Here is a 72,089-nt window from a genome sequence, read left to right as displayed (position 1 = left end):
CACCTATGCTTGGGTTACGGTATTGCATCACAATTCCAATTGGAAGAATTTAGGACATTCACTGGAGCCACCGCATACGATGATCAATTGTACTACGGAAATAGTAACCTTTTCTACTAGTAGAAGGACGACACCTTCATATCCCGGTTACCACCCTTGCCGAATTCGGGCTACGTGTCCCATTTTGGGTATACACATACTTTACAAGTTCCTGAGTACACAGAGTACCTTCGCCTACGGTACCTTTGGTAGTCTCCCTAGTACACATAGTACTAGAGTCTACCGCTCCAAGTCCTTTAAAGAATCCTATCATATCTCGAGAACTCGAACCACATCGAAGTTCCCCAAGCATTTCGCTTGTGGATAGATACTGCTCATCTCATATATGTATATATATGTACTTCTGAAAATTTTCGGAGGAAGTACTAAGGATGTGAGTTGACCGTTGTCAACAAATAAATAAATAAGGGGGAAGTATCCTTTGAAACTATTTATAAATATTTAAAATAAGTCGAGATATATTCATCGACGATCTAAAAGTATTTGTATGATTTTCTGAAATCCAGGATTATTTTTGAATAGGTTTTATGATTTTTGAATCATATTAAATCATTTAATAAATAAATAATAATTATTAAACAACTATACCTCGAATGATTATGTTTTAAAGAAACATTTGAAATTATATTCCCCAACTATTTTACGTTTAAATAATTAAAGTAATCTTTAATAATATAATTAATCGAATTTGAAATAAATAATTATTGGAGAATAATTCTCCTATTTAAATGAATATCCAAAATAATATTCATTATTCGAGTAGTTAAATATAGTTGAGGGAATATGATCTTTGGAAATTGTTTTAAATAATTTAAAGGTATATAATACTTCACAAGTGGACATCGAGTCCCTTGGAATAAAACAAATGCGGACTTTTAGTCGTCCAAAACGTCTCCGGAATGCTTCCAAGTATTTATAAACTTACACCGATAAATCCCCGGTCTAAATATATCATTTCAAATCTGGTACTTTTATTATACCAAAATCATCATATCTTATGATTCAATATATATAAATTTTTAAATCACCATAAAACATATATCATGCATATATTACAATATTTAAAAGCAATCACAACACAACAGTTCTTAAAAGGTAGGGTTTGAAAACTTGCCTAGAGTCCAAGATACGTTTCCCGACTTCCTCTCGTTCTGGGTTTTCTAATTAACAAATATCATAATCTTAATCAGCATTCCTACTCTCATCACCAACTTATATTTTAATAAGTTCAATACTTCATAATTTTCAATATCTGACCGACTCGAAATAAGTATCAATCATTGGTCGAAACAGGACGGTTAAAGTGGTCTTCTAGAGTTGACTTTACCGAATGTTACTATTACGTGACTTGCACTCTATCATTTTTAATAAATTGTAAAATTAATATTTTAATACGAAACCACCTCGAGGATCTTCTTAAGTGCATTTAATATTTATCATCAAAGGTTCATTTGGATAAAATGAATTTAATTAGGTGAAAAGCATTTTAAAAGTTCGGTCAACTACGGAGTTTTACTATTCAAACCGCTTTCACTAAAACGTTGATATCTCTCAAACCTTTAACTTAATTGACACATCATTTTTGTGTGCGCAATCTAGACAAAATTTAGAAAAAATCATTTGAAAATGGTTTTTCTGATAACAGGGGTAAAAATCCCGAAGTAGGAGTTTCTACCAGGGGGTTGTTTTTGATGTTCGTACTCCGCGCGACCTCGACTCCGACCTTTTTATAAAATTTAAAAATCAACATTTTTACTTGAAATTTTTATGGAAGTTAATAAACTCTATTTATTACTCTATTTAAAAATTTCATTATTTTTAAATATTTTTTAATCGATCATTTCTATTTACAAAATTCGTAATTTATAGCAGTTTTTGTCGGGTAAATCACTTTTACTAAAATGGTCTTAACCTTTGATCCGTAAATTGAAATCAAGAGATTCAAGTGCCTTAATAATATTCATAACATTTTCTATCATAATCAAGTCCCACTTTTTAAGAAACTATAGTTTATACATTCGGGAACTTCTGCAGAAACCTAAGTTAAGTTTTGTTCGTTTTAACGAGGTTACGATTACGATCCGAGTTTCGTTTACATCTTAAATCATTATACCACAATCAATAGCCATCGAATCATCATCTCAAAACTAACTCCTCTAAAGAACATCATGTTCTTGAGGCAACAATAATCAACCTTAAAACTAATTAATTAAACATCAAGATAATATCAAATCAATCATCAAAACATACTTATATCCAAGATCCTTACTTTTCTTAAAAATTAAAACTTAAACAAAGTTTGGATGAAGGTTTATACCTTTCTTGGTAGCTTGTGAGGTCCTTTTATTTATGGTTGAACCTTGGGAGGGATTGGTTATGCTTAAGAATCCTAAATCATGCCATGAAAATCAAGAAAACAAAAAGAGATTTTCGGAGTTACTATTCACCACCAATGTTGAGAAAGGTATTGACTATGCTATTCTAATCCAATGGCCATGAAATTTTTAAAGTACCTTGTAAATGATATGAGGAATCTTTGGTTAAAATTTGGTGATTTTTGAATGAGTAGAACATGAGATATGAATTTTTCTTTCCATGGTGTTCTTGAAAATCAGCATTGTGTTTTAGGAGAGAGAGAGAGAGAATTGCTTGGCTTGCTTCTTGGAAATATGGTGGAAATAGGCTTCTTGTGAATATAGAAAGTGTGTAGGACAAGATGCATCCTATTTTCAAAGGCTAGGCTTAGCTATGTGTCTTATTTGTCAAAGCTTGCATGATAAGCTCCTTGAATTAATGTTTATTGAAATTTGTTATTTATTTATTTTGTAACTAGCTTAATTTATTACTTGTTGGATAAATTTATAAATACTTAATTTTTCTAGGTTATCACTTGATTCCTTGTCATCCTACATTATCTCGCATTCGTTCACGTACGTTTAAATCAATTCCCGTAAATGCTACGTCGAATAATTCCGCTTATCAGTAAATCATTACCATTTCCAGTGCTCGTACTTGGTTTTGAGTTATGAAATTATAATTCTCAATATTTTCTTGTTCATAGTATAATTATCCTATTCCTCGATGGCTCGTAAAATAATATCATTTGGACCATTGATTTTCTTCGAAAACTCGTGACTTTTGCATACACTCATTTAGTACGTATAACCACAATATGAACTCAGAAACTTAATTTAAAAACTCGTATATGGTGTGGTCGCAAAAGTTTTTATTATCCCGCAAGACTACTATTTATAAAGGTCTTTTTACCGATGTCAAAAATTCGGGTTTTTACACCAGTGGTTAAGGAGTTTCCGGACGTATTTCCAGAAGAGTTAGCAGGATTACCGCCAGATCGACAAATTGAGTTTCAGATCAACCTTGCTCCAGGAGCATAACCAGTTTCGAAGGCACCATATAGAATGGCACCGGCGGAAATGAAAGAGTAAGCTAGTGAGTTACAAGAACTTTTGGATAAAGGAGTCATAAGGCCAAGTATGTCACCATGGGGGGAGCTAGTTCTGTTCGTAAAGAAAAAGTACAGAAGTATGAGACTGTGTATAGATTACTGAGAGTTGAACAAGTTGATGATTAAGAACAGATACCCGTTACCAAGGATAGATGATCTATTTGACCAATTGAAAGGAGCTCAGTGTTTCTCCAAGATTGATTTAAGGACAGGATACCATCAGTTGAAGATCAAACCAGAGGATATTCCGAAGACGACATTTAGGACAAGATACGAACATTATGAGTTTTTAGTAATGCCATTTGGTTAATGAATGCCCCTGCAGATTTTATGGATCTAATGAATCGAGTTTTCAAGAAGTACTTGGACAAATTTATCGTGGTGTTCATTGACGGTATTTTGATATATTCTAAGTCAGAAGAAGAGCATGAGCAACATTTATGGATAGCATTGGAAACTCTCCGACAGGAGAAGTTGTACGAGAAATTTTCCAAGTGTGAGTTTTGGGTAATGGAAGTCCAAGATCTAGGACATATAATTGGAAGTGAAGGAATTAGGGTAGAGCCCGCAAAGATTGAAGCATTCATGAGTTGGGAAATATGCGAGACGCCTACAGAAGTGAGAAGTTTTTTAGGTTTGGCCGGATACTATAGAAGATTCATTAAAGATTTCTCGAAGATTGCCACGCCATTGACTAAGTTGACAAGAAAGAACCTAGAAGTTTGAATGGAATGGAGATCGTGAAAGAAGCTTTCAAGAGCTAAAATAGAGGTTAGTTACCGCTCTAGTGTTAGTACTACCAGATGACAAAGGAGAATTTGTGATATTCGGTGATGCTTCACATAAAGGATTGGGTTGTGTGCTAATGTAACAAAATACCGCACAATAAGGTGATTGCATACGCATCAAGACAGTTTAAACCTCATGAGCTGAAGTATCCTACGTACGATTTGGAATTAGCAGCCATTGTATTCACGCTCAAGATATGGAGACACTATTTATATGGAGAAATATGCGAAATTTACACGGATCATAAGAGCCTGAAGTATATATTTACGTAAAAGGAACTCAACATGAGACAACGGAGATGGTTGAAACTAATTAAGGATTACGATTGCTCGATACACTATCATCCGGGAAAAACAAATGTAGTAACCGATGCTTTGAGTAGAAAGGAGAATGTTGAATATAATGGCAATGTCAAAGAAATTGTTTAAGGAGATTGAGGAATTTCAACTAGAACTTTATATTGGCGGAAGAATGGGGGAAATATGTCAAGCTATTACCTTTCGTCCAGAATTGTTGGAAAAGATAAGGAGATGTCAGGAAGAGGTGTTGAGTAAGGAGAATAATCAACTAACAGGAGAAGAATTGTGCACGCAAAAAGATGACCAAGGTGTATTTAGATTTTCATCAAGAATTTGGATTCCTCAGGTGACCGAACTAAAGAACGAGATATTGCAAGAGGCACACAACTCAAGATTTTCAATTCATCCAGGAAGCACAAAGATATACCAGGACTTGAAGAAGAAGTTCTGATGGCCAAATATGAAAAGAGAAATTACAGAATGGATCACCAAGTGTTACACTTGTCAAAGGGTAAAGGCGGAACATCAGAGACCTAATGATTTAATTCAGCCTTTAAAGATTCCAGAATGGAAGCGAGAGAATATTTCTATGGATTTCATAGTAGGATTGCCTCGAACAAAATCCGAACACGATGCTATATGGGTCATAGTTGATCGCCTTACGAAGTCAGCGCATTTTCTTCCAATCAATGAAAGGTCTTAGTTGGATAAATTGGTTCACTTGTATATGCGTGATATCGTATTACGCCACGGCGTACCTGTGTCGATAGTTTCAGATCGAGACCCGCAATTTAATTCGATATTTTGGAGATAATTTCAAGAAAGTTTTGGCACAAAGTTGAACATGAGCATGGCGTACATCCGCAAATGGACGGTCAAAGCGAGCAGACTATTCAGAAAATTAAAGACATGTTGCGTAGTTGTGCAATCGATTTCGCAGGGAGTTAGGACGATCATCTACCGCTTGTAGAGTTTTCTTACAATAATAGCTATCATTCCAGTATCGACATGCCGCCATATGAAGCTCTATACGAAAGGAAGTGCAGATCACCAAAAAATTGGGATAAAGTTAGAGAAGGAAAGATTCTCGGCCCCGAAATGGTTCAACAGATGAAGGAAATAGTCAAATTGATCCAGAAGATATTGCTTGTTGCTCAAGACAGGCAACAGAAATATGCGAATCCAGCTAAAAAAGATGTGAATTTCCAAGTAGGCAAAGCGGTATTGTTAAAAGTATCGCCATGGAAAGGATTGACTAGATTTGGGAAGAAAGGAAAATTAGCACCGCGATACATCTGGTCCCTTTGAAATTTTGGGTCAAATAGAGAAAGTTGTTTACGAGCTAGCTTTGCCGCTACAATATCAGCATGTTCATAATATATTCCATGTGTCATTACTAAAGAAGTATAACCCGGATGTCAAGCATGTGATAGAGTTTGAGCCAATAGAAATTCAAACAGATCTGTCTTATGTAGAGCAACTCATCAAGATACTCGACTGACAAGAAAAGAGTCTTGGGAATAAATCAGTAAGCTTAGTGAAAGTACTTTGGAGGAATCCCAAGGTTGAGGAATCAATGTGGGAGTTAGAGTCTGAGAAGCATGTGTTATATCCTCATTTGTTCTCCTAAATTCTGGAGACAGAATCATTTAAGGAGAACAGGATGTTACGACCGGTATTTAAGTACTTGTAATTGAGTCATATTGGGATATTTGTGTGTAATTATAGTAAGATTACATGAATATGTGTCAATTACATGTTTATGTGACCAAATATAGCAGATTATTATAAATTGATGAGCAAAGTATTTTATATGGAATTTTTTGTGTGATTTTCAAGATTTATAAGTTGATGAAATTTACTTTTCAAAAATATATTTTCTCTAAAATTATAAAAGTGATCTTATAAAATTTCTAAAATTCCAAACTATTTTATAGTATAATTCTTGTAATTTATGGAATTTTATTTTTATTTATAAAAGTCATTCTTTTAAATGATATTTAGAATTGTGAATAAAGATTTGTTGATTACCCATTTATCCTTGCATGCATTTGAACATCCAAAAGGAGAGAGGGGTACCAAAGTCATTTCCAACCCTATTAACGTCTTTCTATTAACCAATTTACTAGAATAACCTTGTATGCAAAACTTGGTTATTTTGGGAGAAGGTTAGTTTAGGACATACCCACTCCACTATCCAAGCAGCACATAAAAATACAAAACCACATCAAGTGAATCATTTTTGGAGATTAACCACTCAACCAAGCTACTTCTTTCTCTCCCTTCTCTCTCTTCTTCCTCTCTCTCGGCCGAACCAAACAAACACCCACACACACTCAAATTTCATTCAATTCTTCAAGACCTTAGTGTAATCTAACCTTCCTATCTTTGTTCAAGTTATATTTATATGTTTTGTGCAAGAATTTAAGTGATTAAGTGTTGCATGCCTAGGTTATTTATCAACTCAAGTGGAAGACTTTGGTTCTTATGAACTTAAGGTCCAAACCATGAGATACATTATTTTTAGAGAAGGTAATGGTGTGGAAAGTGTTATACTCCCACCATTTCCCTCCTTACCATTCAGCAATGGCTTAAAAAGGAGCCGAATGGAGCTAAATTAAGTTGTTTTCTTTGCATTTAGTGTAAAAATCACGTTTCCAAGCTTATCTCTTGATTTAAGTTCATGCATGTCAATGATCCCCATGTTTTCAAGTCTTGCATGTTAGTATAAACTCATGCATGCCACATTTTGCTTGACATATAATGATATAAATGCTTGCATGTAAGTTTTAGGTTGTGATCTAAAGGTATTAGTAGAGTACTATCAAGTTTAAATGATTTCTTGGCTATATGTTCAAATATGTGAGGTTTTAGTCTAAATATTGCTTTGCATGCACTAGGTAATGACTTGCCTTTCTATATTAAAGTATGATAAGTTGTTAAGGGAGCATAATTTGTGGGTATCATGAATTGGTTTGGAGTTAAAAATTTAAATATATGCATGTTAAGTTTGAAAATGAAGTTAATTGTCATGCATGCATAGTTGTATTTATATATCATTGGTTATTATGATTTTTAGAATATGGAATGATCTCTTCATTAGATGGTAGGTTGAATAAGAGGGAGTGTGATTTAGTTTTGTTGGTCCTTGTGGTGAAGTGTTTAGGGCCGAATGGGAGTAAGGAATGAAGGGTAGTTTAGCTTGAGTATCGAGTTGAAGTTTTGGTCAAAGGATTGAAGTGTTTTGAGTGAGCATTTGTGAGGCCCTAAAATACCCAAGCTCCATAATGTTGAGGAATAGTATAGGCTTGAGTTCAGTAGCCTTAAGTTGAGGAAACACTTTGGTTCTGATGGGTGCATTGGTGTAAAACCGAGAGTAACCCAAAACAGAGATAGTTTTGGAGTTAGTGTATTTAAGGTCCAATTTAGGATTGGTTTTGGGTAAGTAACCTCGGGCCTTAATATTTAAAAATGTAATGGAGTCTAGGGAAGCTTAGTAATCCATTAGAACCAACCTTAGAGCAAGATTAAGGAGTTTTAAGTTGGGTAAAACAGGGCAGTTTGCAAAGTTGCAATCTGCAGAATTATGTCAACTTCATAGGAAGCCATAGGTGAGCCCAAGTGATGCCTCAGTGTCAAACCAAGTTTGGGAATTAGTTTTTTGAGTAAGGAGTTAGGAAAATTCATATTTTAGTGATTGCACTAAGTATAAAGGTTTGAATTTGCCAAGGCACACAATGTGGTGCCGAATGGTGCTCTCGGGAAGGTTAGGCTTTCATGAGGTGTTTGTGAGTTTAATTAGGTGAGGACTAGGTGTGTCTTGTTATGTTTAAGATAATTAAAGGTCATTATAAGGGATTGTTCTAAGAAGACGCAAAATAATTGGATTTATAGTACCTAGGAATTTCAAGGTTTGGTGTCTAAGAATGAGGAATAACAAAGATCGAGTGGTCAAGGGTAGAGTGGCTTGAGATCATTCGATACTCGTATGATTATGTGAATTATTTGCCATGTTGATATTTGACTACTTATAATGATATGTGATTATGTGCACTAAGTAGTTATGTGATAGAGATGCATTGTAATGAGTGAATTCGTGCCTATGTGTTGCATTAGAGTCGAATAGTATAAGAGGCATTCGAGTTGTGTATAAAACCTTTAGTAATGAGGTTGCATATACATGTAGGTTTAAGAGAAGATATAGGAAATACTCTTTCCATCAAAGTCGAGTAGGGGAGCTCAAGGTTGCTTTTATGTAGCTAAGGTCATTAGGAGAGGCAAGTGCATATCCCCTTCATAACTTATTTTATGCAAGTGTCCTTGAATCTTCTTGTGATATGTTGCAAGTTTATTCTGAATTTTTAAGATATATTGCAAGTATTCCTCTCTTTTCAAACTTATTTTATGCAAGTATTATATTTTTCAACTCATGGTTATTGCAAGTGCACCTCCCCTTCATAACTTATTTTAGGCAAGTGTCCTTGAACCTTCTTGTGATATGTTGCAAGTTTATTCTGAATTTATAAGATATATAAAGTAGTGACTTTTGTTGATCCACTCGAAGGGGTAAAACCTATATGATGCAAGTGGGTTTTCAAGAAGAAAATTGACATGGATGGTAAAGTACATACCTATATGGTGCGACTAGTGGCAAAATGTGTCAAATAAATTCATGATATAGACTATGATGAGACTTTTTCACCAGTTGCTATGGTCAAGTCCATCTGGATTTTGTTAGCAATAGTTGCTTACTTTGATTATGAGATTTGGAAAATGGATGTTAAAACTGCTTTCTTATATGGGAGCCTTGAAGAGGATTTATATATGATACAACCTGAGGGTTTTGTCGATCCAAAGTTTGCTAAAATAGTTTTTAAGTTACCTTTCCAACCTGAATGCCCCTCTTCCTATGGTTAGTTAGGGTCTATCTATTTATAGATTGAAGCAAGGCTCAAGGAGAATGAATATTCATTTTGATAAAACGGTCAAAGAGTTTGGCTTTATTCAAAACGAAGATGAACCATATGTGTGCAAAAAAGTTAGTGGGGGCAATGTGACATTCCTAGTATTATATGTAGATGACATATAACAGATATGGAATATCATGTCTTCTCTACAGGTTGTTAAGACTTGGTTGAGAAATAGTTTCTCGGTGAAAGACTTAGGCGATCCTACCTATATATTAGGGATCAAGATCTATAGAGATAGATTGAAAAGATTAATCGACCTATCCGGAGTACATATGTTGATAAAATATTACTTCATTTTAGGATGCACGAGATAAAGAAAGGATATATTTCGATGTCTCATGGGATAGTGATCTCAAAAGATATTTTCCCCCTAAATCATTAGATGATAAGGGCTGTTTGAGAAAGCTCCATATGCTTTAGCAATTGGATCTATAATGTGTACAATGATATGTATCTATCCTGATGTTTTGTATGCTTTGAGCATGATGAGGAGATACCAGTCTAATCCAGGTGAGGGTTACTGGATAATTTTCAAGAATATTCTTAAGTACTTAAAATGGACTAAAGATTTATTTTGGTGTATAGAGAAGATAGGGAACTGGTTGTAAAGGGTTACACTGATACTAGTTTCTTAACCAAATTTCTGGATAGACAAGGATGATTATGTGTCTATGTCTGGTTTTTGTTTTGTCTAAATATAAGTTATGTTAGCTGGAATGGTTCATAGCAAGAACATTGATGATTCTATAATGGAAGCTAAATATATTGATACTTTTGAAAAAGCCAAGGAGACTGTTTAGGTATGTCCTTAGGCGATATCACCTTATTAATGAGATCAATGATCAAGGAGATATAAATGTAAAGTGCATAGTAATGATAGTTTTCCTAAAGGTCCCTAGTCGAGTATTATTATTAAGGGACAATAATAATGCATTAAGACTGGTGTGTTTGTTGACTGATGATCGTATCTCATTGATCATATGTATAGTGATAATAAAGTCAAAAATACAGGCAGATGTATATGTACATGGTGCTAGACAGACCCAATGTGAAATTCTACATGTCTGTTGTGTCATAAGTAATTCTCACAATGATAATGATGTAATGGTCCTTAGACCTGAAGTATTATATTTCTATACGAGAATTAATATACATTGATTTCATCAAAAGTTATCCTTGATAGGGTAATGATAAAAGTGGACATTGGGTATATTATGAATCGTATGAGAAATATGAATGATCTAGATGGGATTTAACCCTCCTATTTTAGGAGTGATATTATTGGCCTCTTGTGTGAGCTAGACTATGAAATGCGTGGCCACGCTCAAATATTTATTTGATATGATAGTCTACTCATTGATCAAGGAAACTTGAATTAAACTATGATGAGGATGACATATTACATGCCTATAGTTTAATCTATAATATTTGGTTAAAGGGATTATATTACATTGCACATTATTCACAAAAGGTTTAATCGATCACCGATTCAATTATTATTACTTGGGTAGTAATGATGTATTACTAGATGCCGCTCATTTTTTACTGATTTTAAATTAGATTTAAGATTTGTTGCCAATATAATAATAACCTATAGGGTCACACATAAAGAATGCTTGAAGGATTATTTAATTTAAATTGAATTTAAATTAAATTAAAGTAATTTAAATTATTTATAATATTAATTAAGTTTGACTTAATTAATTAGATAAAAAATGATATTCTAATTTACTAATATTAATTATGAAATTTATTTTTTAAATAATTAAGTGAGACTTAATTATAATACAAATAGGAATTTCGAATTAATAATAACTCCTAATTAGTTAAGAGTTATAATTCATTTTTCTACTCTCCATATATTATCTCTTGTGTGGCTGATTTTTTGGGCGAGAAAGACTTTTAATAAAACCCTAGCCACCAAGAGATAAGATGGGGAGATCAAGAAGAAACGAGTTAGTGCTAGTACACATCCAATCCTTGAGTTCAAGCATTCGTGTGGATACCGATAGAGCGTAGATCGCGAGAGCGGAATACGTGGTGATTGTACAAGCTTTGGATCTCCATTAGTCAACCAATTGGTAAAGATTTTTAAGGTAAAAAATTTGATCTATGAATTAAATATATGTTTTTCGCATGGATCCTACAATGGGTTTCGAAAATTTTGGGTTTTTTTTCACGTTTTTAATTACTGTTTTCGTTGCGTTTATGTGATCGAAATCCATCAATGCTAAGGGAAGTAATAATCTACTATCATGATGAGGTCTTTCATATTTCTTGGAAGCAACTTAATGGACACTTTTTCACCCATAGAAATCAAAAGAGTGATAAGTTTAATGAATGATAAGGATACTGCAACTAAGGCATGGAAATCTGTTTTGGCTGAATGATTGGTAGAAAGAAGAGCAAGAAACAAGGCTGAAAGTGAGGAGAGGAAGAGAAAGTATGATGAGGAGATAGAAATGTACATTCAAAAATATGAAGATCTCAAGGCAGAAGGGATGAGTAGAGTTTTCAAGGATGGAAATTTTTAAATGTCAAAGCTGGCACATTCTCAAGATTTAGGGTTAATTTACTAAGTAGTTATTCAATACATGAAAAACTCCAATTTGTGGAATCTTTAAAAGGGACACCAATCATAGAGGAACTTGGAATTCTTGTATACCTGAAGGACCTCATTAGAGAAGAAATAAGAGATAAGACATTTATCTAATGTGTCTATTTCTGGTTTGTGTTTTGTCTAACTATAAGTTACGTTAGCTGGAATGGTTCACAACAAGAACATTAAAGATTCTATAATGGAAGCCGAATATATTGATACTTTTGAAATAGCCAAGGAGACTGTTTAGGCATGTCCTTAGGTGATATCACCTTATTAATGAGATTAATGATCAAGGAGATAGAAATGTAAAATGCATAGTAATGATAGTGTTGCAGACCCACTGACTAAGGCTTTATCGCAGCAGAAGCACGATGGTCATACTAGTTCCATGAGAATTAGATACATGGGTGATTGGCTCTAGTGCAAGTGGGAGATTGTTAGTATTTGTGCCCTAGAGACAACACTATGATGTTTTAGTTTAAGATATTAGGAATATTAATGTTTATCTTCTATCGATTATTCCATTTATAGTTTATTAATTCTTAATTTACTAGCGATAAAAATGTTAGATTAATAAATAGTCCTTGGAATATGATATGCAATTCTATATCTCTAAGTACGTGACTTAGAAATGAGATTATGAGAATAGTATCAATATTCCTAAAGGTCCCTAGTCGAGTATTATTATTAAGGGACAATAATAATGCATTAAGACTGGTGTGTTTGTTGACTGATGATCACATCTCATTGATCATAGGTATAGTGATACTAAAGTCAAAAATACAGGCAGATGTATATGTACATGGTGCTGGACAGACCCAATATGAAATTCTACATGTCTGTTATGTCATAAGTAATTCTCACAGTGATAATGATGTAATGGTCCTTAGACCTGAAGTCATTATATTTCTATACGAGAATTAATATACATTGATTCCATTAAAAGTTATTCTTGACAGGGTAATGATAAAAGTGGACATTGGGTATATTATAAATCGTATGAGAAATATGAATGATCTAGATGGGATTTAACCCTCCTATTTTAGGAGTGATATTATTGGCCTCTTGTGTGAGCTAGACTATGAAATGTGTGGCCACGCTCAAAAGTTGATTTGATATGATAATGATAGTCTATTCATTGATCAAGGAAACCTGGATTAAACATTGATGAGGATGACATATTACATGCCTCTAGTTTAATCTATAATATTTGGTTAAAGAGATTATATTATATTGTACATTATTCACGAAAGGTTTAATCGATCACCGATTCAATTATTATTACTTGGGGAGCAATGATATATTACTAGATGCCGCTCATTTTTTACGATTTTAAATTAGACTTAAAATTCGTTGCAAACGTAATAATAACCTATAGGGTCACACACAAAGAATGCTTAAAGGATTATTTAATTTAAATTGGATTTAAATTATATTAAAGTAATTCAAATTATTTATAATATTATTTAAGTATGACTTAATTAATTAGATACATATTGATATTCGAATTTACTAATATTAATTAGTAATTCAGTTGTTAAATAATTAAGTGTGACTTAATTATTATACAAATAGGAATTTCGAATTAATAATAACTCCTAATTAGTTAAGAGTTATAATTCTTTACCTACTCTCTATATAATATCTCTTGTGTGGTTGATTTTGTATAAAAGACTTTTACTAAAACCCTAGCCACCAAGAGAGAAGATGGAGAGAGCAAGAAGAAACGAGTTTGTGCTAGTACACATTCAATCCTTGCGTTCAAGCATTCATGTGGATACCGATAGAGCGTAGATCGCGAGAGAGGGATGCGTGGTGATTGAAAAAGCTTGGATCTCCATTAGTCAACCAATTTGTAAAGCTTCATAAGGTAAACAATCTAATCTACGAATTAAATATATGGTTTTCGCATGGATCCTGCGGTGGGTTTCAAAAATTCTGGTTTTTCACATTTTTAATTACTGTTTCCGTTGCGTTTGTGTGCTCGAAACCCAACACAAATGACACAAAGCTCAAGTTGAATCAGCTTCACCAAAACATGATATGAGCCCCCTGCACTGCTCATGGAGGGTATCAAATAAGCTATAGAAGAAACTTTTGGATGTTCAGTAGTTTCAAGCTCTCAACCACCTACTTTTACATCTACAAATCTTCAAGTTCGGGCTCTTCAAAATCAAGTCTCAACTCTGCAAACCTCCAACAACAACCTAACAGCTCAAGTGTAAGCTCTCACTACACTAGTGTTGAGTCAACAGGCAAACATTCAAGCTTTGGTGGACTCTAACAAGCACTTACAAATGCAAAATTCTATTGCATTGGGAGCCATCATGGGAAGGCTCAATATTCCATTGCCTGAACTTCCTGAGTATGTAAGGCCATAACTACCAACTCCTCTCATCATGCCTGTTTCCAAGACTAAGGGGGAGATTAAGGCTAGGATTCAACAGTCCAGGGATCCTGGGAAATCAAAAGAGCCTATTCAGGTTGGCCAAAGTTTTTCACAAACTCAACAATTTTAAGATGTAGGAAAAGACAGACTCATCAAGGCTGCAGAAGGACCAAATCAAGATCAAGAATTTAGTGAACTTCTTGCAGTCCTGAGGATGTCTCTTCAAAATAATTACATCACATACAAAAGAGCATTGGCCAAGACTATCAACATCATCAGGGCATTAGTTGTGAATGTTGAAAATTACTTACAGAAGAGGATTGTTGTAAATATTAATGATGGTGGTGTGGATAGATGCCTTCAAGTATCTCTGTCAAATCTCAGAACTCTAAGGGCATCTAAGCTAGATGTTGTGATTGACAAAGTACATGTAGTCATCACAAAGGACACCCAACTTCTACATGAGCTTAAAAATGCAAAAATATTAGCTTTTCTTGAAGCCTATCTATATCCAAATAGAGGAGTGGCCTAGATCTGCCCAAGAACCAAACAATGCAAACAGCTTATTTTTCCTAAAAATTGTGTTAGATCAAACATGAGGTTGATCATGACTATTCAGTCTGATCTAAAATACAAAAAGAACAAGAAGGCTGAAGATGTGGAGATGATAAGGATCTTGGAAAAATACCTACTGAATCCTGACATCATGTTGCCAACATCTCAATTTAATTTAAAAGATGACAAGGATGATGATGAGAAGAAGCATGATGAGCAAAAACCTTCTGGCTCAAATCCAAGTCAGTCTTCAAAGCCAACTGGTAGCAATGATAAAAAGCAGGATGAGAAGAAGGGAGATGACAAAAAGAGAGGAGATGAAAGGAGGAGAAAGAAAAAGCAAGATGGCTCAGGACCACAACAACAAACCCTAAAAATCCAAATTAACCAAGTTCAACCCTCTAAGCCAACAAACTCAAACACTAAAACACCTCAAACCTCAAAGCCTAAATACTTGTACAAACAAACTGCTAACACCTTTCTGAAAATACCAATCATATCAAATCAAACATTTCTCAAGAAAATCTCAAACCTACCTTCTGTTAAGCCATCAACAAAAATTCACTACAAGTCTGTTAGGAGAAAACCTAAGAAAATACAAGTTACTGAGAGGGACATCTGGAATTGTTATAATCAAAGTGATTTTCTCCCTCTAAATTGGTTCATCTCAGATGAAGACTACTTTCAACAATTAGCTGAAGAAATGGTCAGATTTTGGGTTGTAACACTAAGGGATGTAATAATCTACTATCATGATGGGTCTTTCATATTTCTTGGCAGCAACTTAATGGAAACTTTTTCACCCATAGAAATCAAGAGAGTGATAAGTTTAATGAAGGATACGAATACTGCAACTAAGGCATGAAGATCTGTTTTGGCTGAATGATTGGTAGAAAGGGAAGAAAGAAGAGCAAGAAACAAGGCTGAAAGTGAGGAGATGAAGAGAATGTATGATAAGGAGATAGAAATGTACATTCAAAAATCTGAAGATCTCAAGGCAAAAGGGATGAGTAGAGTTTTCAAGGATGGAAAAATTTTAAATGTCAAAGCTGGCACATTCTCAAGATTTAGGGTTGATTTACTGAGTAATTATTCAATACATGACAAACTCAAATTTGTGGAATCTTTAAACGGGACACCAATCATAGAGGAACTTGAAATTCTTGTATACCTGAAGGACCTCATTAGAGAAGAAACAGGAGATGAGACATTTGTCTAATGTGTGTATCTGTTAAACTCAAGAATCACCTAATGTATGAATGTTATATTTGGGTCAATTTGTATGATAAGTTTATCTGTTCATTAAGCTCGGGGTTAGTCTTGTTAACATGCATGAATTTGTGATAAGCAATCTTCTCACAAATTGGGGGAGATTGTTATGCAAGACATGCCTGTACTATAACAAGACTAAGTCAAATTAACAACACTAAGTAAGTTGTATGATAATCTAAGTTTGTATTTTGTATTGTATAATCTAAGTCTGTAAAAATGAAAATAGATTAGACTGGAGTATTTTTCTGTAAACATTCTTAAGCCTAAGAATAAACTCTGGAAGAAGATCATGAAGATCATGCCTCAGAGAAAGTGTGAAGAAGCTTGGAGTTGAATAAATCTGTTTTGGGAAAAACATTCTAAGTCAAGAAATCTACAAGTCACAGATTAAGTGTAATAGAGAAGTCATCCGAGAACTCCAGGATGACTTATCGAGAGGTCAAGAAAAGCTTATAGAGAAGTCTCAGAGATATCGATAAGCCAAATTGAAGACATGAAGATTGGAGATATCGACAAGTCATTTCTTTACTAGAAGACTCGGAGATATCGACAAGTCAAAATATCACTAGAGAACTCAGAGATATCGATAAGTTGATTCTACATGCAAAGAAATGGAAACCTCGATAAGTCAAGTTGAGGACTCATAGATCTCGATAAGTCATGATTACACTCAAGAACTAAGAGATCTCGATAAGTCAAGATTATACTCGAGACTCAGAGATCTCAATAAGTCAATTTCACATTCGAGAACTCAGAGACTTTGATAAGTCATAACAACTATAGAGTAATAAGAGATCTCGATAAGTCATTATACTTATCGAGATGTCTAGTTCTCTATATACCAAATTGGATATCTCGAGGTAAAAATCAAAGTACAAAGTGCAGACCAGTTAAATATCCAAGATTATCAATCAATAAACAAATCAATCACTAATTTAAAAAGTTTACAAAAGCAGCTTGAAGAGTACAAGATCAAAGGCCAAGATTAACTGACAAAGTAAAGTCACAGACATGCACGATTTGGAAAGATACACTAAGCCAGAAATAGAAAGTTTTGGTTAACTTAAAGTAGGGTTTAGTACATGCTATTGCATGATGTGTAAAACCGGTGTTTACTGTTCTATAAAGTAAACACTGGATGCCTTGTTTTAGTTGTAAAAAAAAGATCTAAATTCTTGTAACTCTCAAGAGAGAAGCTGAGTTCTTAATATAACAAGAACTCAGAAATTTGAGGCAAAACACATACTTGATTATAATATAAAATTAAGTGAATTTTGAAAGATAGTGTATTCCTGTGCAGTATTTATTATTAATTTTGAAACATATTATCTCTATAAGTTAGATTACTTTGTTCACATCCAAAAAAAATAGTTCAAAAAAATTAAAATTGTCCAAAATACATTCACCCCCTGTGTTGTATTCATTACCTAACAGATACCTTTAAGGGGTAGATCATTTTGTGACGGGATACGTGGTGATTGTTGAAAGCTTGGAACTTAATTCGACAACATAAAGAGTAAATCTTTTTAAGGTAAACATCTTAACCATGGATTAAATTTTATCTTTTCGCATGAATCCTGCGATGGGTTTCGATTTTTGTGAGTTTTTTTTACAATTTTAAACTTTGTTTCCGTAGCATTTTATGCCTCGAAACCCAATACGGGTTAGCCTCGATTTCTCCCTTCGAGACCATGTGACCCAAAAACTTTCCAGACCCGACCCTAAAGGGGCACTTAGGCAGGGTTTAACATCATCTCGTGGTGCTTCATCACTTCAAATGCCTCTTTGAGGAGATCAATGTGCTCGGCCTTAGCCAGGATTTTAACTGACATGTCATTGACAAAGACCTCCATGGTTTTTTCAATCAGATGAGCGAATATTTTATTCACCAATATTTGGTAATTGGCTCCTGCACTCTTTAGTCCAAAAGCCATAACAATATAGCAAAACACACCAAGTCAGTTAAGAAAGATACTTTAAGGGTGTCATCCTTTTGCATTTTGATCTGATTTTAACCATTGAAGCCGTCTATAAAGCTTAGCATCTTGTGCCCGGCAGTGGTATCGATCAGGGTGTCAATCATTGATGGGGGTAGTTGTCCTTAGAACATGCATCATTCAGATCAGTGAAGTCGATGCACATCCTCCACTTTCATTGGCTTTCTTGACCAGCACAGGGTTATCTAACCATTTGGGGAATTGAACTTCCTCAATGAATCCAACTTTTAGGAGCTTCTCGACCTCCTTTTTAATGACTTACAAGCCTATTAGGGGGCATAAGTTGTCTTCTTCTATTTCACAGCCTTTCGAGTCAGATCGACATTCAACTTATCAGTTATAAGGTTGGGGTCGATCCTAGGCATGCCAGATGTTTTCCAAGCAAACATATTATTGTAGGTGACCATATTCTTGTCAATAGGCGCTTCAGGGCTTTTCTAAGGATGCTCGGATGTATGTGACCTTATCCTTGTCCAATGGGTCCAGAGGAATTGGGATCAAGTCCTCAGCTGGCTTCCCTCGACGCTCTTTGTTCTCGGGAACATCCATGTCTTCTATTGGGAAGACTTGCCTCCCGATCCCATCAGGCCTAAGTGTAGCCACGTAACAAGCCATTTTCTAATCTTCGTTCTCTTTTCCGACAGCGTTTCTGGTTTGGAACGTGATTACCATGTGGTAGGTTGAGGGAACGAACTTAAATACGTGAATTTATATTTTTCTAATGACTGCGTTGTAAGTATAGACTACCTTGACAACCTGAAAGTTACACATTTATGTAGCCTCTCTTTGTTCTTTCCTAGTAGTCATGAGAAGTTATATCGCTCCTTCGACTTTGCACTCCATTATGTTGACCTTTAGATGGTTGCATCCGAAGGGGTCGGTGAAGAGTCATTGTACCTCGGCCTGTGAAACGTGTCATGGAACAGAATATTCACAGAGGCTCCTTTGTCGACCATGACTCCATTGATAGGACAATTTTAGACAGTTTCCAGTTATCAGTGTGATAACTAGAGGATCATCCTGAGAAAACTTTAGACCCTCGAGGTCGGGGTCACCAAATTCAAGTGTCATCTCAGTCTTAACATGCTTGGGTGCGTCTCTGAATATCTTCATTACTTCTTTAGCATAAGCCTTTCGAGAGTTCTTAGTTCTGCCAACAGACGTTGGCCCTCCAAATATCATGTTGATTACTGACCCTCGGGGTTGTGGGATTCGATCTCGGTAGTTTCCCCTTTGATCATGATCTTTTCTCTATCCTCCGCCATCTTCACCCTTGGTAAATCTTCCAAACTTTCATTTTCGTATAATATACACGATCTCATCCTTGAGTTGCATGCAGTCCTTGGTGTCATGACCAACATCCTTGTGGAACCTGCAGAATAGGTTCTTGTATCTCTTCTCAGGGTCTCCCCTTATCGATTTCTAGCAAAATTTGGCTTCTTGGAGCATTCAACCTCGCATACTCAGTGAACCTCGCTTGGTTTTTCTTGGAGGGGGAATCAGAGTTATTGACAGATCGAGGATATTTGTCCTTGGCATCGTACGCTTTTTCTGTCATTCGCTTCTTGTTGCACACAGGCTCATTGCTTACAACCGTCTTCTTCATGCTTTCCTCGATCTTGATGTACTTACCAGCCCTATCATGAAGCTGTAGCCGAAGGGTTTAGAGGCATAAAATGAAACGGAAACTGTAATTAAAAATGTGAAAAAATAAGAATGTTTGAAACCCTACGCATGATCCACGTGATAAATAAATATTTAATTCTTAAATCAGATTATTTACCTTAAGAAGCTTTACGAGTTGGTTGACTAATGGAGATCCAAAGCTTGTTTATCACCATGATCCCGCCCTCGCGATCTACGATCTATCGGTTTTCACACAAATGCTTGAAATCAAGGATCAAATGTATATTAGCAAAAATTCATTTATTCTTCATGTCTCCATCTTCTCTCTTGGTGGCTAGGGTTTTTAACAAAAGTTATTTTTTCAAAAATCATCCAAAATAGATATTATATAGAGAGTAGAAAAATGAATTTTATTTCTTAACTAATTAGGAGTTATTATTAATTCAAAATATCTATTTGTATAATAATTAAGTCTCACTTAATTATTTTACAACTGAATTTCATAATTAATATTAGTAAATTCGAATATCATTATTTATCTAATTAATTAAGTCAAATTTAATTAATATTATAAATAATTCGCATTAATTTAATTTAATTTAAAATCTAATTTAGATTAAATATTTCTTTAAAAATTATTTGTGTGTGACACTATAGGTTATTATTACGTTAGTAGCGAATTTTAAATCTAATTTAAAATCATAAACAACGAGTGACATGTAGTAATACATCATTGCTACCCAAGTAATAAAAATTAAATCGCTGATCAATTAAATCTTTCGTGAATAATGTACAATGTAATATAATGTTTAACCACATATTATAGATTAAACTAGAGGCGTGTAATATGTCATCCTTGTCAATGTTTAATCCATGTTTTCTTGATCAATGAGTAGGCTATCGTATCAAATCATTGTTTGAGCATGACCACATATTTCATAGTCTAGCTCACACAAGAGGCCAATTATATCACTCCTAAAATTATGAGGGTTAAATCATTCTAGATCATTCATATTTCTCATACGGTAATATACCTGAAGTACACTTTTATCATTACCCGGTCAAAGGTAACTTTTAATGTAATCAAAGTACATTTACTCTCGTATAGAAATATAATAATTTCAAGTCTAAGTACCATTACATCATTATCACTGTGAGAATTACTTAAGACATAGCAAACATGTAGAATCTCACATTAGGTTTATCCAACATCATGTACATTTACATGTGCCTGTGTTTTTGAATTTAGTATCATTGTACCTATGATCAATGAGATGTGATCATCAGTAAAAAAAACACACTAGTCTTATTGAATTATTTTTGTCCCTTAATAATAATATTTGAGTAGGGACCTTTAGAAATATTGAAATTATTCTAATCATCTCATTTCTAAGTCAAGCACTTAGAGATATAGAATGCATATCATATTTCAAGGACATTTATTAATCTAACATTTATATCGCTGTAAATAAAGATATATTAAAATATAAAAGAAATAATCGATCAAACATAAACATTAATAATCCAAATCTTTTAAACTAAACATAGTACTATTAATGTCTCTCGGGCACAAAGACTAACAATAACATGCTTTTAGGTGGCGCTTGGTCAGGGATATCTTGAAGAATTCATCTTTAGTTACTTACTGCAGGCTATTATGGCCACTTTATCATTAATATTCGGGACCTTCAAGGCCTCCTTTGTGAACCGATTTAGGTAATCTCTGAGGGACTCATTCGCTCATTGTACAATTCTAATGACAGAAGTTGAACTATTATCATGCACTATGCCACTGATGAATTGCTAAAGGAAGGTCGGGATTAGATCTTTGAAGGACCCAATCGAGTTGGGCGGTAGATGGATGTAACATATTTGAGCTATGCCAAATAGGGTTTGAGGGAAGGCTCGCCACTTAATAGCATCGTTTACAGGCTGCAACGACAAGGTGTTGGAGAATGTCCTCACATGATTCATCAGGTTGCTAGTACCATCTTATGCCTGAGGGGTGGGCATCTTGAACTTTTTTGAGATATGGGCGTTCACAATCTCCTCAGTAAAAGGGGGCTTAGGATCATTAGTATTTCCTAGGGGAATTATGAAAGTCAGATCGGTCCTTGGAGTTACATCCCTTTGTTTCGGTGTTGAACCTTCCAGTTCTATGGCATGAGGAAAATCCCTTGACCTCGCCATTGGAGGAGGCCTCGGCGGTTGATGCAACTCCATATCACGCTTCAACCTTTGGATCTTGATTTCATGAGCCTTTACCCCTCTCCTGAGTATATTGGGGAATCATCTCTTGGGTGCTTCGGGGCTGTTGATAGTCTCTTGGTTGAGGTTCCTAGTAACACGCCTCCTCTTTGGACCGTTCTCCTCCTATGATGAATCTGAATCTCTTTCAGAGTGAGGCCCATAGAAGTCTCATCCTTCGGGGATAGGGGTAAACCACGAATATATTAGGGAGTCTGCCTTTGTCCTTCTCCTTGACGTGAGAGTCCACTTCCTCCAACCTCAGGGTACAAGGGTATCATGTAAAGAAGATTAGTGATCCCTGGGATTACGATAGTAGAAAACTCATACCCAACGGGTCCAGAATCCAGTAATGCTTACAGTGGTTGGGACTGGGGATTCATCCCTATTAGCGGATCTAGAATAGGGGGATTCGTCCGTAGTAGAGGATCTTGTATTTGGGGATTCTCCCCTGGAGTCTGAGTCTCAGTTGTCCCCACAGGAGCTCCTCCTTTGATGGTGTCGTAGGCCGAGATTGGAAGGATCTCTACCGTGGATGAAAATATGTGTGATGGGATTGGATCATCAGTTCCATTGTTGTTTCTGCTACATGTGTTCACCATGGTTCATGTTGTCTTCCCACAGTGTTGAATAAAAATTAGGGTTTCATTTATCTTTAATGCTATGTTTGTTGAGTTTCGAGTTTTAATGGATGCGCTTGTGTTCAATATGACACGGTCTTCACAATATGGTTACGTCTCTCTATTTTGTAGAGAATCGAGTCTAAATGTAGTTCTAGATTGAGGGGTAGAGCCCTTTATATAGATGTTGAGTCTAGGTTTATATTTAAGATGGGGGACTTCGTGAACGAGTCTTCAACTTAGATGGTAAGTAGGACTCCTCAAGACGGTGGATTCTAGATCCTTCCTTGTTGGAGTCTGTTTCCATGTTGGACGTTGTTTTGTTGTCATTGCGGACCTCGTTTTCAGGTCATCTCGGTCGGCCTATCATGTAAGTGATTTTGGGCCGTTGACGCCTCGACCCATCTTAGGTCGTGGTCGTAATGACCTACTCGGGTCACCAGGAATTATATCGGGTAGTGGTCGCCACGATCCACTTTGGGTCGTGGTCGTCACGGGCTTTGACCATGGACTTTTTAGTCAACTTTTGACATAATTAATTCATATTAATTATGTCTTTTCATATTACCTTTCATTTGAAACATGCTTGTTATTTTGGTTACTTAAGGATGTTTTGGAATAAAATTGAAGAAATTATATTTAATTCAGAAATTAAAGTTTTATGCTCTAAATTTTTGCGGTCATCTTTGCACGCCCGTCAGTTGGAGATAAATTTTCTTGAATAAAAGGAACTCTTCGTGGCGGGTATTGTATTCCGATACCATTCATCTTCGTATAGCGTATTTACCTTAAAAACATGATTACGAGATAATAATATAATTTCGGAGGGAAAGCTTAATGAAAACAATAAGAAAAGTTTTTACAATTATTGCTACATAATTACGCTTGTTAGATAATAAGAATATATAATTCTTGCACAAATTTCATGCAATTATTCGTGCATTAATTGAACAAATTAAGAAATTAATGGGCCACCTGCCGGCCGGAGCGAAGGAGAGAAATCTGAAAAGTCAAATATCTAATTTACGTGCGTTCTCGTATGGAATAATTATTTTGAAAAATGTTAGATCCATAAAATTATATACAAAAATTTTAACAAAATATGTATATGGTAATTATGGAATGGAATGTGTTTCTGCATTCACATTAATAACTCAATTAAAATATTTCACATTTTTGTAAGTTTCTTGTGAACTAAATTTGGTGCATATAGCACTATTTTTTATTTTTTTGTAATGTGTAGATTAAAGTTAATTTTTGGCCACAGGAGTTGACTAGTTGGTTAAAGAGGAGATAACAATCCTCTTGGTCAGAGGTTCGAATCCCACGGGAGGAGAATTCGCACTCAAAAGGTAGTGGTTGTGCGTTAACTATGATAAGCGTTGCCTACGATTAAAAAAAAGTTAATTTTTGAATGATATTTTTTAATTAAACAGCAAGTCGAGTCATGTTTTTCTCCTGTGCAGGGCAATATATTTCAAAAACAACTCATGTATACTAGAAATGAATAGCTTAAATTTTGAGTTAATATATGAAGCAGTGTGGTACTTGGAACTTTACTTGTCCATATATATATCATTATCCGGCACTGCGAACTGTGTGACGATTAAATATGTAATCCACATACGGGAATAAAAGATCCAACATTACAATATGAACCATCAAGGTACTACTCGCCTTAATACACCAGTATAAATATGTGCCTTAACATAATTTTTGGCACTAATAATAAATAAATCACAAACGAGTACACTTTACATCATCCGGTTTGAGAACGGAGAATAAATATTCTTCTATTTTTATCGCTCTTGCAGAATTCTTTGTCCCATATACCTGCATATATATCAAACAAACATCAGAAAATGAATCTGAGTTGAGTTAAATTAGTGCAAATAAATTTGACGTACAAAATGCATGATTATATATAATTGATCTTATTTGGTATATGTACCTTCCAAGCATCATGACAGTAGCTTGAGGGTTCGTCCCTGGTGAATCGAAGTAAAATGTTGATCCATCAATAACACGTAATGCATCAACACCAACAACCTTGTAATTGTGATCAACAACCTTGTTAACATGGCATCCGCCATGGTAATGCCATATTGTCATAACTGTGTCCATGCAAAACTGCTCTAGTGAATAAGTAGCAGATAAATGTCTAGGCCTCAAGTTGACTGGCAGGGCAAGGATCAAGTCGATATATAGCTGTATGGTTCCGGTAGCGTATCGAAACTTAGACACCGCTGCAGATTCTATCACCCGTATCACTGTTTCCATACCCTGCACACACTTCTGCAAGTCTTGAGGATCACTGAAGTAGTTAAAAGTGACTTCTGGATTGTCCTTTGCATCTAGTGTTTTCAGCTCCAGATGGCCCGAAGAAGCTGGACCCATTATTTTCTGTAGTAGGATTCCTGCTTGAACACTTGATGCCAAGTACGAATCTACTGCAGCTTTCGCTTCTGCACTCTGTAATTGCTCTCTGGCCACTCCGTATACTTGTTCAGTCTGCCACAAGAGTTCGTCGCCAATTAAAAGAGTTGATGGCTTCAAAATTACAAAGACAACTAGGACAATTTTATTGTCCAGAATCGGCCAAAATGCCATTAATGGACAATTAAAATACATGTTGAACATTCCCAGGATAGAAAACAAACAAAATTATTAACCTTTTTTAACATATAAATGAAACAACTCTGTCATCTCATATTTTAGAATTGAAAAATATTCATTCATATCTTGAGGGTTCTCCATTAGATAGCTGGATACTACGGAAATAGAGTACTAAAACTTGTGTAGAATACAGTAAACAAAGGAACGGACCTGATTAAATAGTTGTTGAGGCAAACTACTGGCCCAGTTCAACTGAATAGTCCCGCTTGCTGCTTCGACATAGCTACCAAATGGAGTAATACCCACGGTTTGAATGAGTGAGATTTCAAGAGGCTGAGTTGAAGGAATGAAAAGAGCATTCATTGGATTATCAGCCATTCCTTGTCCCACCATGGGCTGATCAACAATTACTTGTATTCCCTTATCAGTGAGATGATCAGCAGGCCCAATACCACTTAACATTAGGAGTTGGGGGCTTCCAAGTGCACCCGCTGTCACCAGGATCTCATTTTTGGTACCCTCTTTTAAGTATGCCCAGTGATTCACTCCAGTTGAATCTTCGAACACTACTCCATTAGATCTTGGTCTTTCTGCACTTGAATTGACTTATTGTTATGTAATTATATACATATCACAACAAAGAGTTGCATATTAACATAGAGGACACTGAATTTAAATTTATCACTAAAATGTAATAATCACATAACTATAGCTAGACCTGACAAATCGGATAATCGGATCGGATATTTCGGATCGGTTCCACTTTCGGATTATGATATAACTGGAGGTCATTCGGATCGGATCGGATGTGATTCGGTTCGGGTCTAATTAGGATCAAAAGCAGATGAAATTCCGATAAAAATCGGACAAAATTCGGTTCAGATTAAATGCGGTTCGGATATCTCGGATCATAACTTATTTATTTTTTTAATGTTTTGAGACATAAAAAAATATCACTTTATTAAATGTAGTACTTTTACATTAATTTATAATTAAATAATCAAATTATTACGAATATAAGATACATTTAAGTATGAATTTTGCTTATTTTGGATCATATTCGGTTTGAATATTTTCTGAATCGGTTTTGTTCGGTTCCAATTTATAATCGGATCTAGTATTTCATATCATTTGCGGTTAAATTTTCGGTTCGGGTAAGTTTCGGATCGGTTTAATTTGATTTTCGGATAATTATCAGATTATATAATTTGGATCTCGGATTCATATATTTCGGTTAAATTCTTCGGATTCAGACCCATTTTGCCGGATCTAGCTATAACTAACAGCTCGCCGCACAGCTCCAGCAACACAATTTTTCTTTATAGAGGATTGTTTCATATATATAATATAAATTTTCTCATTTCGCCATTGCATGTAGTCTTCCAAACAGTAAGGAATAAATAGAATTTCGCTGATCTCGCATTCTTTATTTTTTTTTTTAAGTTTTCGATCTTGCAAGAAAATTTAATGGCCTTAGAAAAGTATAGAAGCGAAATGCAAAAAGTAAGATAAATTATAAATTTATATTTGAGCCATAGCAATTAAAAAGGTAACAAAAATGGTTCTGTCAGTAAAGGGTAATAAGAATAATATATAAATATAGGAAAAATGCTTCATGTACAAAGTAGTGTCCAATTTTTTTACAAAATGTATTAAATTTTGATTGGAACGAGGCCATATTTATATAAATGGCCACAATTAAAACATTCAGATCTCATTTATGATCATCTCATTTATGATGTAATTTTGTGCAAAGTTTTATATCCAATTCTAGCCGGCAGCACTACTACTGAATTTGCGGGAAATAAGGTGGGTGTTAGGAATAACTAAATCTATTTAAACAAGGACCACATTTTGACTTTTGAGGTGTTATAACATAATTAGATTTATATATTGTATTTAATATTTATATCAAATTAAGGTTTTGAATTTAAACTTTAATTTGATGTAAAATTTATATTTATATAATTATCAAGTACAAATAATATATTTTGTCATGTTAAAATGCAGGTCAAAAAATCAAATATGGTTAAAATAGTATGAGGTGAGTGCTAGTAATAAATAAAGAGTAGAAAATTGTTGTGTCTCAATTTAAAGCCATATTAGGCTTGCAATTTAAAATAAATAGGATCTCGTTTTAAGGAACAGATCAAAAAATTCACTTTCTTCGCTAATAGTATTAATAAAATGAATTTGTTTGTTTATTTAAAAAATAAATTAACTATTGAACATGGAGAAATTTGTTTGTGAATATTTAAAGAAGCATATTGCAAAGAATTATAGATCCCTTTCTGATATATTTGAAAGATAACCTCTTATAATCATATAGATACAAATTTTACTAAATTTTAATTAAATAACAGGGTTCATCTCATTTAATTAGATACTAGATAATTAAGAATGTGCCAGACATTTTGAAACTGTTTTGGGATATAATTTTTGATTCCTAATATTTATCACTTATAAAACATCTTCTTATTGCTTTGATCCCTGTAAATTTAAAAATATAAAGAAAATGGCAATACATACTAATTAGGTAGCTATAAATATGCAGAAAATGAGAATTTGTGGCTACGCTTCTGTTTTGGCGTGTCCGGTATAAATCTATAAAACCAGAAATAATGAATCTACATACTTTACCTGATTGGTATATTTATTGGTATAGCCATGTATATTATTGTATTTGTAGGGAACTTACAGTTGGGAAATTAACAAAAAGGTTTCAACTACAAAAAAAGTCACACCTAATTTTGAACCTTTACATAATCCTCCAGTTGATAAAAATTATATCACAAATTTCGTATTCTAAAACTTAATATATTTAGAAAAAGTTGAACTTTCAACTTCGATACAAATTAATATCAAGTACTTAATGTGTCATCGAATAAATAAAATAAATTAAAAGAAAGATTTTTGAATATACTGCCAGTTATATTAGATTATAAAATTAAAAATTACAATTAGTTAACTCACGAAACTTTTCTAAAGTAATATAAAAATATCTTATTAAAACAAGACATATGTTATATAAGAACATATATATATATATATATAATGGAATATAATAATCATAGTTGTGTATTTGAATCTGCACACGTATGTGTCATTAATAAGCTGATGTTTTTTGTGTATTTCAAATAAATTTTCTAAGCTATATAATCACACAAATGTCATTCTGTAATTTATTTCAAATTTATGGTTAAGACGATGAAAGATACATAAATATACAGAGACAGACCAATACCATCAACAACAACTTGACATCATGTTGCATGCAATTGAAAAACACATGAAACAAAGATGGAGACCACAATACAGTCATATTTACTCCCTCGTCCCTCCCAAATGTTTATATTTGGGTGAGACCCGAATTTTAAGAAAAATAATAAAATAGTATAGAAAAGTTGAAAAAATGAGTAAAGTAATAGAATGAATTAACATTATATGTATAAAATGGGTATAGTGGAGGAGAGTAGTGGATGTAGTTAATTTAAAAATTATAAAAACTTTACTATTTTTGGAAAATTTTGAAACATAAACAATTGGAATTGGAAGGTGTAAAGTGTAAACAAATGGGAGTGACAGAAAGAGTAATATTTAGTGTTAGTTGGGAATATGTATATAATATGAGGATACTGATATGTACAAAATAAATAAACCATACCTCCTGGATTGAACAGAATACGTTGCACGGTTGCATGAAAATGCAGAGAAATGTTAGTAGGATGAGCATACTCTAACAAATCAGCCGCGGTGTGTCTATGTCCATCTTTATCAAATATTGAGCCACCAACTTTGGTACCAATTAGATGATCATACGTAAACCCATTATTGGGCAAAACTCCAGCTTCAAGCAACCCATCCCTCACAGCAGATTGCCATTGCTTTGTTTCGGGCTCGAACGCAACCTTGTTTTCCACCCATTCATATGATTGTTGTACTAGTTTTGGATCCCAACCTGCCGTGTTCACAAATTTAGTGCTTGCTCGTGTGAAAAATCCAGCGTTTAAGGCTGAACCGCCACCCAAGACACGAGCTCGGTGGTTAATTACGCCGTCGGTTGAGACAAATAGCTGGGAAGGTGAGGAGGGTGAGACATCTGCAAGGGTTAGGGCAAAACCACCAATGTTGGTAATCGTAGGGTTACCGTAAGGTAAACCCCCTCTTTCGAGTAATAAAACCTGGGAGTCTTGTGAAAGTGTTGCTGCTAATGCGCAACCTGAAGTGCCGCCCCCTATCACTATGTAGTCATAGTATGCTATTCTCGGAGCCGCGGTTGCATCTCTGGCAAATGTCGAATATGGAGCTGACAAGGACCAAATATTGATTATTATTATTAGTAATAGTATTAGTATTATTACAAGCTAATTCTTGCTAAAATAATCAAATTTAAACTGAAGATTAGGAACATCCAATTCAGACTATTTTAAAGCATCTCCAAATCTATTAGGTATAATGTCTACGTATCATTTCAACCGAAACTCCTCTTAGATATATTTTTAAACGACTGAGAAAAGGGCACACTAATGTACACCCATCATCTATTGATAGCTCACCTCAGTTCATACTTAAAATATGGTCTAACACTTAACCTATTTTTACCCTATATATATTCTCTTTTATAAATAATTTTTAACAAATAACATACTGCCTTAAGTAATTTTTAAATATTATTTAATTATTAACCAAAAATAAAAATTCTAATATTATATTATAATAACTATGCTTCAGTTAAAAATTATATTTACATGTAGGTAATATTTGTTAATTTTTTTTCCATTATTAAATATGTTATTATATTTATAATTGCAATAATTTTTATTTTATAATATTTACTTTAAAATATTTTCATAAATATAAAAAAATAAAAATATTATCATTAAATATTTTTATTTTAAATACATGTTTTATTTTCAATTGTATTGAATATACATAGCTTAAATTAATTTTAATTTTATATTGAAAATTAAAAATAAAATAATATTTTGGATATAACTAATGAATATAGCTAATATCACTGAGCATAAATCCTTACGGGTACAACAAAATTTTAACTAATGCCCTTGAAATTTAAAAATAAATTAATATTTTAGATATAGCTAATGAATATAGTTAATAGCACTGAGTATAAATTTTTACAATTACAACAAAATTTTAGTTAATGATATTTTAGCTAACAAGTCACTAAAATCACTACCCATTATTGTCAGACAATCAAACCTATTGTTTCGGATGGATTAGTAGTTCTTATTTTTATGCATGAATTGCATACATTAGCCAGGAAAGATTAATAATATATAGGCCCTCCAATTTTAAAATCTTACATTAAAAATGTACTTAAACATAAAAACATGTGTTCGGAAAAATTCATTTTATACGAATCTAAAAATCGCAAAGACTTTTGTTTCCTCGAAAGAAAAAGATTAGCAAAAACATATACTCATAAAATTAGATGTGAGGATTATCAAAGTTTGGTGCACTTATGTCTACATAATTTTTTTTTTCAAAAAGTTAATTGATCATTGGTAAATACTAAATAGTTAGCATGATCATATTACGATTACCTTTCTCGGAGGAACAGAGAAAAGGTAGAAGGAAGATGGTTCCAAAAATTGCTGCATAATAAAAGAATCCCCACAAATACTTACAAACCATGGCTGCTGAATCTCTGCAAACACACCTGCAGGCTAGCTAGATGCTATATATTTCGTGACAAGCTAGCACTTATGAATTGAAGAATCCTATAGGACTCACTACTTGTGTTATTGTTGTCAATGCGTAGTAGCTATATAAATGACTTTTATGTGGTGTATATATAGGCAGTATGTAATTACGTTCAGAACAACCAACACATATTTATATAATTATTAAATTCATGAAATCCATTAGCTGTACATAGTAGTTGAAGGGGTCAATCCATATCTGCACATTCGGGAACAGCTTACAGGTAGCCTCCGGATCTACACTTGATGATAATATATGTTTTTTGTAATAATTAAATCGTGCTCGGTTTAGAATTACTTGTACTGCTCAGTGCTCATTGTACTGCTCAAAGCATGCAAATATATTCAACACTAACACACGTCTTTTTTCCGGACAATATACATGCATAGACAATGAGGTTTTAAGTTCAAATTGACAATATTTTATAAATTTATATAAATTGAAAAAAGGAGATAAATTGTATTATTAAAAAATGCATCTATCTATTTAAAATCTAATTTTTTATTTTTCTAACAAAAATATAAATTTTAGTGTTTAGTCTATTTGATTTGCAAAAAATTAAAATGTACATGTAATTATGGATGAAGATAATATAATTATGGTTATTCTTGAACATAAAACCCTCTTACATAAATTAGTAGAGAACCCTTAATTTTATAATAAAATTTTATCAAATTCGTTGTTAATATAGAATAACAACTATATTGAAATATAATATAATATTTAACAATTGAAATTTGAAACAAAAAGTAATTTTAAATTTAATTTAACTGTGCAATAATTTTGAATAATTGTGATTTTACGGTAATTTTTTATAGAATCACTTTAAACTATTTTATCAAATTTGAATGATTTTTTAAATAAAAAAATTTTGCAACTTTGTTTTTAATTTGTTAATTAAAATTTATAACTACATATGATAAATGAAATAAATTATATATTTATATCCTTTAAATAATGACTATTTCCTTACATGGACTGCCCTATATAATTATTGTTATAGAGATAGTTATTATATTTTTGACTTATGCATGTTAAGATATAGATTTTGAACTAATATTTCAAAAAAACATGAATTTTAAAAATAATAAATTTAAATAATAATAACAAAAAAATAGTACTCCCACCGTCCCGTTTATGTACACTGTTTGCACTTATTTCGAGACTTCAATAAAATATAATTTTATAATGTTTTTTCTTAAATTTCTTTTTTTGAATAAAAGTTTAAACATGAAACTTTTTTTCAGAATTTTTTTTTAAAAAATTATTGTGAAAATATACTTTAAACGAGTATTGAAAAACGTGCTGAAAATGAACGTAAACAATTAAATGGGAGGGAGGAAGTATATGAACTTGTTCTTTTTAAATATTGTACATAATTTGAGATGCATTGAACACATATTTCCATTAATAATTTTTAAAATTTTAATTTTGTAAATAAAATTTTAAGATTCAAAATTTATATTGACAAAAAGAAAATTTAAAAATGAGAGATATGCCAACCTAAAAGTTTAGGCATAAATTGGGACAGAGGGATTAAATATCTTTTTTGTTGGGTATAAACATCTACGCTATATTAAAAAAAAAGTAAACATCATCATATACATCATCAAATTACATGTATCATGGTCAACTTGTCTTCCACTGATAATGTTCAGCTCGTCTAATTTACTTTCGGTCTCTCTTTTTCATTTATTACCTCTACTAATTTTGTTTCTTATTCATTTCTCATTCTACTTTTTTCTCATTTTTATATTGTTAAAATAATAATTTTCAATCCCTTTACTTCACTAATTTTATCTTATTCAAAAATAATTTTATTACACAAATAATAAATATTATTTTTATATTAATAAAAAGTCGATAATCAATATTTTTAGTTTGAGTAATATTACTTTTTAAGTTTTTATATTTATAATTTTATTCTATTATTATGTATTTTTTTCAAATTCATTATTATGTATTATAAATATTGTTTAATATATATTTAAACTAAGTTATTTTAAAATATTTTATTTAAAATAACTAATAAAATATTTTATTTAAAATAACTACTCCATCTATCCCTCCAACTGTTATCGTTTTTGGGAGAGTGTTCGGCAGACATTTTAAGATGAAGAAAAAGTATAGTTTTTTAACTTTTTTAAAAAAAATATTTTTCTGAATAAAAGTTTAAATATTCTATTTTTATCCAGAAAAAGAAAATTTTTAAAAAAATTATAAAACTTAAAATGAGTGTTGATATTCTCTGTGATAATAATTAGGAGGAACGAGGAGTATAATATAAGGGGCCATCTACCGGGGAAACTCATGTAGATATATAAATTACTACAACCCAAATATTAATACGGCGGTGTTCACAAAGGCACACTGTTTTGACTTTCAAATGCATATGTAATTAATCTCTCACTTTTGTTTAGGCCTTTTTAGGTTGGCCATTTAAAGCATTACTTTAAACAACTCTTGCAGGGGAACGTGGCACTTTAATCTCCTCCAACAAGTTTGTTACATGGGGTACCACAACTGCTCGACGGAAATATTAGTAGTTGGGAAAATGCACTTATTACTGGCCTATTATGCTGCTGAGCAAGTACTTATCCTGTTTTACATAACCAATTTAATAATGGGTCCATGACCATAAAAATGATTAATGCATTCAGTTAGCAGCAAATTTTATGATGAAAAATATTAAACAAAAATGCTACTATATTAATGTAAGCTTGCGCGTTATTGTTAGCGGCCAATCGTATGTAATCCACCTATTAACTATCAATAACACCTAATAGTTGATTCAAAATTATACTCGTCCCATTAATATCAATAACAAGAAACTAGTATGAATGTTTGTGCAAAATACGAATCACATTATAATTTATACAGTTAACTTTAGAGATATAATGCCAACATAAAATTTTATTATAATCAGAATTTATAATACATGTTTGGATTTATATAAAATATCAATATAATCTAAATACGAAAAATAACCTAATTTATATAATATTAAAATATATATATATATATATATAGAGAGAGAGTAAAGTTCTATGGAGTCCACCTTTTAATTGGAGTCATCGGAGTCCATCTATATTCTACAAATAAAATGCCTTCTAAAACATGTTATCTTGCAAAACATGTTTTACAAATATCATTACTTCAATAAAATCATACATATTTCATATATTTACAAGTACAATATCTATGTTCAGCAACATGAACATTTATGTTCTGCAAACTAAGCATGTTTTTTAGAATAATATATTTTGCAACGTTCTACTTGTAAAATCAATGCAATCTGCAAGATTTTCAATAAAATTGTGATATTTGTAGAATATCATTAAAAAATAATACGTTTTGCAACAATTTAAGCTGTATTTTACTTGCCGAACATATATGAACTCCAAGGACTCCAACGAAATAGGAGACTCTCAAACTCATGATACTACAACAATGAGTATTGAGAGTTTGTCTGACAAGAAAAAAAAATCACGAAATAGAGTGAGTGTTTGTAAAAATATCAGCAATCTGAACCAAAAAAGGAACAAAAGGCAATGATATGGTGCCTTGTAGCAGATGATGGCGAGTAAGATGACAATCAATCTCAATATGTTTAGTGCGCTAATGAAATACCGAATTACGTGCAATATGAATTTCATTCTTAATATCACAATATAACGGAGTGGAACTAGGGAGGTGATAAGTGGCATTTTATACCACTTAGAACGTCTTAAATTGGCTTGAATTGATGTCTTGGAATCAAGTATTTTGTGTATTTGATGCGTTTTTCTAGTATTTGTGCATTTCAGGGTATTAATTGCATTTCTGGAGAGATTTCATCAAGAATAAGCATCGGCATGTGTTTGGCATTGCAAGTGGGAAGATAGGAGCAGAATGCAGCAAGAAACGGGAGCAAAAACAGAGCATTTTCCAGAAGGGGTCTGAGCGCCCGCTCAGGAATGCTGAGCGGCCGCTCAGGGATGGAATTTTAAAATAATTATTTTAGACTCCTGATTCTGTTAAGATTCCAACTTCTGAGTTAGCTGGTTTTATGGGACTCCTATATAAGAAGTTTTCAGAGACGTTTCACAGAGTGTTGGATTGTAGTATTAATCGAGGAGCGAGGAGATAAGGAAGAAGACCGTTTTAGCATACCGCAACGAAGATGAAGCATATTTTCTTGTGATTCTTTGTTTCGTTGTAACGTTGGATGCTAGTTTTCTTTACTTTGAACCTATTTACTCTTGTGACGTACTCTGGTTTAATATAAGTAGTTTTAGTTATTATTCTCGTGTGTTATTATCATATTTTCATATGAACCCATGATGACGATGAGTTCTATCATGGGTTAATCGTGATCATGGGGTCGTAACGGATTTCCTATGGAATTCTTTAGTTAGTTGTTTAATACCTTAGTGTGTGATGATTGTATGATATCTAGTATTGGTTGTGCTTATTCGTCTTATGTGCGTCGCGAACATATAAGATAGGGTGTTAATCTCTTGTGAAGCGACGATGGATCTTGAGGTTTAGAACTTGTCATGCTAGCATAGGTTCATGTATGTGTATGCATGATTAGTGGGTAACTCTAACCGTTTTACTTGCCCTGTGTAATCATAAGGAATAACTTGTTCTTAAATCGTTATGTTGTAAAATTCTGTAGACATATAGTGTCTCAACATAATTGATGCCTATTTAACTTCTGTCTTAATTGTGGATGCTTGGTAGAATGGTATTAGTACAATGAAAGTTGGCTTTATCAGTTTCGTGTTGTTCGATTAATATCAATACTGTTGCATGCTAAGGGTAATGACAATGACTATTGAAGGAAGTAGTAATGAAGTTGTGATATCATGTGTGTTTTACTATTGTTAATTCAAGTGTCAATTAAGTGCTCAATTCTCGTAGTTAATTGTAGTTAAGAATTAGTTAATCAAATTTAAGTCGCAGCGGAGGCATGACAAAACACTTTCGCACATATAAAATCCAAATAAAAGCATACAGATCTGGAATAAAAATTCGAGGGATCGAATCTAACCTTTAAAATAATTCGGAGACAACGATCAGAGATCCTTAGCAGTAGCTCCTCAACTGTGAAACACTCCACCGGTATCCACCAAGAAAATGATGTTAAGGAGGAGGAAGGAGGTGGAGAGAATTGGGTTTTCCAAACTTTTTGGGTTTTGGGGTTCTAATAAAAATAGGGTCTATAATAGTATATTTATAGGCAAAATTTTCAGCTGAAATTTTCCCATAAATATTATTATTATTATCCCATTTATTATTCTCATTAATAATTAAAACACCTTTTAATTATTAATCCTTTTTCTAAACACTTTAGAAATAATTCTCTCTCTTGATTTAATTTCCAAAAAATTAAATCCTTAATTAATAATATTAAGAACTTTTCTTAATTAATTTATAATCAATTAAATCTCATTTAATCAATTATTAAATTTGCCAATTAATTATTTATTTCATAAATAAATAATTATTAGCCATTATTAATTAATTCCTCCACCATTAAATCATTCTCCTTTTATGGTGTGACCCTGTAGGTTCAATATTAAGCCGGTAGTAGAAATAAATAATAATAAAACTATTTTATCATTATTTATATAAATTCTCTAATTTATTAAATATGATTAATTAATTAATCACATTTATTCTACATCGTGAGGGATACTTCTCAGCATATCGCGACTATCCGGATAATATGAATTCACTGCTTAGAATACCAAGAACCTATTCAGTGAATAGTTACCGTACAACAAACTCCTTCTACCCTACAATGTCCCGATTAAATACAAGGCATGGATCTCGTGTCAAGCCTATCTAATTTAATCACTTGCTTACCATTTACTATGCGTAGTTCTATGCAAATTAGAAACACCTTTCTAATTTCATTCACTCTGGCCAGAGATTCCTGAACTAGCATAAGTGGATCAGCCTTGAACATTCGCTTCCTTCACTTGAAGGGGTAGATCCTTTATTGATCATACATTATCTTCGTGTACAAATTCCTATACCCAGTAAAGCCCTAATAATTGTCCCTGGAGACTAAGAACTAAACCAAAGCATAGTTCAGTGTACACAAGATGACTATGATGACCTCAAGTCTAAGGATACTTGTACAACTATCACTACGTGAACAACTGCTGACACGTGAGTGAACTCCATCAGTTGTTCAGCTGGGCGAGTCATGTTCAGTGAACTTATTCTATAATAAGCACCTACATACTAGCTATAGTGTCACCACACAAATGTCTATGAGAACAGACATCCTTCGTAATGAAGCAAGCATAGTATGTACCGATCTTTGCAGATTATTAATTACCAGTTAGTAATCCTACGACCAGGAACTATTTAAGTTTAGAGTTATCATCTTTTAGGTCTCACTATTATGATCTTATCATAATCCATAAAAAGCTTTACTCTAAACTATAGTATATCTTATTTAAACACTTAAATAGATAAAGCCCGTAATAAAAACAAAATAAGTCTTTTATTAATATCAATGAAATCAAAACAGATTACATAAAAGTTATTCCTAAATCCTCATACATGATTGGACTTGGGACATATTCCTTTCAGTGTGTTTTACTATTGTTAATTCAAGTGTCAATTAAGTGCTCAATTCTCGTAGTTAATTGTAGTTAAGAATTAGTTAATCAAATCTAAGTGTTATTGTCTTGACATTGAGAAGTAATTATACATTGGTGAGTGAGTGTTAATTGAACATAATTAGTCCGAGTCTCTGTGGGAACGAACTATAAAGTATTCTATATTACTTTGGAACTCGTATACTTGCGTATATTATTAGCGCGTGTTTCCGCCCTAACAAGTTTTTGGCGTCGCTGCCGGGGACTCGGCGTATTTGTTTAGTTTATGTACTTACCATCAGTGGTCATTAGGACTCATTGATTAAGACTTGTTACTTAAGTGTGTCCGGTTATGTTTCAGGTACCTTAGTGAGCGTTTATGCAAACATGTTCTCGTACTCGCAAGAGGACTTTAGATACGGCTGAGGAGACAGACGAAGTTCTTGATATTCCGGAGAAGATAGATTTTGAAGATTCGAATTCAGGAAGTGAGCAGAAAGAGCCAGTAATAATGGGTGATCGTATAGTTCCGGCAGATCCAGCTCTTATGGACTTTTCTCGGCCTAAAATTGATGACATTCAGTCAAGCATCCTTCATCCGGCTATTCAGGCTAACACTTTTGAAATCAAGTCGGGCACTATTCAGATGGTGCAGAATTCTGTTTCTTTTGGAGGTGCTGCTACCGAAGACCCCAACATGCACATCAGGAATTTTGTCGAGATCTGTAGTACTTTCAAATATAATGGTGTGACTTATGAGGCTATCAAGCTGAGGCTTTTCCCATTCTAACTGAGGGATAAAGCTAAGGACTGGTTATATTCTGAACCAGCTGGGACCATCACTACTTGGAAAGATCTTGCGCAAAAGTTTCTGGTGAAATTTTATCCAATGGCGAAGACTGCGGCTATGAGGAGTGCTCTTACTCAGTTTGCGCAGCAACCTACAGAATCTATGTGCGAAGCTTGGGAGCGCTACAAGGAGATGTTGAGAAAGTGTCCACATCATGGTATGCCTGATTGGATGGTGATCACTGGTTTCTATAATGGTTTGGGGGCCCAATCTCGGCCCATGCTCGATACAGCAGCTGGAGGCGCCTTGTCGGCCAAAAGCTATACTGAGGCTTATAATCTGATTGAGACGATGGCTGTAAATGAGCATCACAACCCAACTCAAAGGATGATGCCTGTGAAGGTAGCAGGTATTTTGAAAGTTGATGTAACTACAGCTATTGCAGCGCAGCTCCAAGTGCTGTCTAGGAAGGTCGATTCTTTAGCCACCTATGAAGTCAATCAGATAGCTATGGTCTGTGAGCTTTGTACAGGTTCTCATGCTACGGATCAGTGTTCTCTTGTTAATGAATCTGTTCAGTATGTGAACAATTATCAGCGACCGCAGCGGCCTGTGCCAGCTACTTATCATCCTAAAAACAGAAATCATCCAAATTTCAGCTAGAGTAATAATCATAATGCTATTCAGCAACCATATCAGCAAGGCATAAGTAAACAGTTTAATCCACCTGGATTCCAGCAATCACAGCATTATGCTCAAAGGAAATCATATCATCAACAAGGAGGTGCAGCTCCAAGTAATAAAAATTAAATCGCTGATCAATTAAATCTTTCGTGAATAATGTACAATGTAATATAATGTTTAACCACATATTATAGATTAAACTAGAGGCGTGTAATATGTCATCCTTGTCAATGTTTAATCCATGTTTTCTTGATCAATGAGTAGGCTATCGTATCAAATCATTGTTTGAGCATGACCACATATTTCATAGTCTAGCTCACACAAGAGGCCAATTATATCACTCCTAAAATTATGAGGGTTAAATCATTCTAGATCATTCATATTTCTCATACGGTAATATACCTGAAGTACACTTTTATCATTACCCGGTCAAAGGTAACTTTTAATGTAATCAAAGTACATTTACTCTCGTATAGAAATATAATAATTTCAAGTCTAAGTACCATTACATCATTATCACTGTGAGAATTACTTAAGACATAGCAAACATGTAGAATCTCACATTAGGTTTATCCAACATCATGTACATTTACATGTGCCTGTGTTTTTGAATTTAGTATCATTGTACCTATGATCAATGAGATGTGATCATCAGTAAAAAAAACACACTAGTCTTATTGAATTATTTTTGTCCCTTAATAATAATATTTGAGTAGGGACCTTTAGAAATATTGAAATTATTCTAATCATCTCATTTCTAAGTCAAGCACTTAGAGATATAGAATGCATATCATATTTCAAGGACATTTATTAATCTAACATTTATATCGATGTAAATAAAGATATATTAAAATATAAAAGAAATAATCGATCAAACATAAACATTAATAATCCAAATCTTTTAAACTAAACATAGTACTATTAATGTCTCTCGGGCACAAAGACTAACAATAACATGCTTTTAGGTGGCGCTTGGTCAGGGATATCTTGAAGAATTCATCTTTAGTTACTTACTGCAGGCTATTATGGCCACTTTATCATTAATATTCGGGACCTTCAAGGCCTCCTTTGTGAACCGATTTAGGTAATCTCTGAGGGACTCATTCGCTCATTGTACAATTCTAATGACAGAAGTTGAACTATTATCATGCACTATGCCACTGATGAATTGCTAAAGGAAGGTCGGGATTAGATCTTTGAAGGACCCAATCGAGTTGGGCGGTAGATGGATGTAACATATTTGAGCTATGCCAAATAGGGTTTGAGGGAAGGCTCGCCACTTAATAGCATCGTTTACAGGCTGCAACGACAAGGTGTTGGAGAATGTCCTCACATGATTCATCAGGTTGCTAGTACCATCTTATGCCTGAGGGGTGGGCATCTTGAACTTTTTTGAGATATGGGCGTTCACAATCTCCTCAGTAAAAGGGGGCTTAGGATCATTAGTATTTCTTAGGGGAATTATGAAAGTCAGATCGGTCCTTGGAGTTACAACCCTTTGTTTCGGTGTTGAACCTTCCAGTTCTATGGCATGAGGAAAATCCCTTGACCTCGCCATTGGAGGAGGCCTCGGCGGTTGATGCAACTCCATATCACGCTTCAACCTTTGGATCTTGATTTCATGAGCCTTTACCCCTCTCCTGAGTATATTGGGGAATCATCTCTTGGGTGCTTCGGGGCTGTTGATAGTCTCTTGGTTGAGGTTCCTAGTAACACGCCTCCTCTTTGGACCGTTCTCCTCCTATGATGAATCTGAATCTCTTTCAGAGTGAGGCCCATAGAAGTCTCATCCTTCGGGGATAGGGGTAAACCACGAATATATTAGGGAGTCTGCCTTTGTCCTTCTCCTTGACGTGAGAGTCCACTTCCTCCAACCTCAGGGTACAAGGGTATCATGTAAAGAAGATTAGTGATCCCTGGGATTACGACAGTAGAAAACTCATACCCAACGGGTCCAGAATCCAGTAATGCTTACAGTGGTTGGGACTGGGGATTCATCCCTATTAGCGGATCTAGAATAGGGGGATTCGTCCGTAGTAGAGGATCTTGTATTTGGGGATTCTCCCCTGGAGTCTGAGTCTCAGTTGTCCCCACAGGAGCTCCTCCTTTGATGGTGTCGTAGGCCGAGATTGGAAGGATCTCTACCGTGGATGAAAATATGTGTGATGGGATTGGATCATCAGTTCCATTGTTGTTTCTGCTACATGTGTTCACCATGGTTCATGTTGTCTTCCCACAGTGTTGAATAAAAATTAGGGTTTCATTTATCTTTAATGCTATGTTTGTTGAGTTTCGAGTTTTAATGGATGCGCTTGTGTTCAATATGACACGGTCTTCACAATATGGTTACGTCTCTCTATTTTGTAGAGAATCGAGTCTAAATGTAGTTCTAGATTGAGGGGTAGAGCCCTTTATATAGATGTTGAGTCTAGGTTTATATTTAAGATGGGGGACTTCGTGAACGAGTCTTCAACTTAGATGGTAAGTAGGACTCCTCAAGACGGTGGATTCTAGATCCTTCCTTGTTGGAGTCTGTTTCCATGTTGGACGTTGTTTTGTTGTCATTGCGGACCTCGTTTTCAGGTCATCTCGGTCGGCCTATCATGTAAGTGATTTTGGGCCGTTGACGCCTCGACCCATCTTAGGTCGTGGTCGTAATGACCTACTCGGGTCACCAGGAATTATATCGGGTCGTGGTCGCCACGATCCACTTTGGGTCGTGGTCGTCACGGGCTTTGACCATGGACTTTTTAGTCAACTTTTGACATAATTAATTCATATTAATTATGTCTTTTCATATTACCTTTCATTTGAAACATGCTTGTTATTTTGGTTACTTAAGGATGTTTTGGTATAAAATTGAAGAAATTATATTTAATTCAGAAATTAAAGTTTTATGCTCTAAATTTTTGCGGTCATCTTTGCACGCCCGTCAGTTGGAGATAAATTTTCTTGAATAAAAGGAACTCTTCGTGGCGGGTATTGTATTCCGATACCATTCATCTTCGTATAGCGTATTTACCTTAAAAACATGATTACGAGATAATAATATAATTTCGGAGGGAAAGCTTAATGAAAACAATAAGAAAAGTTTTTACAATTATTGCTACATAATTACGCTTGTTAGATAATAAGAATATATAATTCTTGCACAAATTTCATGCAATTATTCGTGCATTAATTGAACAAATTAAGAAATTAATGGGCCACCTGCCGGCCGGAGCGAAGGAGAGAAATCTGAAAAGTCAAATATCTAATTTACGTGCGTTCTCGTATGGAATAATTATTTTGAAAAATGTTAGATCCATAAAATTATATACAAAAATTTTAACAAAATATGTATATGGTAATTATGGAATGGAATGTGTTTCTGCATTCACATTAATAACTCAATTAAAATATTTCACATTTTTGTAAGTTTCTTGTGAACTAAATTTGGTGCATATAGCACTATTTTTTATTTTTTGTAATGTGTAGATTAAAGTTAATTTTTGGCCACAGGAGTTGACTAGTTGGTTAAAGAGGAGATAACAATCCTCTTGGTCAGAGGTTCGAATCCCACGGGAGGAGAATTCGCACTCAAAAGGTAGTGGTTGTGCGTTAACTATGATAAGCGTTGCCTACGATTAAAAAAAAGTTAATTTTTGAATGATATTTTTTAATTAAACAGCAAGTCGAGTCATGTTTTTCTCCTGTGCAGGGCAATATATTTCAAAAACAACTCATGTATACTAGAAATGAATAGCTTAAATTTTGAGTTAATATATGAAGCAGTGTGGTACTTGGAACTTTACTTGTCCATATATATATCATTATCCGGCACTGCGAACTGTGTGACGATTAAATATGTAATCCACATACGGGAATAAAAGATCCAACATTACAATATGAACCATCAAGGTACTACTCGCCTTAATACACCAGTATAAATATGTGCCTTAACATAATTTTTGGCACTAATAATAAATAAATCACAAACGAGTACACTTTACATCATCCGGTTTGAGAACGGAGAATAAATATTCTTCTATTTTTATCGCTCTTGCAGAATTCTTTGTCCCATATACCTGCATATATATCAAACAAACATCAGAAAATGAATCTGAGTTGAGTTAAATTAGTGCAAATAAATTTGACGTACAAAATGCATGATTATATATAATTGATCTTATTTGGTATATGTACCTTCCAAGCATCATGACAGTAGCTTGAGGGTTCGTCCCTGGTGAATCGAAGTAAAATGTTGATCCATCAATAACACGTAATGCATCAACACCAACAACCTTGTAATTGTGATCAACAACCTTGTTAACATGGCATCCGCCATGGTAATGCCATATTGTCATAACTGTGTCCATGCAAAACTGCTCTAGTGAATAAGTAGCAGATAAATGTCTAGGCCTCAAGTTGACTGGCAGGGCAAGGATCAAGTCGATATATAGCTGTATGGTTCCGGTAGCGTATCGAAACTTAGACACCGCTGCAGATTCTATCACCCGTATCACTGTTTCCATACCCTGCACACACTTCTGCAAGTCTTGAGGATCACTGAAGTAGTTAAAAGTGACTTCTGGATTGTCCTTTGCATCTAGTGTTTTCAGCTCCAGATGGCCCGAAGAAGCTGGACCCATTATTTTCTGTAGTAGGATTCCTGCTTGAACACTTGATGCCAAGTACGAATCTACTGCAGCTTTCGCTTCTGCACTCTGTAATTGCTCTCTGGCCACTCCGTATACTTGTTCAGTCTGCCACAAGAGTTCGTCGCCAATTAAAAGAGTTGATGGCTTCAAAATTACAAAGACAACTAGGACAATTTTATTGTCCAGAATCGGCCAAAATGCCATTAATGGACAATTAAAATACATGTTGAACATTCCCAGGATAGAAAACAAACAAAATTATTAACCTTTTTTAACATATAAATGAAACAACTCTGTCATCTCATATTTTAGAATTGAAAAATATTCATTCATATCTTGAGGGTTCTCCATTAGATAGCTGGATACTACGGAAATAGAGTACTAAAACTTGTGTAGAATACAGTAAACAAAGGAACGGACCTGATTAAATAGTTGTTGAGGCAAACTACTGGCCCAGTTCAACTGAATAGTCCCGCTTGCTGCTTCGACATAGCTACCAAATGGAGTAATACCCACGGTTTGAATGAGTGAGATTTCAAGAGGCTGAGTTGAAGGAATGAAAAGAGCATTCATTGGATTATCAGCCATTCCTTGTCCCACCATGGGCTGATCAACAATTACTTGTATTCCCTTATCAGTGAGATGATCAGCAGGCCCAATACCACTTAACATTAGGAGTTGGGGGCTTCCAAGTGCACCCGCTGTCACCAGGATCTCATTTTTGGTACCCTCTTTTAAGTATGCCCAGTGATTCACTCCAGTTGAATCTTCGAACACTACTCCATTAGATCTTGGTCTTTCTGCACTTGAATTGACTTATTGTTATGTAATTATATACATATCACAACAAAGAGTTGCATATTAACATAGAGGACACTGAATTTAAATTTATCATTAAAATGTAATAATCACATAACTATAGCTAGACCTGACAAATCGGATAATCGGATCGGATCTATTTCGGATCGGTTCCACTTTCGGATTATGATATAACTGGAGGTCATTCGGATCGGATCGGATGTGATTCGGTTCGGGTCTAATTAGGATCAAAAGCAGATGAAATTCCGATAAAAATCGGACAAAATTCGGTTCAGATTAAATGCGGTTCGGATATCTCGGATCATAACTTATTTATTGTTTCATGTTTTGAGACATAAAAAAATATCACTTTATTAAATGTAGTACTTTTACATTAATTTATAATTAAATAATCAAATTATTACGAATATAAGATACATTTAAGTATGAATTTTGCTTATTTTGGATCATATTCGGTTTGAATATTTTCTGAATCGGTTTTGTTCGGTTCCAATTTATAATCGGATCTAGTATTTCATATCATTTGCGGTTAAATTTTCGGTTCGGGTAAGTTTCGGATCGGTTTAATTTGGTTTTCGGATAATTATCAGATTATATAATTCGGATCTCGGATTCATATATTTCGGTTAAATTCTTCGGATTCAGACCCATTTTGCCGGATCTAGCTGTAACTAACAGCTCGCCGCACAGCTCCAGCAACACAATTTTTCTTTATAGAGGATTGTTTCATATATATAATATAAATTTTCTCATTTCGCCATTGCATGTAGTCTTCCAAACAGTAAGGAATAAATAGAATTTCGCTGATCTCGCATTCTTTATTTTTTTTTTAAGTTTTCGATCTTGCAAGAAAATTTAATGGCCTTAGAAAAGTATAGAAGCGAAATGCAAAAAGTAAGATAAATTATAAATTTATATTTGAGCCATAGCAATTAAAAAGGTAACAAAAATGGTTCTGTCAGTAAAGGGTAATAAGAATAATATATAAATATAGGAAAAATGCTTCATGTACAAAGTAGTGTCCAATTTTTTTACAAAATGTATTAAATTTTGATTGGAACGAGGCCATATTTATATAAATGGCCACAATTAAAACATTCAGATCTCATTTATGATCATCTCATTTATGATGTAATTTTGTGCAAAGTTTTATATCCAATTCTAGCCGGCAGCACTACTACTGAATTTGCGGGAAATAAGGTGGGTGTTAGGAATAACTAAATCTATTTAAACAAGGACCACATTTTGACTTTTGAGGTGTTATAACATAATTAGATTTATATATTGTATTTAATATTTATATCAAATTAAGGTTTTGAATTTAAACTTTAATTTGATGTAAAATTTATATTTATATAATTATCAAGTACAAATAATATATTTTGTCATGTTAAAATGCAGGTCAAAAAATCAAATATGGTTAAAATAGTATGAGGTGAGTGCTAGTAATAAATAAAGAGTAGAAAATTGTTGTGTCTCAATTTAAAGCCATATTAGGCTTGCAATTTAAAATAAATAGGATCTCGTTTTAAGGAACAGATCAAAAAATTCACTTTCTTCGCTAATAGTATTAATAAAATGAATTTGTTTGTTTATTTAAAAAATAAATTAACTATTGAACATGGAGAAATTTGTTTGTGAATATTTAAAGAAGCATATTGCAAAGAATTATAGATCCCTTTCTGATATATTTGAAAGATAACCTCTTATAATCATATAGATACAAATTTTACTAAATTTTAATTAAATAACAGGGTTCATCTCATTTAATTAGATACTAGATAATTAAGAATGTGCCAGACATTTTGAAACTGTTTTGGGATATAATTTTTGATTCCTAATATTTATCACTTATAAAACATCTTCTTATTGCTTTGATCCCTGTAAATTTAAAAATATAAAGAAAATGGCAATACATACTAATTAGGTAGCTATAAATATGCAGAAAATGAGAATTTGTGGCTACGCTTCTGTTTTGGCGTGTCCGGTATAAATCTATAAAACCAGAAATAATGAATCTACATACTTTACCTGATTGGTATATTTATTGGTATAGCCATGTATATTATTGTATTTGTAGGGAACTTACAGTTGGGAAATTAACAAAAAGGTTTCAACTACAAAAAAAGTCACACCTAATTTTGAACCTTTACATAATCCTCCAGTTGATAAAAATTATATCACAAATTTCGTATTCTAAAACTTAATATATTTAGAAAAAGTTGAACTTTCAACTTCGATACAAATTAATATCAAGTACTTAATGTGTCATCGAATAAATAAAATAAATTAAAAGAAAGATTTTTGAATATACTGCCAGTTATATTAGATTATAAAATTAAAAATTACAATTAGTTAACTCACGAAACTTTTCTAAAGTAATATAAAAATATCTTATTAAAACAAGACATATGTTATATAAGAACATATATATATATATATATAATGGAATATAATAATCATAGTTGTGTATTTGAATCTGCACACGTATGTGTCATTAATAAGCTGATGTTTTTTGTGTATTTCAAATAAATTTTCTAAGCTATATAATCACACAAATGTCATTCTGTAATTTATTTCAAATTTATGGTTAAGACGATGAAAGATACATAAATATACAGAGACAGACCAATACCATCAACAACAACTTGACATCATGTTGCATGCAATTGAAAAACACATGAAACAAAGATGGAGACCACAATACAGTCATATTTACTCCCTCGTCCCTCCCAAATGTTTATATTTGGGTGAGACCCGAATTTTAAGAAAAATAATAAAATAGTATAGAAAAGTTGAAAAAATGAGTAAAGTAATAGAATGAATTAACATTATATGTATAAAATGGGTATAGTGGAGGAGAGTAGTGGATGTAGTTAATTTAAAAATTATAAAAACTTTACTATTTTTGGAAAATTTTGAAACATAAACAATTGGAATTGGAAGGTGTAAAGTGTAAACAAATGGGAGTGACAGAAAGAGTAATATTTAGTGTTAGTTGGGAATATGTATATAATATGAGGATACTGATATGTACAAAATAAATAAACCATACCTCCTGGATTGAACAGAATACGTTGCACGGTTGCATGAAAATGCAGAGAAATGTTAGTAGGATGAGCATACTCTAACAAATCAGCCGCGGTGTGTCTATGTCCATCTTTATCAAATATTGAGCCACCAACTTTGGTACCAATTAGATGATCATACGTAAACCCATTATTGGGCAAAACTCCAGCTTCAAGCAACCCATCCCTCACAGCAGATTGCCATTGCTTTGTTTCGGGCTCGAACGCAACCTTGTTTTCCACCCATTCATATGATTGTTGTACTAGTTTTGGATCCCAACCTGCCGTGTTCACAAATTTAGTGCTTGCTCGTGTGAAAAATCCAGCGTTTAAGGCTGAACCGCCACCCAAGACACGAGCTCGGTGGTTAATTACGCCGTCGGTTGAGACAAATAGCTGGGAAGGTGAGGAGGGTGAGACATCTGCAAGGGTTAGGGCAAAACCACCAATGTTGGTAATCGTAGGGTTACCGTAAGGTAAACCCCCTCTTTCGAGTAATAAAACCTGGGAGTCTTGTGAAAGTGTTGCTGCTAATGCGCAACCTGAAGTGCCGCCCCCTATCACTATGTAGTCATAGTATGCTATTCTCGGAGCCGCGGTTGCATCTCTGGCAAATGTCGAATATGGAGCTGACAAGGACCAAATATTGATTATTATTATTAGTAATAGTATTAGTATTATTACAAGCTAATTCTTGCTAAAATAATCAAATTTAAACTGAAGATTAGGAACATCCAATTCAGACTATTTTAAAGCATCTCCAAATCTATTAGGTATAATGTCTACGTATCATTTCAACCGAAACTCCTCTTAGATATATTTTTAAACACTGAGAAAAGGGCACACTAATGTACACCCATCATCTATTGATAGCTCACCTCAGTTCATACTTAAAATATGGTCTAACACTTAACCTATTTTTACCCTATATATATTCTCTTTTATAAATAATTTTTAACAAATAACATACTGCCTTAAGTAATTTTTAAATATTATTTAATTATTAACCAAAAATAAAAATTCTAATATTATATTATAATAACTATGCTTCAGTTAAAAATTATATTTACATGTAGGTAATATTTGTTAATTTTTTTCCATTATTAAATATGTTATTATATTTATAATTGCAATAATTTTTATTTTATAATATTTACTTTAAAATATTTTCATAAATATAAAAAAATAAAAATATTATCATTAAATATTTTTGTTTTAAATACATGTTTTATTTTCAATTATATTGAATATACATAGCTTAAATTAATTTTAATTTTATATTAAAAATTAAAAATAAAATAATATTTTGGATATAACTAATGAATATAGCTAATATCACTGAGCATAAATCCTTACGGGTACAACAAAATTTTAACTAATGCCCTTGAAATTTAAAAATAAATTAATATTTTAGATATAGCTAATGAATATAGCTAATAGCACTGAGTATAAATTTTTACAATTACAACAAAATTTTAGTTAATGATATTTTAGCTAACAAGTCACTAAAATCACTACCCATTATTGTCAGACAATCAAACCTATTGTTTCGGATGGATTAGTAGTTCTTATTTTTATGCATGAATTGCATACATTAGCCAGGAAAGATTAATAATATATAGGCCCTCCAATTTTAAAATCTTACATTAAAAATGTACTTAAACATAAAAACATGTGTTCGGAAAAATTCATTTTATACGAATCTAAAAATCGCAAAGACTTTTGTTTCCTCGAAAGAAAAAGATTAGCAAAAACATATACTCATAAAATTAGATGTGAGGATTATCAAAGTTTGGTGCACTTATGTCTACATAATTTTTTTTTTCAAAAAGTTAATTGATCATTGGTAAATACTAAATAGTTAGCATGATCATATTACGATTACCTTTCTCGGAGGAACAGAGAAAAGGTAGAAGGAAGATGGTTCCAAAAATTGCTGCATAATAAAAGAATCCCCACAAATACTTACAAACCATGGCTGCTGAATCTCTGCAAACACACCTGCAGGCTAGCTAGATGCTATATATTTCGTGACAAGCTAGCACTTATGAATTGAAGAATCCTATAGGACTCACTACTTGTGTTATTGTTGTCAATGCGTAGTAGCTATATAAATGACTTTTATGTGGTGTATATATAGGCAGTATGTAATTACGTTCAGAACAACCAACACATATTTATATAATTATTAAATTCATGAAATCCATTAGCTGTACATAGTAGTTGAAGGGGTCAATCCATATCTGCACATTCGGGAACAGCTTACAGGTAGCCTCCGGATCTACACTTGATGATAATATATGTTTTTTGTAATAATTAAATCGTGCTCGGTTTAGAATTACTTGTACTGCTCAGTGCTCATTGTACTGCTCAAAGCATGCAAATATATTCAACACTAACACACGTCTTTTTTCCGGACAATATACATGCATAGACAATGAGGTTTTAAGTTCAAATTGACAATATTTTATAAATTTATATAAATTGAAAAAAGGAGATAAATTGTATTATTAAAAAATGCATCTATCTATTTAAAATCTAATTTTTTATTTTTCTAACAAAAATATAAATTTTAGTGTTTAGTCTATTTGATTTGCAAAAAATTAAAATGTACATGTAATTATGGATGAAGATAATATAATTATGGTTATTCTTGAACATAAAACCCTCTTACATAAATTAGTAGAGAACCCTTAATTTTATAATAAAATTTTATCAAATTCGTTGTTAATATAGAATAACAACTATATTGAAATATAATATAATATTTAACAATTGAAATTTGAAACAAAAAGTAATTTTAAATTTAATTTAACTGTGCAATAATTTTGAATAATTGTGATTTTACGGTAATTTTTTATAGAATCACTTTAAACTATTTTATCAAATTTGAATGATTTTTTAAATAAAAAAATTTTGCAACTTTGTTTTTAATTTGTTAATTAAAATTTATAACTACATATGATAAATGAAATAAATTATATATTTATATCCTTTAAATAATGACTATTTCCTTACATGGACTGCCCTATATAATTATTGTTATAGAGATAGTTATTATATTTTTGACTTATGCATGTTAAGATATAGATTTTGAACTAATATTTCAAAAAAACATGAATTTTAAAAATAATAAATTTAAATAATAATAACAAAAAAAATAGTACTCCCACCGTCCCGTTTATGTACACTGTTTGCACTTATTTCGAGACTTCAATAAAATATAATTTTATAATGTTTTTTCTTAAATTTCTTTTTTTGAATAAAAGTTTAAACATGAAACTTTTTTTCAGAATTTTTTTTTAAAAAATTATTGTGAAAATATACTTTAAACGAGTATTGAAAAACGTGCTGAAAATGAACGTAAACAATTAAATGGGAGGGAGGAAGTATATGAACTTGTTCTTTTTAAATATTGTACATAATTTGAGATGCATTGAACACATATTTCCATTAATAATTTTTAAAATTTTAATTTTGTAAATAAAATTTTAAGATTCAAAATTTATATTGACAAAAAGAAAATTTAAAAATGAGAGATATGCCAACCTAAAAGTTTAGGCATAAATTGGGACAGAGGGATTAAATATCTTTTTTGTTGGGTATAAACATCTACGCTATATTAAAAAAAAAGTAAACATCATCATATACATCATCAAATTACATGTATCATGGTCAACTTGTCTTCCACTGATAATGTTCAGCTCGTCTAATTTACTTTCGGTCTCTCTTTTTCATTTATTACCTCTACTAATTTTGTTTCTTATTCATTTCTCATTCTACTTTTTTCTCATTTTTATATTGTTAAAATAATAATTTTCAATCCCTTTACTTCACTAATTTTATCTTATTCAAAAATAATTTTATTACACAAATAATAAATATTATTTTTATATTAATAAAAAGTCGATAATCAATATTTTTAGTTTGAGTAATATTACTTTTTAAGTTTTTATATTTATAATTTTATTCTATTATTATGTATTTTTTTCAAATTCATTATTATGTATTATAAATATTGTTTAATATATATTTAAACTAAGTTATTTTAAAATATTTTATTTAAAATAACTAATAAAATATTTTATTTAAAATAACTACTCCATCTATCCCTCCAACTGTTATCGTTTTTGGGAGAGTGTTCGGCAGACATTTTAAGATGAAGAAAAAGTATATATTCTCTGTGATAATAATTAGGAGGAACGAGGAGTATAATATAAGGGGCCATCTACCGGGGAAACTCATGTAGATATATAAATTACTACAACCCAAATATTAATACGGCGGTGTTCACAAAGGCACACTGTTTTGACTTTCAAATGCATATGTAATTAATCTCTCACTTTTGTTTAGGCCTTTTTAGGTTGGCCATTTAAAGCATTACTTTAAACAACTCTTGCAGGGGAACGTGGCACTTTAATCTCCTCCAACAAGTTTGTTACATGGGGTACCACAACTGCTCGACGGAAATATTAGTAGTTGGGAAAATGCACTTATTACTGGCCTATTATGCTGCTGAGCAAGTACTTATCCTGTTTTACATAACCAATTTAATAATGGGTCCATGACCATAAAAATGATTAATGCATTCAGTTAGCAGCAAATTTTATGATGAAAAATATTAAACAAAAATGCTACTATATTAATGTAAGCTTGCGCGTTATTGTTAGCGGCCAATCGTATGTAATCCACCTATTAACTATCAATAACACCTAATAGTTGATTCAAAATTATACTCGTCCCATTAATATCAATAACAAGAAACTAGTATGAATGTTTGTGCAAAATACGAATCACATTATAATTTATACAGTTAACTTTAGAGATATAATGCCAACATAAAATTTTATTATAATCAGAATTTATAATACATGTTTGGATTTATATAAAATATCAATATAATCTAAATACGAAAAATAACCTAATTTATATAATATTAAAATATATATATATATATATATAGAGAGAGAGTAAAGTTCTATGGAGTCCACCTTTTAATTGGAGTCATCGGAGTCCATCTATATTCTACAAATAAAATGCCTTCTAAAACATGTTATCTTGCAAAACATGTTTTACAAATATCATTACTTCAATAAAATCATACAAATTTCATATATTTACAAGTACAATATCCATGTTCAGCAACATGAACATTTATGTTCTGCAAACTAAGCATGTTTTGTAGAATAATATATTTTGCAACGTTCTACTTGTAAAATCAATGCAATCTGCAAGATTTTCAATAAAATTGTGATATTTGTAGAATATCATTAAAAAATAATACGTTTTGCAACGATTTAAGCTGTATTTTACTTGCCGAACATATATGAACTCCAAGGACTCCAACGAAATAGGAGACTCTCAAACTCATGATATTACAGCAATGAGTATTGAGAGTTTGTCTGACAAGAAAAAAAAATTACGAAATAGAGTGAGTGTTTGTAAAAATATCAGCAATCTGAACCAAAAAAGGAACAAAAGGCAATGATATGGTGCCTTGTAGCAGATGATGGCGAGTAAGATGACAATCAATCTCAATATGTTTAGTGCGCTAATGAAATACCGAATTACGTGCAATATGAATTTCATTCTTAATATCACAATATAACGGAGTGGAACTAGGAAGGTGATAAGTGGCATTTTATACCACTTAGAATGTCTTAAATTGGCTTGAATTGATGTCTTGGAATCAAGTATTTTGTGTATTTGATGCGTTTTTCTAGTATTTGTGCATTTCAGGGTATTAATTGCATTTCTGGAGAGATTTCATCAAGAATAAGCATTGGCATGTGTTTGGCATTGCAAGTGGGAAGATAGGAGCAGAATGCAGCAAGAAACGGGAGCAAAAACAGAGCATTTTCCAGAAGGGGTCTGAGCGCCCGCTCAGGAATGCTGAGCGGCCGCTCAGGGATGGAATTTTAAAATAATTACTTTAGACTCCTGATTCTGTTAAGATTCCAACTTCTGAGTTAGCTGGTTTTATGGGACTCCTATATAAGAAGTTTTCAGAGACGTTTCACAGAGTGTTGGATTGTAGTATTAATCGAGGAGCGAGGAGATAAGGAAGAAGACCGTTTTAGCATACCGCAACGAAGATGAAGCATATTTTCTTGTGATTCTTTGTTTCGTTGTAACGTTGGATGCTAGTTTTCTTTACTTTGAACCTATTTACTCTTGTGACTGTACTCTGGTTTAATATAAGTAGTTTTAGTTATTATTCTCGTGTGTTATTATCATATTTTTATATGAACCCATGATGACGATGAGTTCTATCATGGGTTAATCGTGATCATGGGGTCGTAACGGATTTCCTATGGAATTCTTTAGTTAGTTGTTTAATACCTTAGTGTGTGATTATTGTATGATATCTAGTATTGGTTGTGCTTATTCGTCTTATGTGCGTCGTGAACATATAAGATAGGGTGTTAATCTCTTGTGAAGCGACGATGGATCTTGAGGTTTAGAACTTGTCATGCTAGCATAGGTTCATGTATGTGTATGCATGATTAGTGGGTAACTCTAACCGTTTTACTTGCCCTGTGTAATCATAAGGAATAACTTGTTCTTAAATCGTTATGTTGTAAAATTCTATAGACATATAGTGTCTCAACATAATTGATGCCTATTTAACTTCTGTCTTAATTGTGGATGCTTGGTAGAATGGTATTAGTACAATGAAAGTTGGCTTTATCAGTTTCGTGTTGTTCGATTAATATCAATACTGTTGCATGCTAAGGGTAATGACAATGACTATTGAAGGAAGTAGTAATGAAGTTGTGATATCATGTGTGTTTTACTATTGTTAATTCAAGTGTCAATTAAGTGCTCAATTCTCGTAGTTAATTGTAGTTAAGAATTAGTTAATCAAATTTAAGTCGCAGCGGAGGCATGACAAAACACTTTCGCACATATAAAATCCAAATAAAAGCATACAGATCTGGAATAAAAATTCGAGGGATCGAATCTAACCTTTAAAATAATTCGGAGACAACGATCAGAGATCCTTAGCAGTAGCTCCTCAATTGTGAAACACTCCACCGGTATCCACCAAGAAAACGATGTTAAGGAGGAGGAAGGAGGTGGAGAGAATTGGGTTTTCCAAACTTTTTGGGTTTTGGGGTTCTAATAAAAATAGGGTCTATAATAGTATATTTATAGGCAAAATTTTCAGCTGAAATTTTCCCATAAATATTATTATTATTATCCCATTTATTATTCTCATTAATAATTAAAACACCTTTTAATTATTAATCCTTTTTCTAAACACTTTAGAAATAATTCTCTCTCTTGATTTAATTTCCAAAAAATTAAATCCTTAATTAATAATATTAAGAACTTTTCTTAATTAATTTATAATCAATTAAATCTCATTTAATCAATTATTAAATTTTCCAATTAATTATTTATTTCATAAATAAATAATTATTAGCCATTATTAATTAATTCCTCCACCATTAAATCATTCTCCTTTTATGGTGTGACCCTGTAGGTTCAATATTAAGCCGGTAGTAGAAATAAATAATAATAAAACTATTTTATCATTATTTATATAAATTCTCTAATTTATTAAATATGATTAATTAATTAATCACATTTATTCTACATCGTGAGGGATACTTCTCAGCATATCGCGACTATCCGGATAATATGAATTCACTGCTTAGAATACCAAGAACCTATTCAGTGAATAGTTACCGTACAACAAACTCCTTCTACCCTACAATGTCCCGATTAAATACAAGGCATGGATCTCGTGTCAAGCCTATCTAATTTAATCACTTGCTTACCATTTACTATGCGTAGTTCTATGCAAATTAGAAACACCTTTCTAATTTCATTCACTCTGGCCAGAGATTCCTGAACTAGCATAAGTGGATCAGCCTTGAACATTCGCTTCCTTCACTTGAAGGGGTAGATCCTTTATTGATCATACATTATCTTCGTGTACAAATTCCTATACCCAGTAGAGCCCTAATAATTGTCCCTGGAGACTAAGAACTAAACCAAAGCATAGTTCAGTGTACACAAGATGACTATGATGACCTCAAGTCTAAGGATACTTGTACAACTATCACTATGTGAATAACTGCTGACACGTGAGTGAACTCCATCAGTTGTTCAGCTGGGCGAGTCATGTTCAGTGAACTTATTCTATAATAAGCACCTACATACTAGCTATAGTGTCACCACACAAATGTCTATGAGAACAGACATCCTTCATAATGAAGCAAGCATAGTATGTACCGATCTTTGCGGATTATTAATTACCAGTTAGTAATCCTACGACCAGGAACTATTTAAGTTTAGAGTTATCATCTTTTAGGTCTCACTATTATGATCTCATCATAATCCATAAAAAGCTTTACTCTAAACTATGGTATATCTTATTTAAACACTTAAATAGATAAAGCCCGTAATAAAAACAAAATAAGTCTTTTATTAATATCAATGAAATCAAAACAGATTACATAAAAGTTATTCCTAAATCCTCATACATGATTGGACTTGGGACATATTCCTTTCAGTGTGTTTTACTATTGTTAATTCAAGTGTCAATTAAGTGCTCAATTCTCGTAGTTAATTGTAGTTAAGAATTAGTTAATCAAATCTAAGTGTTATTGTCTTGACATTGAGAAGTAATTATACATTGGTGAGTGAGTGTTAATTGAACATAATTAGTCTGAGTCTCTGTGGGAACGAACTATAAAGTATTCTATATTACTTTGGAACTCGTATACTTGCGTATATTATTAGCGCGTGTTTCCGCCCTAACAAGTTTTTGGCGTCGCTGCCGGGGACTCGGCGTATTTGTTTAGTTTATGTACTTACCATCAGTGGTCATTAGGACTCATTGATTAAGACTTGTCACTTAAGTGTGTCCGGTTGTGTTTCAGGTACCTTAGTGAGCGTTTATGCAAACATGTTCTCGTACTCGCAAGAGGACTTTAGATACGGCTGAGGAGACAGACGAAGTTCTTGATATTCCGGAGAAGATAGATTTTGAAGATTCGAATTCAGGAAGTGAGCAGAAAGAGCCAGTAATAATGGGTGATCGTATAGTTCCGGCAGATCCAGCTCTTATGGACTTTTCTCGGCCTAAAATTGATGACATTCAGTCAAGCATCCTTCATCCGGCTATTCAGGCTAACACTTTTGAAATCAAGTCGGGCACTATTCAGATGGTGCAGAATTCTGTTTCTTTTGGAGTTGCTGCTACCGAAGACCCCAACATGCACATCAGGAATTTTGTCGAGATCTGTAGTACTTTCAAATATAATGGTGTGACTTATGAGGCTATCAAGCTGAGGCTTTTCCCATTCTCACTGAGGGATAAAGCTAAGGACTGGTTATATTCTGAACCAGCTGGGACCATCACTACTTGGAAAGATCTTGCGCAAAAGTTTCTGGTGAAATTTTATCCAATGGCGAAGACTGCGGCTATGAGGAGTGCTCTTACTCAGTTTGCGCAGCAACCTACAGAATCTATGTGCGAAGCTTGGGAGCGCTACAAGGAGATGTTGAGAAAGTGTCCACATCATGGTATGCCTGATTGGATGGTGATCACTGGTTTCTATAATGGTTTGGGGGCCCAATCTCGGCCCATGCTCGATACAGCAGCTGGAGGCGCCTTGTCGGCCAAAAGCTATACTGAGGCTTATAATCTGATTGAGACGATGGCTGTAAATGAGCATCACAACCCAACTCAAAGGATGATGCCTGTGAAGGTAGCAGGTATTTTGAAAGTTGATGTAACTACAGCTATTGCAGCGCAGCTCCAAGTGCTGTCTAGGAAGGTCGATTCTTTAGCCACCTATGAAGTCAATCAGATAGCTATGGTCTGTGAGCTTTGTACAGGTTCTCATGCTACGGATCAGTGTTCTCTTGTTAATGAATCTGTTCAGTATGTGAACAATTATCAGCGACCGCAGCGGCCTGTGCCAGCTACTTATCATCCTAAAAACAGAAATCATCCAAATTTCAGCTAGAGTAATAATCATAATGCTATTCAGCAACCATATCAGCAAGGCATAAGTAAACAGTTTAATCCACCTGGATTCCAGCAATCACAGCATTATGCTCAAAGGAAATCATATCATCAACAAGGAGGTGCAGCTCCACCCTCTAGTGCTGATTTTGAGGAACTTAAGCTGTTGTGCAAAAGTCAGGCGGTATCTATCAAGACCTTGGAAAATCAAATCGGTCAAATAGCCAATGCAGTGCTCAATCGTCAACCTGGCACACTTCCCAGTGATACTGAAGTTCCAGGCAGGAAGGAAGCTAAAGAGCAAGTCAAGGCTATTACCTTAAGGTCTGGAAAAGTTGCTGATGCTGAAAAAGAAAAAGACGGAGAAACTGAAGTTGGTAATGAAGAAGCTAAGAAAGGGGAGAAAGCGGCGGAACCAAGGAAGACTACTGTTGAAGACACTCTGCTTGAGGGTAATACAGGGGAGAAATAGCTCTATCCTCCACCATCTTTTCCTAAGAGATTGCAACAACAAAAGCTGGATAAGCAGTTTGGTAAGTTTCTGGAGGTGTTCAAGAAACTTCACATCAATATACCTTTCGCTGAGGCTCTGGAGCAAATGCCTAGTTATGCGAAATTTATGAAGAGTATTCTTTCAAGGAAGGTGAAACTGGATGACCTTGAGACCGTTGCTCTAACGGAAGAATGCACTGCTGTGCTGCAACAAAAGTTACCTCCAAAGCTTAAAGATCCAGGTAGCTTCACCATTCCTTGCACCATTGGCAAGTTGTCTTTTGACAAGTGCCTCTGTGATTTGGGAGCAAGCATCAATCCGATGCCGTTGTCGATCTTCAAAAAGTTGAATTATCCTGATCCAAAGCCCACCTACATGTCTCTACAATTGGCTGATCGCTCTATTACATACCCACGAGGCATAGTGGAGGATGTGCTAGTAAAGGTGGATAAGCTCTTCTTTCCTGCAGACTTTGTTATTCTGGATTTCGAGGAAGATAAGAAGATTCCCATAATCTTGGGGAGACCTTTCTTGGCTACAGGCCGTACCTTGATAGATGTGCAGAAAGGTGAACTTACTATGCGGGTGCAGGATCAGGATATGACATTCAATATATTCAAAGCGATGAAATTCCCTACAGAAGATGAGGAGTGCTTAAAAGTGGATTTGATTGATTTTGCGGTTACTTCAGAACTTGATCATATGCTAATGTCTGATGCATTAGAGAAAGCCTTAGTGGGGGATTTTGACAGTGAGGATGAGGATGACAATGAGCAACTAAAATATCTAAATGCTTCTCCTTGGAGGCGAAAGCTAGACATGCCATTTGAATCTCTTGGCACTTCTGAACTCAAAAATGCTGAAGGAAAGCTCAAACCATCTATTGAGGAAGCACCTACCTTGGAGCTTAAACCATTGCCTGAACACTTGAGGTATGCTTTTTTAGGTGATGCATCTACTTTACCTATTATTATTGCATCTGACCTTTCAGGTAGTGAGGAGGACAAGCTCTTGAGGATCTTGAGAGAATTCAAATCGGCTATCAGATGGACTAAAGCAGACATCAAAGGGATCAACCCTTCATACTGCATGCATAAAATTCTGCTAGAGGAAGGTAGTAAGCCAACTGTTGAGCAACAGCGAAGACTTAATCCTATCATAAAAGAAGTGGTGAAGAAGGAAATTCTGAAGTGGCTGGATGCAGGAATCATTTATCCTATTTTGACAGTTCTTGGGTGAGCCCCGTGCAATGTGTACCTAAGAAAGGAGGTATTACTGTGGTAGCAAATGAGAAAAACGAGCTCATCCCCACACAAACAGCCACAGGATGGAGGGTATACATGGACTACAGAAAGTTGAACAAGGCCACAAGGAAGGATCCCTTCCCTCTTCCATTTATTGATCAGATGCTTGACAGGTTGGCCGGTCATGAGTATTATTATCTTCTGGATGGTTATTCGGGGTATAATCATATATGTATTGCACCAGAGGATCAAGAAAAGATTACCTTCACTTGTCCATTTGGCACGTTTGCTTTTCGCAGAGTTTCGTTTGTCTTATGTGGCGCACCGGCCACTTTTCAGAGATGTATGATGGCTATATTCTCTGATATGATTGGAAATAATGTCGAGGTGTTTATGGACGAATTCTCCATCTTTGGACATTCGTATGATGAATGTTTGAATAATCTTCGTGCTGTGCTCAAAAGGTGTGTGGAAACTAATTTGGTGCTCAATTGGGAAAAATGTCATTTTATGGTGCGTGAAGGCATTATTCTTGGGCATAAGGTCTCTAGCAAGGGTCTTGAGGTGGACAAAACCAAGGTGGGAGTCATTGAAAATCTTCCACCACCTATTTATGTAAAAGGAATCCGGAGTTTTCTTGGTCATGCGGGTTTTTATCGGTGTTTCATCAAGGACTTTTCGAAGATATCTAAGCCGTTTTGCAACTTGCTTGAGAAGGATGTGCCTTTCAAATTTGATGATGAATGCTTGACAGCATTCGAGACGCTCAAGAAGAATTTGATAACTGCACCAGTTATTACGACACCTGATTGGACAGAGCCTTTTGAGATGATGTGTGATGCGAATGATTATGCGGTGGGCGCAGTTCTTGGACAACGCAAGAATAATCTCTTTCATGTGGTCTACTATGCTAGTAAGACTTTAAATGGAGCTCAAATGAACTACACCACTACTGAGAAGGAGCTCTTGGCTATAGTCTTTGGTTTCAAACAATTTCAATCTTATTTGCTTGGGACAAAGGTGATAGTGTTCACTGATCATGCGGCCATCCGCTATTTGGTTTCCAAGAAGGATTCGAAGCCTAGACTCATTCGTTGGGTGCTCTTGCTTTAGGAATTTGAGTTAGAGATCAAGGATCGAAAAGGTACTGAGAATCAAGTAGCTGACCATCTCTCTAGATTGGAGAAACCCGAGTCTACTTCATATGATAAGACATTGATCAACGAATCTTTTCCGGATGAGCAGTTGTTCGCAGTTCAGGAGGAAGAGCCATGGTTCGCAGATATTGTGAATTATCTTGTCAGCAATATAATGCCTCCTAATATGAATTCAGCTCAAAAGAAGAAGTTTCTGCATGAGGTGAAGTGGTATATGTGGGATGAACCGTAATTTGTTTAGACAGGGAGCTGACCAGATCATCAGGAGATGTATCCCATTCTATGAGACGGAGGGGATATTACGAGACTGTCACTCCACAGTTTATGGTGGACATTATGGTGGTGAAAAGACGGTAGCTCGTATTCTGCAAATAGGTTTTTTCTTGCCTACTTTGTTTAAGGATGCTCATCAGTTCGTTTTAAGGTGTGATCGTTGCCAAAGAGTGGGAAATCTTATGAGGAAGGATGAGATGTCGTTAAATGTGATTCTTGAAGTCGAGGTCTTTGATGTTTGGGGAATCGATTTCATGGGACCATTTGTCTCGTCCTGCAATAATCAGTACATCTTGCTGGCAGTTGATTATGTCTCAAAATGGGTAGAAGTCAAAGCTCTGTCGATGAATGATGCAAATGTAGTGTTGAATTTTCTTCATAAGCAGATTTTCACAAGATTTGGAATGCCACGAGTAATCATAAGTGATGAGGGGTCGCATTTCTGCAACCGTAAGTTCACTTCTATGATGCAGCGCTACAATGTGAATCATCGTGTTGCTACTGCCTATCATCCGCAAATGAATGGTCAAGCAGAATTGTCTAATAGAGAGATCAAGCGCATTTTAGGGAAGGTTGTTTGTCCGTCAAGGAAGGATTGGTCTTTAAAGCTCGATGAAGCTGTTTGGGCTTACAGAACAGCATACAAGACTTTACTTGGGATGTCCCCGTTTCAACTTGTGTACGGTAAGGGGTGTCATTTACCTGCGGAGTTTGAGCATAAGGCCTATTGAGCGTTGAAGAAGTTGAACCTGGATCTAGATGCAGCTGGAAAGAAGCGAATGCTTCAGCTAAATGAACTTGATGAATTTTGACTCCAAGCGTACGAGAACAACAAAATGTACAAGGAAAAAGTAAAAAGGTGGCATGACAGGAAGCTATATCCTAAGTCATTTGTGCCGGGGTAGCAAGTTCTTTTATTCAACTCTCATTTCCGACTTTTTCCTGGAAAGTTGAAATCAAGGTGGTCTGGAGCTTTTATTGTCAAAACTGTGTTTCCATTCAAGGCTAATGGTCAGCGTTTGAAGCATTACTATGGGGACACGGCAAACCGGGAAGTGGTTAGTGCCGTTTTATTGTTAACTTGATTAAGGTACGCTACGTCAAGCTAATGACGAAAAAGAAGCGCTTCTTGGGAGGCAACCCATGATTTGTTGTTACAGGAACCCTTAGAAGTTAGTAACCTATCCAAAACCACAAAAAAATCAGAAAAACAGGGCAAGAAATTTTTTTTCCCAGAAGACCCCTGAGCGCCCGCTAAGCTTTGCTGAGCGACCGCTCAGGGCCCGACTGACAGAATTTTTTTTAAGCCTTATAAAAATCCAAAAAAATCTGAAAAATCAAAAAACAGCCCGACTACCCACGAATTATCTTCCCATTACCCACGTTTTTAACCCTCAAAACCCACTCCTAATCAAATTTAAACCCAAATCTCTACCCTATATATACATACAACTATTTCATATACTCCCCCATACACTTTCAAACCTTAAACTCTCTCCCATATTCAAAAACACAAATCTTAAACACTTTTTCTCAGTTTCGATGGCACCCAAGAGATCCAGGACTATTGATAACAGCAGCACTGTTCCTACTGCTAATTCTTCGAGGGGTACTGCTGCGAGGCCTCGTTTGTTTGATAGGGTTGCTGAGGAGGAGTATACTAGGCTTCTGGGTAAGCCGATTTTGAAGGAGAGGGGATTCTTACCATCGGGGAGGGATGGTGAGTTGTTGTCAATGATTGCTGAGAAAGGTTGGATTGTTTTTTGTGAGTCACCAGAGGCAGTTCCGATGAGCGTTGTTCGCGAGTTCTATGCCAATGCGAAGGCTGAAAAGAATGGGTTTTCTGTTGTGCGGGGGATGACGGTGGATTATCACCCTGAGGCGATTCGCCGTGCGATTGGGCAGCGACAAAGGAAGCCCACGGAGGAGAATTGGAACGAGAAGACTGCTGAAGATTTTGACTTGGATTTTGATTTGTGCTACTCTCTGTAGGTCGGGCACGGTTTGGACTTTCAAGACTGGGACTAACGAGTATCGCCATTTTCCGGCGATTGCGATGAATAGGTATGCCCGTGCATGGAATGCCTTTATTTGCGCTAATATTCTGCCTACTTCACATGCACAGGAGGTTACAGTTGAGCGAGCACAGTTATTATGGGGTGTTTTGAATGAGGAGTACTATGTGGACCTTGGTGAGTTCATCTACCAAGGAATTCTGAAGTTTTTGAGGGGAGCTAAGCACATGAACATCCCTTATGCATCCACGGTTACAAAGCTTTGCCGAGCAGTGGGAGTTCAGTGGCCATCTCACGAGCAGTTGTAGCTGCCGGCCGCTCCTATTGACTCCGGGACTCTGAATGCGATGCAGGAGTAGACTGGTGGAGAGCCCGAGGAGCATGGGCTGGGTTATCGTCTTCCAGGAGGGCGTCCAGCATGCGGTGCTACCATGGCGAGACCAGGGCGTGACGAGGCAGGCTCTTCTAGAGCTCAGGAGGGTGCTGGGATGGCTGATGCCCAGTATAGGAGGCTGTCGAGGAGGATGGATGCTATGTACGAGACGCAGAGCAAGTTTGCTCAGGAGCTCACCCTTGCGCTTGGGACTGCTTTTAATGGCCTTGGAGCTAACATCCAGTGGCCAGTTTTTGGTGAGGACTCTGCATATCCGCCTCCTGATACTCCACCCTCTGAGGGTGATGATGATGATGATCTCTCCAAGTAGGTATACCCTGTGTTCTTTTCTACTACCTTCACTGGGGATAGTGAAGATTTTAAGTTTTGGGGTGGTAGTTAAGGAATATTTTGTGTGTGTGTCATATAGTTGTATATTCATGATAGTTTAGTTCATATAATTACATATTTTTGCCATATAGTTTTTTTTTTATTTTTTTATAGATTTATTTATCATGTCATGTAGCTCATGCATGTACCATGATCCCTTTTGCGTTGCTTTACCAATTGATTTGTGATGTTGATGCGAGTGTAGTGATAGCGTTAAAGTGATGTTGAGTCTTGTAGGTTGACGTGCATGCTAGAAACACTTATAATTTCACTAAGTCTTAGAGAATGCTTAAGGACTAGATTGTTGTTATGGTTTGATGGTTTTCAAGGTTAATCTATTGATTATGCTTAGAATTTATAATAGGTTCTTAGTGGTAAAAGACATGAAAAGAAAAATTGGAGTAAAAAGTTGAATTCATTGCTAATTGTGGCTAGGCGTCAAATGGTTAGTAGCCGACTCGTATTTTTATGCGAGTAGTCTAGGGTTGAGCAAGATGGAGCGAAACGCACTTGCTCAGAAATTTTGAGAAAAATATTGAAAAAAAATATAGAAAAAAAAGAAAGGAAAAAATTAAAAAAAAAGAGAAAAGAAAAGAAAAAATAGAGAGTTAATGCATAATTGATCACGAGTGGGCTCTTTGGTATTTGAGTTATTAAGTTCTTAGGGGACTTTGTGCCCAGTGACCTAAGGCTTTTATAGTCTGGGATCCGCTAACCTAACGCTCGCTATATGGATGCCATTGCATAAGTCATTTGTGGACCTCACTCATTGCACGGTCAAATAAGCATTTGTGTGTTGTGTTAAATAAAAAGCATGATTCCGTAATAAGCTCCAGTAATCTTGAAGTGTTATAAGTCATTTTGTGCCTAGAATTTTATTCTACGTATAATCATGTGATTACCTTGAGGATAGTCGAGTTATGATAATTGATCTAGTTTCGAAGCATATCTGTTAAGCATCCGCACACACCACGTTTCCGGCTGTATGTTAGTTTGCATGATTTGATTGATCTTTATTCGCCTAATTGCATTTGTTGAGATGTCGTAATTTGGTTGGTTTGGTCGTAGTAAGGGGGATCGCTGCATTTCATATAGATTGCATTCATGCATGTTTTTGTTTTGTTTTTGAGTCTGTGACGCTTGAGGACAAGCATCGATTTAAGTTTGGGGGTGTGATAAGTGGCATTTTATACCACTTAGAATATCTTATAATGGCTTGAATTGATATCTTGGAATCAAGTATTTTGTGTATTTGATGCATTTTTCTAGTGTTTGTGCATTTCAGGGTATTAATTGCATTTCTGGAGAGATTTCATCAAGAATAAGCCTTGGCATGTGTTTGGCATTGCAAGTGGGAAGTTAGGAGCAGAATGCAGCAAGAAACAGGAGCAAAAACAGAGCATTTTCCAGAATGGGTCTAAGCGGGGCTGAGCGACCGCTCAGGAAGTTGAGCGCCCTATAGGTGCTATATTGTATTTGAATCAGATTTCGGATCAATCTATATTGATTGACTGCCTCGACAAAATTTTAAAATAATTATTTTAGACTCCTGATTCTGTCAAGCTTCCAACTTCTGAGTTAGCTGGGTTTTATGGGACTCCTATATAAGTAGTTTTCAGAGACGTTTCACAGAGTGTTGGATCGTAGTATTAATCGAGGAGCGAGGAGATAAGGAAGAAGACCGTTTTAGCACACCTCAACGAAGAGGAAGCATATTGTCTTGTGATTCTTTGTTTCGTGTAACGTTGGATGCTAGTTTTCTTTACTTTGAACCTATTTACTCTTGTGACGTACTCTGGTTTAATATAAGTAGTTTTAGTTATTATTCTCGTGTGTTATTATCATGTTTTCATATGAACCCATGATGATGATGAGTTATATCATGGGCTAATCGTGATCATGGGGTCGTAACGGATTTACTATGGAATTCTTTAGTTAGTTGTTTAATACCTTAGTGTGTGATGATTGTATGATATCTAGTATTGGTTGTGCTTATTTGTGATATCCCGTATTTTCAGAATTATTATTATTAATATTTGAATATGTTTATGTGATTTTCTGATTTAGAAGGAATAAAATGGTGGATATTTTATTCCTATTTGACGAGTTTGTGTTATTAAATGGTAATGTGCTAATTATTGAGTGTTATTTCGATCCTTGTTAATTTCTAAAAATATTTGCTTAAATGTATTATTTTCAAAAGTTATTTGAAAGCCGATCATTTTATTGATATCGGTAAATTGAGTTCGTTTAGTAATATTAGGGATTGGATGGATATTATGTCTGCTATGTGTTATATGTAATATTAATTGTGTGGGACTCAGTTGTGATTGAGGATTATTTGTATTATTAATTACTCAGCCGTATCGTTTTGTTTTTGTCTTTAAAAGTGATTTTATTGAAAAATTTAATTTTATAAATATTTAAATTATCTTTAAAATTATCTTTATGACTTTATAATTATAATAATTATTTTTGGAATTTTATAAAATTTAGAAATCAATATTTCATCAATTATTTAGCCCTGTATGATTTTCTGATTGCATTTATTTGTAAAACCCGTATTTAATTTCAAAATTCTTCAAAAATTATGAAACTCATATTTATATAAGATTGGAATATTCTGAGAATTTTAAAATTATTTTGAAAATTTTTAGGATTAATTTTACCCGCGCGTTGAATCGTTTAATTGCTAAAAACAGGTATAAATTGCGTTTCAAAAATTGTTTTAAAATTTTGAAATTTATGTTTTTATAAACTCCGGGATATTTGTAACATTTTAAGACTATTTTCGTGATTTTCTGAATTTGTTTCAAGTGCAGCTCGGTTCGTTAAATTGTAAAATGCGGGTATAGCGCGCAAGTCAAAAATATTTTAAAAATTATGGAAATTTTATTTTACTAGTTTTCTAATTATTCTGAGAATTTTAGAATCTGTTTGATAATTTTTCTGGTTTTATTTATCGGCGCGTTTATTCGATAAGTTGAGAAATGCGGGGCAAAAATAAAATTTTCAGGTATAAATAAGAATATGTTGCTGTGCTCTGTTAAAAAAAAACAAAACAAAAAAAAAGAAAAAAAAAAAGAAAACGTGGCAGGAGGCCACCACCCGCACCTGCCACCCCGTGAACAACAAAACGCCCCCTCATTTGAGCTAAACAGATTACTCTCCTCTTCTGTCTTCTCTCTCTCGTATTTTTAAATAGTTCCAATCTTCAAAAATTCATATCTTACAAACCGAACATCCAAATTTCAATTGGTATATATATAAACGATCAGCGCTTCGATACCTACGCATAGGTATATATTGCAAGGTTTTGAGAAGAAATTTTGCGGAGCATATTTTACGTTTTAATTTAATTTCGGGGCGTAGAAAAAGAGTTTGGAGGCGGTGATTACTCCACATGGCATCTCAGCGTGTATATATCTATGGCTATTAATTTCGGATTTTTCTGGAGATATTTTTCGGACATCAGATATTCTCTTCGGGTTGATCAGAATTTATTTTGGGTAACGATTCCGAAATTCCGCCTTCGTACTTTTGTATATTATAGCATGTTAGTGTTTATATATTTATTTCATAATTTTTAGAAATTGTTGGAGAAGTCACTTTTGGTCCGAGTTTTGGTTCAGGTGGCCGTGTTATTCATTTATGGAGTGTTTATACGCGTAAATATAAAGTATTGTTTTGATTGTTGTTGGTTGTGTCGATATGATATCGACTGGCAGTCCGAGAAATAGAGGAGGTGCTCTCCGATTTCCAAGAAAATATTATTTTAAATTATTTTCCAGGCTCGATAATTCTTATAAAATTATTTTCGGGTGTTCGAGCCCTATTATTTAGTTATAAAATGATTCGGAGACCCATTTTAATTCCGAAAAATGTTCAAAAATTCATAACAAATCAACCGTTCGTCTGTTTAATACAAAACGAACACCTCTAGACTCAGAAAAATATTCCGCTTTCAATAAAAATACTTTCGAGACGCAAATTCTTTTGTTTCGAAAGGTCGCTTGTTTTACGAATCATTCTGAGTCAATTTTTGATCGATAAATTATATTTTTGACCCAATTTTAGTTTTAAACGTACCGAGTCCTGTGTTATATGAATTATGTGATACGTGAGTTATGTGATTACATGTTACATGAATTATGTGTGTATGTGGATCAAGAGTCCTGTGTTTGTCTGTTATATTTATGTGTGGGCTATCGTATGGATAGACGATAGGCTTTTGACGCGCAGTTCGTCGAGTGATTATCGTTTGGGCGATTAAAGTTCTATATTTTAATTATAGATGCGGATCTTTCGAGTTGATCAGGACAAGACGTTGGATAAAGAATGAGATGGAATGGTATTGGGTATCTGGCTTCTAGCAATCGCAGGAGCAGCATATCAGTAAAGTGTTGAAAATAAAGACGGTGATATTTTGAGACAGAATGTTAGAATAGATGCGGTTTTGTGAGTGTGACTAACTGCTAAAAACCCAAAGGCAAGTACCCCTGACTTCACTTATCGTTCAAGTGATGTTTATTTCAAATTATATTATGCAAGTATCCCTATCATCACTTATTGTTCCAGTGATATTTATTTTGAATCTTATCATGCAAGTATTGCTTTCCCTATTCTCAGTTCGTAACAGATAAATGTTTTACATATCGCTGAATTAAATAATTCTGTTTATGCAAATGCTCATCTGCTATTCTATATTCAGAATATGCAAGTGTTGTTACTTATCCAATTACTGGATTTACAAATGTTTTAGATTTTGAGGAAGATGATTTGGTGTTGCAAGTATTCCTAACCTTTCTCATAAAATACTACAAATATTTATTCGTTCCTATTCTAAGTTTAGAATAGTTAAATGTTTTATATTTTGCTGCAATTACTCTTATTTATGCAAATGCCTTTTTGATCTTGTTCCTTGATTATCGATTGATCTCTTGAGGAAGTACCCATTCGTTCGGGTTATTTGCGAACCCTGATTTGGGATGTTTGGAAATCAAAATGATTTGATATCAAAATACTCTACGGGCTGGACAATTATTATGAGGACCAGTGATGAGCTGGATCCTATGGGCCAGGAGATGGACCGGACCCCTTTAGGCCATAGTTGCCTGAGTACTCCATATGTTGGTTGGGTCTATGCAGTTGGGTATAGATCCGTACTATCTCCTGACTGATCAACAGGTTATAGTGCATATGTTGGTTTCTAGTATCCAGTCTAATTTATTGTTGCCTGAATACTCCATATGTTGGTTGGGTCTATGCAGTTGGGTATAGATCCACACTATCTCCTGACTGGTCAGCAGGTTATAGTGCATATGTTGGTTTCTAGTATCCAGTCTAATTTATTGTTGATCGCCTTTAACGACATTCTCTCTCAAAAATTTTATGATTATGGATTAATGCTATTCTTTCTTAGCATTAAGTTTCGGGAAATTACAGTGTTTATAAATGAATTCGAAGTTCAGATTATTACTGTAGCATTAGTTGCTCAGTGATAATTAGAATCTTGAATGAATTGGGATCTTCTTAATTATTCAACCCGTCCGTATCAGGCTGGTTTAGCAAGCTAAGTCTATGGAAACTTAGTCGATAATGTTGGATACTGAATAGTTAGGAATTTCTTGAACGTTGTTTATGGATAGTTGATGCATTCATTGCTTAGATATGAAAGTGTTACCAGAAGCTATTTTAAAACACGCAATACTGAAGCTCTTACAAAAATGTCATTATTTCCTATGTGATTTATAGCAATGCAAATCAAATTGATTTTTAAGTTGTTGAAGTATATCCTCTAAATGATTTCGTATTTCGCTCTTCAAAATATTTCAGAAATTGCTTTTACTTTAATGATACTTGCTGAGCATTTCTTTCGCTCATACTTGCCTCTTTTCAAATTTAACCTCCAGTGAGGATTAGTTTCGCTATTTAGCTGCGTAATTCGAGGAAGCAAAGAAGAAGCTCTTGGAAGGTGGTTGATCCAGGGTTTGCGGGCTAGTAGTAAGTTTTATTGTGTAAAGTTGTTTATATTATATTATACTATAATTGTGTTATTTTTGGGCCTAGTATACTTCTTTTCGAAGTTATACTAGGGGGTTTAGCTTTGAGTTTGGAAAATTTTGAAAAGAGTTTCAAAAGAAACTGAAAAATTATTTGTGGAATTTTGATTTCTTGTTTCTAGAACTATAACCTTAAAACATCTTGGATTAAGTTGGGGTCATTTATGCTAAATATCTTCCGCTGGCATTTGTTTATTAATTAAATAGGTTAATTTGGATTGAGGTTTTATAGTGACGATCAAATCCTCTGACCCCGGATTCGGGGGCGCTACATTATTCGTCTTATGTGCGTCACGAACATATAAGATAGGGTGTTAATCTCTTGTGAAGCGACGGTGGATCTTGAGGTTTAGAACTTGCCATGCTAGCATAGGTTCATGTATGTGTATGCATGATTAGTGGGTAACTCTAACCATTTTACTTGCCATGCTAGCATAGGTTCATGTATGTGTATGCATGATTAGTGGGTAACTCTAACCATGATAACATCAAAAGAGTTAACTGAAGAAATCGAAAAATTGGAATTGGAACTTTGTGCTTATGGAAAAGTCGAGGAAGTTTGTCGTGCAATGACCTTTCAGCCAACACTAGTGGAAAAGATAAAGAAGTGTCAAGAGGAAGTAATGGAAAAAGAGAAGAATCAGTTATCTGGAGAGGAGATTAATACTCAAAGGGATGAGCAAGGGATACTAAGGTTTTTATCCAGAATATGGATTCCCCATGTACCAGAATATGGACTTTATAGTAGGACTACCGCGAACGAAATCCGGACATGACGCAATATGGGTTATAATTGATCAGTCTTACGAAGTCGGCGTATTTCCTTCCAATAAACGAGAAGTCGTCATTGGACAAGTTGGTTCATTTGTATGTGCGCGAAATCGTACTAAGGCATGGAGTACCCGTATCAATAGTTTCAGACAGAGATCCCCGATTTAACTCGAGATTCTGGAAGCAATTTCAGGAATGTCTTGGCACAAAGTTGAATATGAGCACGGCGTACCACCCGCAGACTGATGGCCAGAGTGAAAGGACAATTCAAATAATTGAAGATATGTTGCGTAGTTGTGCAATCGATTTTGCAGGAAGTTGGGAAGACCGTTTGCCGTTGATTGAATTCTCTTACAACAACAGCTATCATTCCAGTATCGGCATGCCACCATACGAAGCTTTGTACGGGCGAAAATATGGATCACCAACAAGTTGGGATGAAGTAGGAGAAGGAAGAATTCTCAGCCCAGATTTGGTACGACAGTTGCATGATTCGGTCAAGTTAATTCAGAAAAGGTTGCTTGCTGCTCAAGATAGACAGAGGAAGTATGCGGATCCAGCATGTAAGGACGTTCAATTCCAAATTGGCGAAGTTGTGTTGCTGAAGGTGTCACCTAGAAAAGGGTTGATAAGATTTGGCAAGAAAGGGAAGTTAACACCTAGATACATAGGTCCTTTTGAGATTTTGAGTCAAGTGGGAAATGTGGCCTACGAGTTGGCCTTACCACCTCAGTATCGGCATGTGCATAATGTGTTCCATGTGTCGTTGCTTAAGAAGTACAATCCTGACGATAGCCATGTGATAGAATATGAACCTGTAGAAATTTAGGCAGACCTGTCATTTGTGGAGCAACCGGTTAAAATACTCGACTGGCAAGTAAAAAGTCTTAGAAATAAGTCAGTAAAGTTAGTAAAAGTACTTTGGAGGAACCCTAAGGTCGAAGAGTCGACTTGGGAGTTGGAGTCTGATATGCGTTCCCGGCATCCTCATCTTTTCTCTTAGATTCTGGGGACAGAATCCCTTAAGGGGGAGAGGATGTTACGACCGGCGTTTTATGTAATATTATTTGTGGATTGGGTATAATATTAAAGTCAAATGAAAATATATTCAATGATTATACGCTAGTTTGAGTGAAAGTTTCTGCATTATAAATTTGCTTTGTGTAGTATATGATTTTTCAAAGCAAGAGTTTATTTAATTTCTTTATTTTTGATTTATAAGGAATATTCTAAGCTTTGGAAATTTTTTCTTTTAAAAGGTATTTTGTTCACAAATTTTGAAAATGATTTTATAAAGTCTCTAAAAATCCAAGCTATTTTATGATATAAATTCTATAATTTTTAAACTTGTATTTTATTTTATAAAAATAAATCATTGTAAATTTTAGTTGTCATATTTATCAAATTACATAAGAGACTATGCATGCAAATCACCCTTCTATTCTCTCAAAGGGCAAACAAGACTTTTCCAACCCCACTAACTCATTTGATTAT

General features: G+C 34.1%; 2 protein-coding genes and 2 non-coding genes across 4 annotated transcripts; all 4 read right to left on the bottom strand.

Annotated features, from left to right (window-relative positions):
* Positions 1 to 24,437: 24,437 nt before the first annotated feature.
* LOC141713240 (protein HOTHEAD-like) lies at positions 24,438 to 31,306 on the bottom strand. The gene is made up of 5 exons (XM_074516562.1): positions 31,073 to 31,306; positions 29,173 to 29,814; positions 25,719 to 26,098; positions 24,844 to 25,403; positions 24,438 to 24,725 (listed from the first exon to the last, which is right to left on the bottom strand). The coding sequence occupies exons 1-5, from the start codon at positions 31,161 to 31,163 to the stop codon at positions 24,692 to 24,694; spliced, it is 1,707 nt and encodes a 568-aa protein (XP_074372663.1). The 5' UTR covers positions 31,164 to 31,306; the 3' UTR covers positions 24,438 to 24,691.
* Positions 31,307 to 38,735: 7,429 nt separating this feature from the next.
* LOC141715827 (small nucleolar RNA R71) lies at positions 38,736 to 38,842 on the bottom strand. The gene has a single exon (XR_012572575.1). It is a non-coding gene; the product is annotated as a small nucleolar RNA R71 (small nucleolar RNA).
* A 4,242-nt stretch (positions 38,843 to 43,084) lies between these two features.
* LOC141713239 (protein HOTHEAD-like) lies at positions 43,085 to 49,951 on the bottom strand. The gene is made up of 5 exons (XM_074516561.1): positions 49,718 to 49,951; positions 47,820 to 48,461; positions 44,366 to 44,745; positions 43,491 to 44,050; positions 43,085 to 43,372 (listed from the first exon to the last, which is right to left on the bottom strand). Exons 1-5 carry the CDS (start codon positions 49,806 to 49,808, stop codon positions 43,339 to 43,341), a joined length of 1,707 nt encoding a protein of 568 aa, XP_074372662.1. The 5' UTR covers positions 49,809 to 49,951; the 3' UTR covers positions 43,085 to 43,338.
* A 7,318-nt stretch (positions 49,952 to 57,269) lies between these two features.
* Positions 57,270 to 57,376, bottom strand: LOC141715825 (small nucleolar RNA R71). Its single transcript, XR_012572573.1, has one exon. It is a non-coding gene; the product is annotated as a small nucleolar RNA R71 (small nucleolar RNA).
* Positions 57,377 to 72,089: the final 14,713 nt, after the last annotated feature.

The sequence above is a fragment of the Apium graveolens genome, chromosome 3 (assembly GCF_009905375.1).
Source record: "Apium graveolens cultivar Ventura chromosome 3, ASM990537v1, whole genome shotgun sequence".
Lineage (NCBI taxonomy): Eukaryota > Viridiplantae > Streptophyta > Magnoliopsida > Apiales > Apiaceae > Apium > Apium graveolens.
Note: the sequence above shows the minus strand (reverse complement) of the source record. Positions and strands in the feature narration are given on the sequence as shown.

What these genes read in the sequence shown, in the direction of transcription:
- LOC141713240 (XM_074516562.1), bottom strand. Translation starts at nt 31,163, where the DNA reads ATGGTTTGTAAGTATTTGTGGGGATTCTTTTATTATGCAGCAATTTTT. An exon ending in CTCAACAACTATTTAATCAG is followed by an intron (nt 25,404 to 25,718) that starts GTCCGTTCCTTT and finishes CTCTTGTGGCAG; the next exon opens with ACTGAACAAGTATACGGAGT. An exon ending in ACTGTCATGATGCTTGGAAG is followed by an intron (nt 24,726 to 24,843) that starts GTACATATACCA and finishes ATATATATGCAG; the next exon opens with GTATATGGGACAAAGAATTC.
- LOC141713239 (XM_074516561.1), bottom strand. Translation starts at nt 49,808, where the DNA reads ATGGTTTGTAAGTATTTGTGGGGATTCTTTTATTATGCAGCAATTTTT. An exon ending in TCTCTGTTCCTCCGAGAAAG is followed by an intron (nt 48,462 to 49,717) that starts GTAATCGTAATA and finishes GGTCCTTGTCAG; the next exon opens with CTCCATATTCGACATTTGCC. An exon ending in TATTCTGTTCAATCCAGGAG is followed by an intron (nt 44,746 to 47,819) that starts GTATGGTTTATT and finishes ATTCAAGTGCAG; the next exon opens with AAAGACCAAGATCTAATGGA.